At 55.8% G+C, this 58839-nt stretch overlaps 3 protein-coding genes across 9 annotated transcripts; 1 reads left to right on the forward strand and 2 right to left on the reverse strand.

Moving 5' to 3' along the window:
* Positions 1–544: 544 nt before the first annotated feature.
* Znf296 (zinc finger protein 296) lies at positions 545–4934 on the forward strand. Its single transcript, XM_076572994.1, has 3 exons — positions 545–1939; positions 2278–2421; positions 3906–4934. The coding sequence occupies exons 1-3, from the start codon at positions 1681–1683 to the stop codon at positions 4880–4882; spliced, it is 1380 nt and encodes a 459-aa protein (XP_076429109.1). The 5' UTR covers positions 545–1680; the 3' UTR covers positions 4883–4934.
* A 415-nt stretch (positions 4935–5349) lies between these two features.
* Clasrp (CLK4 associating serine/arginine rich protein) lies at positions 5350–29167 on the reverse strand. Of its 5 annotated transcripts, none has more exons than XM_006994865.4 (21): positions 29034–29167; positions 27783–27898; positions 20251–20348; positions 19680–19781; positions 19432–19511; positions 17065–17149; positions 15993–16141; positions 15268–15364; positions 12961–13039; positions 12801–12874; positions 11941–11982; positions 10422–10637; positions 10063–10332; positions 8837–9094; positions 8561–8600; positions 8247–8307; positions 8098–8156; positions 7707–7753; positions 6339–6421; positions 5681–5705; positions 5354–5464 (listed from the first exon to the last, which is right to left on the reverse strand). In XM_006994865.4, the coding sequence occupies exons 2-21, from the start codon at positions 27879–27881 to the stop codon at positions 5422–5424; spliced, it is 2007 nt and encodes a 668-aa protein (XP_006994927.1). In that variant the 5' UTR covers positions 27882–27898; positions 29034–29167; the 3' UTR covers positions 5354–5421. The 5 variants fall into 5 exon arrangements, 3 of the variants coding, with proteins under 3 accessions (XP_076429091.1, XP_006994927.1, XP_076429095.1); XM_076572980.1 differs by having other exon boundaries at positions 6339–6443; positions 7705–7753; XM_076572976.1 differs by lacking the exon at positions 5681–5705 and having other exon boundaries at positions 5350–5483; positions 6335–6421.
* A 1448-nt stretch (positions 29168–30615) lies between these two features.
* Positions 30616–55969, reverse strand: Relb (RELB proto-oncogene, NF-kB subunit). 3 transcript variants are annotated; one of them, XM_006994866.4, is made up of 12 exons: positions 55731–55969; positions 54685–54732; positions 50962–50970; positions 47489–47805; positions 45296–45453; positions 43906–43997; positions 43150–43281; positions 41081–41185; positions 38730–38945; positions 37424–37492; positions 37231–37308; positions 30616–31345 (listed from the first exon to the last, which is right to left on the reverse strand). In XM_006994866.4, exons 1-12 carry the CDS (start codon positions 55780–55782, stop codon positions 30957–30959), a joined length of 1665 nt encoding a protein of 554 aa, XP_006994928.1. In that variant the 5' UTR covers positions 55783–55969; the 3' UTR covers positions 30616–30956. The 3 variants fall into 3 exon arrangements, with proteins under 3 accessions (XP_006994928.1, XP_042127977.1, XP_042127981.1); XM_042272043.2 differs by lacking the exon at positions 55731–55969 and adding an exon at positions 54816–54836; XM_042272047.2 differs by lacking the exons at positions 50962–50970; positions 54685–54732; positions 55731–55969 and adding an exon at positions 50607–50945.
* Between the last annotated feature and the right edge of the window lie 2870 nt (positions 55970–58839).

Here is a 58839-nt window from a genome sequence, read left to right on the forward strand (position 1 = left end):
ATTTATTTGGTTTGAATGGGTAGCCTGGGACTTGGAAGAAAGCAGAGGTAGATGGTTTATCATTCTGTTTAGCCTCAAACCCTCCAGGCCCCTGGTACCAGGAGAAGTCACCAGAAGACCCTTCTGGGTGTGCCCCCCCCAGGTTCCTGCCCCACTCCCCTGAGTGCTCAGGGCTCTCCTCAGCCCCTCACAAACCTCAGATCTTCACATTTATTTACTGAGACAAGATCTCCCTAGGTGGTGGTATCCCAGTTGGCCTGGAACGCCTAGGCAATCCTCCTGCCTCTGATTCTGGAGTGGTGCATTGGGGTTACAGAGTGTGCCACCACCAAAAAGCAGCTTTATTTTATTTTATTTTTTTACCGGGGCAGTGGTGGTGCACAACTTTAATCCCAGCACTCAGGAAGCAGAGGCAGGTGGATCTCAGTGAGTTCGAGGCCAGTCTGGTCTACAAAGCAAGTTCCAGGACAGCCAGGGCTACACAGAGAAACCCTGTCTTGAAAAACCAAAGAAAAATAAATAGAAATTTAAATTATTTATTTATTTATTTTTTTGGCAGGGTCTCATGCAGCCCAAACTTGTCTCAAGCTCCCTATGTAGCTGACTGAAGCGGGCTTTGGACTGCTGCTCCTGCTTCCACATTTCATATGCTGAGATTGCCGATTTGCAGTGGCTACCACTGCGCGCCCAAGTCTCCATTCTGCCCTGCTTGCTCAGTCCTGGTACAGGGGAGAAAACTGAAGCCCTTTGGGGGGGGGGTTGGGTAACCCTGCCCTCTTTCCAGCTTGATTTCTGCCTCACTTATCAGCACATACGGCACTCCATATACTCTGGAACAGCCCCAGCTGGCCTTGAATGTGTGGTTCTCAGCCTCCTGGGTAGCTGGGCTTACCAGAAGGCACGGGGGTAGTGGTGGAGGTAGGCTCCATGTTACACAGTCATCTGTGGTGTCCTGCTCCCTCACGCTGCGCCCCCCCCCCATCTCCATGTTATAAGGATTATGAAATGGTTTCTTTCACTGCTGATACTGTAGGTGCTCAGGAAATGGGGTGGCCAAGTCTGGAGATGTAGCCCAGTGGCTAGGGTGCTTGCCTAGAAGGCAAGTTCTGGGTTCGATGCCCAGCACCACATAAAATGGGTGGTGTAGCGATGTACCCCTGTAAACCCAGCGCTGGAGAGGTGGAGGCCAGATCAAAAGGTCGAAGCTTACTTAGCCCATTCGGGGTCAGCTTGTCTTAGAGATCTGTCTTGAGACCTGTCTTAGAGAAAAATACAAAAAAATTAAAAAGAAAAAAGAAAAGAAAAAGATGAAGGTTTAAAGGGCGAAATTTTCTGAGGATACTTCCCGTCTCGTAAGAGATGCCCACCACTTCTCCCTTTGGGTAGGAGGCGCGACATCCCGAGCCTCAGGTATCACCAGCGCTATGGTGGGTTTGGGAACAATTCTTTCCACTTCCCCGGGTGAAATCGACTCCAGGGGCACAGTTTGCGCACTCATCCCGGGGCAGCGGGCCAGGAGGTCGGGTTTGGCCGCGGCGACTGGCCTCGCAAGACCCCGCCCCCAATGGGCGGAGCCACGGCAGGACCAGCACGTGTAAAAAGTTCGGCGCGGGTCTCCGCAGGCCACTCACCTGAGCGTCCGGCCGCCGAGCGGGTAGTCTGCTCCTGCGCCATCGCCCCATGTCCCGCCGCAAGGCCGGCTGCGTGCCGCGCCGTGTAGACCCGGAGCCCGACGGAGACGACATGGAGACGCCCGAGCTCGTCATTGATGTGAAGCCAGAGCACGACGCGGGGGCCTTGGCCCGGGGGCTCTGGTCCCCGAAGGACGTGTCCATGCCGAGGTTCCTCGGTACCGAGCGTCGCCTCGGCACCGACCCGCGTCCCCTCGGCGCACGCAGCCCGTGTGCCCCGTGGATACCGCTGAGCCCCGAACCTTCCGGTGAGTCCCCAGTCTTCGGCCCTGTGCGCATCGGGACCCTCGGGTGGATGCCTCTCTGCTCCGGGGCCCGCCTGGCGTCCCCAGCCCTCGCCCCTGCCTGTACCGGGAACCTCTGCTGGTGCCTCTCTGCCCCGGAACCGGTCTGGGGTCCCCAGCCCTCGCTCCTGCGTGCACCGGGACCCTCCGGTGGGTGCCTCTCCCCTGGGGATGGCCCCGGGACGGCCTGGCCTCCCCAGCCTTCGCCTCTGACCTCCGGGTTTCCCCTCTCCACCTTGGAACCCTTACTCACTCCTAGCCGGGCTCCACCCCACCGCTCACCACCCGCTTCCTCCCTGCAGACCGCCAGCCCTGGACCGACAAGCACCCAGATCTGTTGACCTGCGGCCGCTGCCTGCAGACTTTCCCATTGGAGGCCATCATCGCTTTCATGGACCACAAGAAACTGGGCTGTCAGCTCCTCCAAGGCGTCGGCCCCATTTCAGGTAAGTAATTCCGAGGGTAGTGACCACCTCTGATCCAGGGTTGGGCTTCCTGCCCTTCGGAGAGGGAGCTAAGGTGGACAGATGGGGCACCGAACATTACTTCCCCTTTTCCCCCTTAGGGTAGAACCTAGGCGTGGCCTTGGCTTGCCTGTCCTAGGGCAGGGACTAGAGGTAGGGCGGGGGCTGGGTAGCGGAGGAAGGCCACCCACAAGGTGTGGCCAAGCCCAGAAAACTGGCCCGGGGTTTTGCCATACACCCTCAATTTAGTTTCACTTCTTCTTCCCCACGGACAGAAATAACTGGCCAGGTGGCTGGACCAGGGTTGTTAGTACAGGGACATGGAGGAGGTGGGGACAGTGGCCTCAGGGAGAGTCGGAGGCCCGCAGGAACGGATTTTATCACCCCTGCTGTGTTTGGATCTTTCTAATCAGACAGTTCAGACAGGGACCGGGGCTTCTGGCGCGTTCCTTTGCTGGGATCTCCCGGCTGAGTGCTGGGAAGCCCCTGGTTGGGGTGCTGGACACTCGTATATGGAGGAATTAAAACTCCAACTGGTGCTTGGTCCATGGAGTGAACTCCTGTTGGCTACAGGATTTAGGGACTTGATCGGAACTTGAATTCCCAGCCCCCAGCTCGCGCGGTGCTCCGTTGGGACTTGGGAAATAGAATTATATTTAGGGCTGGGCCAGGGTGGTCTATAGTTCAATCAGCTTTAGTTGAGGGAGGGGCTGAGATGGATTTAACCTGAGTAACTGAGCACTCCAGGACTGACTCGTAGGCAGTGTCTGGAGAGTTACCGCTGGGTTTAACATTTTAGACAGGGGTTCATCCTTGCCTAGGCAGCTGGTATTACTGGTATTGCAGGCCTGGATAGTCAGTTGTGGGTACTTTTTTTTCGTTGTTTTGAGACAGGGTCTTTAAGTAGCCCTGGCTGTCCTGGAACTCTCTGTAGACCAGGCTGGCCTCCTGTTGCTGGGGGTTGAAGGTGTGGGACACTCCTGGCTCAGCTGTGGGTATTTTGGTATCTGATGTTTGAGGGCTTGTAGGGACCAAAACTCTCAGCTGTTCCCTATTTGAGGTCACAACCCTGGAAGGGGCCCCTCAGATTCCCATACTCTATCAGCTTAGGAAACTGAGGCATGGGAGGATGTCTTGTCCAGGATCACACAGCTGGAGGAAGGGTCTTGAGTTGGATGGGTTGGTTTCTGCTTGGCTTTGGCCTGGACTGACTGTCTGGGGTTTGGCGGCTCAGGGAAGTGTCCTGTAGTTGTGCCGTGGGTCTAGAGAAAATGCCAAACTTGGAATCCAGACACTAGCCGACCTGCCTGGCCTGTCTGTGCCAGGCCCCAGCCCTGAGGTTTCGTGGTAAAATCTGCCCCCCATCCGATTCTCCGGTGCCTTGCTGACCTCCCCTTTCTCTGGAACAGCAGGCCCTCTTCAGTTGAGGCCAGCACTGATTCTCTGCCCCTTCTTCCCCTTTCCAGAATCCAAGGAGCTGAAGACTCTGAGTTGCCTGCGATGTGGCAGGCAGTTCAGCGAAGCCTGGAAGCTGCTACGCCATGCTCAGTGGGATCATGGGCTATCCATCTACCAGACCGAATCAGAGACCCCGGAGTCCCCACTGCTGGGCCTGGCTGAGGTAGCCGCGGCCGTATCGGCAGTGGCGGTGGTAGCGCCAGTTGAGGACAAGCCCCCCCCAGTGAGCAGTGCCGCCCGGCGAAGCCCCACCTGCTTGGTGTGCAAGAAGACCCTCAGCTCCTTCAGCAACCTCAAGGTCCATATGCGTTCCCACACTGGTGAGCGGCCCTACGCCTGTGACCAGTGTCCCTACGCCTGTGCCCAGAGCAGCAAGCTCAACAGGCACAAGAAGACCCACAAGCAGCAGACGTCTGGGAGCCCCTGCACCCCTGCCGGTGGCAGGGGTGTCTCCCCAGCAGCCCCTCCAGAGCCAGCTGACCATGCAGCTGTTCCAGCCAGCACCCTCCCACTCCAGGAGGTAGAGAAGGCTGGAGCCGCAGCCACAGCAGGAGTCCAGGAACCCGGGGCCCCTGGCAGTGGCGCTCAAGCAGGCCCAGGTGTTGTTGACTGGGGACCAAAGTTGACTGTTAGCAAAGTACAAAGGACTGACCCTATAAAGAGTGAGAAGACAACCAGGAAGACCCCCAAGTCGACCGGCGGCAAGAGCCGCGGGCCTGGGAGCAGCTGTGAGTTCTGCGGGAAGTACTTTGCCAACAGCAGCAACCTGGTGGTCCACCGGCGTTCCCACACTGGTGAGCGGCCCTACGCCTGTGACCAGTGTCCCTACGCCTGTGCCCAGAGCAGCAAGCTCAACCGCCACCGCCGCATGCATGGTCTGGGGCCTGGCAAAACCCGCTATGAGTGCCCACACTGCTGTGTGCCATTTGGCCTACGGGCCACACTGGACAAGCACCTGTGGCAGAGCCACCCAGAGATGGCCTGAGAGCAGTTCTGTCACCTCCTTAGCCTTCCTTTTGTGTGAATAAACCATCTTCTATTTATTCGTGTGCCTGGACTCTCGCTTTCTTGGGGTGTCTGAGGTGGGAGGCTCCCCCTCCAGAGTGTGGCTGGCTGGACAGACCGGTTTGGAGTGGGGGTGAGTGCCCTGGGCACTGGAGGACTGGCACAGAAAGCCGTGCTCCCGGTTCTTGGTGTGGGTGAGGCCAGGGGCCGGGCAAGGGCAGGGAGAGGCCTGGACCTGTCACCAGAGGCCCCTGGGCTCAGTCCAGTCCTAGCCCGTCATCCCCTGGCCCTGTCCACACATGCCACAGTCTGGGCCCTTGACTGGATTGGCCCCTGCTCCTAGGCAGGCCCCACTCCCCACACCCTGCAGGCTATGCGGCGGCTGCAGTGGTCCTCAGCTGCACCTAGCCTGGAGTCCTACAGTGCTCAGGACAGCAGGCAGTGAAGGGCATTAAATAATGTTAGCTTTTATTTCACTACAGAAACCAGGATCATCACAGCGCCCACTCAGTCCTCCGCCTAATGCCTGTAATGGGGGCTCCGGGACCTGGACCTCGAGCGCCTGCGGAGAAAGGAGACGGCTGTGAGGGTGGGATGCTGGGAACCTCCCTCCCATGCACACAGGCTCCAACATGCCTGCAGAATGGGCCGCTGAGAGGAGTGTCTTCCCTAGGGAACAAGTCCAGCCCCACCAAATGAAGGGGTGTAGGGGAGGAGGGACGGGGGACTGCCGGGAGACTTGGAGGGTCACCTCTGGTAGCAGGGCCAGCAGCCTTACCTCCGAGAAGAACTGTACTCTCGACCTGAAAAGAGAAGGAGGTGATGCCAGCCGGCCTCGCTGGGCCACCTTGGGGCCTGTGCCTCACCCTCACAGGCCACCCCTGCCAGGATTAAGCCCCTCCCCACATTCTCAGCACTGAAGGGACCACTGCAGTCTGTGTGCCTCACTAGGCCTTGGCTAGCCTGAAACTGGCTATGGACACCAGACTAGCCTCAAACTCAGGGATCCTCCCGTCTCTCCCCAGGGCACACCCCACTAACTGGCTGGTTTTGTCATCTGTCCAGTACTTTTTTAGCTAATGAGATGGAGTCCCCCTGTGTAATCCAGGCAGCTCCCAAACACCAAAACAAGTGATCCTCCTGCCTGAGACTCCACAGTGCTGTTTTGTTTTGGTTTTTTGGTGGTGGTGGTGGTGGTGGTGTGTGCGTGCGTGTATGTGTGTGTGTGTCTCGATTTGTAGCCCAGGCTGATCTGAATTTGTCAGTGACTCTCCTGACTGCCAGGTCTCAACTGTTTGCTTCCTCTTTTATTTAGTGCATCATTTCTCCATGTAAGCCGGCCCCCTGCCCTCTGGCCCTGGAGTGCTGGATGGTCCGGGGAGCAGCAGCCCGGCTCTCGCCCCTGGGGACTGTAGGGCCAGTGTGGAAGCACTCACTGTAACGTGGGGAGGGCGAGCGGCTCTGGCGGCTATACTGGCGTTCCCACTCTTCTCTCTCCTTCTCCCGTCGCTCTCGCTCCCTGCAGGGGGAGAGGGGAGGCAACCAACAGGGAGGGGTGAGCACCTGCGGGGCTGGACTGACTGGAAGAGTGTCCTGCCCGCCAGTGACTAGCAGTGCACACTGAGGCGCAGACAGGGGTGAGGCAGCGAATGGCAGAGACGGCAGCAGAGCCAACGTAACCAGTCCCAAAACTCCTGGGTTTTGTCTGTGTAGCCCAGTCACCCCCACCCCCACCCCTGACAGCAGCCTCTGAAGCTGGAAGGAGAGTCCTGACGTCTGGAAGTTGTCCTCTGCTATCTATGCACACGCCATGGCATGTGCCCTGGCTGGCTCTCCCTCCGCCCTCCTTCCCTCTCCTCTCACAGCAAGCCAGGCATGGTGTTTCATGCCTGTAATCCTGGCACTGGGGAAGATGAAGCAGGAGGATTGCCATGAATTCAAAGGTAACCTGAGCTACAAAGTGAGTTCCAGGCCACCTAGAGCTATGGTGTTAAACCCTTTGTAGCCCTGGCCGTCCTGGATCTCGCTCTGTAGACCAGGCTGGCCTTGAACTCAGAGATCCGCCTGCCTCTGCCTCCCGAGTGCTGGGATTAAAGGCGTGCACCACCACGGCCAACATAACACATGTTTTTAAGAACTAATAAAGCAGGGCAGCAGCAGCCCTCCTGCAGCCCAGGTGGCCCACATGCCTAACTACAGAGCCAGGGGCCATTCCCACCATGGCCCACAGAGAAAGGAAGGCAACCCAGCTCAGAGAGCGAAATGTTAGCTCCCTCTCCCAGCACACCCCAGAAAGAACTGACAGGCTCAGGCCACCATCCCTGCCCGCCTGGCCCTCCTTTCCCTTACAGGCTTCCCCTAAAGGCCCTAGACAACCTGAGGACTCCAGGTACTGATCCTAGCTGCCTAGTGTGGTGGGCACTGAGGGGCTGACCCACTTCAGGCTCCAAGAGGATGCCACCTGATCAGAGAGACCTAAGACAGCTGGAACTAAACCCCACGCCTAGAATCCAGGCCCAGGACTCTGACCACAGCCCAACATATAATGCAGAAAAAGAAAGGAGAAAGGAAAAGCCGCCCCGCCTAAGAGACCCACCATGGGGTGGGCTTTACTCCACCACTGGATAAGCACCCAATACCAAGGACACAGTTGCCAGGCATGGGGATACTGTGCAGACCTGCGTCAGAAGGTGAGGGGCCTAGGGCATCTGGGGAAGGGGGCAGCAATGGCAATGGGCTGGGAACCAATGGGGGGGGGCGCTCCTGCAGCAGGAGGCTGGGTCTACCACAGGTCGGGGCCTTACTTCATTCGGATCTTTCGGGCCATGGCTCGCAATTCATCCTCCCGCTCCTGCAACAGAAACAGCTGTGAGGAGCGGCCCCGCCCCCCACTGCACCGGCGCCCCCCCACTGCACAGGCGACCCGCCACTGCACCGAGCGCCCCCCCACTGCACCGGCGACCCCCACTGCACCGGCGCCCCCCCACTGCACCGGCGCCCCCCCCACTGCACCAGCGCCCCCCACTGCACCGGCGCCCCCCCCCACTGCACCAGCGCCCCCCACTGCACCGGCGCCCCCCCACTGCACCGAGCGCCCCCCACTGCACGGGCGCCCCCCCACTGCACGGGCGCCCCCCACTGCACGGGCGCCCCCCACTGCACCAGCGCCCCGCCCCTCCGGCCGGCCGGCCTGACCTGGCGCTCATGCTCCTGCTGTATCATCTTCTCCTGAGCCGCCTTCTTATCCGCCTTGACTGTGGAGAAGGATGTGAGGCTGAGGGCTGTCCTCACCGTCCCCACAGCTCTGGCTGGACTGGGGTGGGGGTGGGGGTGGGGGGACTTACACTGGCGGTTCAGAGCCTTCTGCATCCGCAGCTTCAGCCTCTCCTGGGGGGTCAGCTTGGGCTGCGGGAGAAGGGGCGGGATAGGCGTGGGTGCCCAGAGCTCCCCCAGCCCACCTCAGCCAAGAGCCTGGGACTTGGGGGCCAGCTGGAGCCCCGTGGGAGGCGGGGATGGGACTTAGCTTGCCTGGGTGGCCCCTCCCCAGTCCCTGGGCTGGCTCTCCCCTCCCCCCGGGCCCCCTGCAGGCCGGCCGGGCCCAGCTCTGGACACTGCTGCTGACGGGAATTAGACGGGCGAGTTCCAAATTCTTACTGACTTTGGCAGCTCCTGTCTCTTTACCAGCGGCAGGTTCGGTCCTGGGTGGGAGGAAATGGCAGTGCTACTCTTACCATGGGCCTCAGGACTGCCATCGGCCATGGGCTCCGACCCTCAGGACGTGTCCCTGACCCCCAGAACCCAGGCAGGACCACACCCCTCTGACAACCTGCTAAGCCAAGGCCATGATGGCCCCGCACCAGAGTTCACACACCCGCCCCCTAACCTAACCGGACCCAGTGGGGCCTCCCTGGGCTCTGGCCCGGCCTCCACTCACTTTTTCAGCTTCTCGCCCACAGCAGGGGACGCTGCTGGCCTGGTCAGCTTCTCCCTTGGGGGCGATGGCGAGTGGCTCTGGCTGTGGCTCTGGCTGCGGCTGCGGCTTCTACTCCGGCTCTGGCTGCGGCTTCCACTACGGGTCAGACTGCGGCTTCGGGAAGGGCTGAGGGACCAGCTGCTGCGGCTGCGGCTGCTACTGTGGTGCCTGGGGCCTCGGGCACCCCGCTTATAGCGGTCACCTGAACGGGAGCGGCTCCTGGGTGCAGCAGAGGGGGAGGAGGGCTGTGAGGCTCCAGGGACCCACAGGAGTCATCCACAGCCTCCTAGAGGGCCGGGTATGCTCAGTCCCCTTCTCCCCCACACTTCCCTCAGGAAGCCCCTCACTTGGCCCCACACCTGTGGCGTCCACTGCGCATACTCGCCAGCACCAGCCTACAAGCTCTGGACCGGCTGCACAGTCCCAGCTTCCCTGCTGGCGGTACTAGTGGGATTCTCCAGAGTGGTCCCCCTCGGGCGGGCATTCAGTTTGTGACAGGCTCCATTTCCCTCCCCAGCCCTTCTCCTGGAGTCAGGCTCCAGGGAAGATTCAGAAGCCAACTTCCAAATATTAACCAATCCGCCCGGGCGGACTAGTGCTTGCCGTAGTCGGTACTGAGCGACCACAGGCACTCTCCGCCTCTCTATAATCAACAGCAAGAAGAGGGAGCCCCGAGCGTGGCGACCCCGGCAGCTCGCACGGGTGGCCGGCTGGCACCGTGACTGGTACACCCCAGGAGACCGACAGTGACACTAGCAGTGCACACGATACACAGGGCCAGGTCTACACTCAACACTTAGGCTGTGACTGTTGTACAGAGGAAGAAAGCCCAGCTGGGTCAGCCAGCCTGCTCCGCTCACACTCTCCACTCTGCTTCTGCGCTCTCCCACCAAACCTAAAAGCAGCCACAGCCCATACTCCACTGTCCCCTGGAAACCCGCCTCTTCCACAAACGCTGTTGCCCCGCCCACCAGATTCCCAGGTCCTGCAGAAGCCAAGGAGACACCTCCATGCCCCGAGTCCCAGAAGGGTGACAGGGCCCCGCCTCTTACTTGGGGCACCTACCCCGTCCTGCTTCCAACCAGGCAGCGCTTGCCGAAAGAAAAAGAGCCGCCTGTCCCCAGCCTGCCTGCCCCGTGCCTGCACCCGCCCAAACGCAAGGGCTCGCTCGCGCACCGAGCACCGACCTGCTTCTGCGGCGGGGCGCGTACCCGCCACGCCGGGCTGGCGAGCGCGAGTAGCGGTGTCCGTCTCGGGAACCGCCTTCCGAATGCCGCCGTCCGCGGCTGCGGGAGCGCGAATAGCGCCGGGAGCGGGAGCGGGAGCGGGACCAGGAGCGCGAGCGGGAGCGCGCATGGCGGACAGAGCGGTAGTAGCCACGGCGGGAGCGCGAGCTGGAGCGCGAACTGGAGCGGGAGCTGGAAGTCCTGGAGGCGGAGGACGAGGAGGAGCGGCGGCTGCGGGAGCACAGGGCCATCAGCACCGCGGCCCTCGAGGGCCGGGCCCTCCACTCGGCAGCCAGCTAGGGCGCCCACGCGTTACCGACCGGGTGCTGGCATTGCGGCCTGGAGCGGGGCCGCCGGGCTGCGAGGGCGCAGGGGGCTTCCCTGGGGCGGCCCCGGATGCAGCAGCCGCGGCGGCGGCGGCAGCTGCCTCCTCGTCGCTGCCCCCAAAACTGGTGATAAAAGTGATCTTTTCCTCGCGGCCTGGGCTCGGGGAGCGAGAGCGGGAGCGGGACTCAGAACTGGATTCCGAAGGTGACCTGCAGCCGAGGGCGGGCAAAAGAGAGGCAGCCCTCAGCGCCCCAGCTGCTGCAGGGCCCTAATGAGCTAGGTGAGTTCGAGGCCAGCCTGGTACACATCCATTGGGAGGTCAAGGCTAGTCAGAGAGACAATAAAGAGACCTTGTCTCAAAAATAAATTGGCCATGGCGCACGCCTTTGATCCCAGCACTTGGGAGGCAGAGGCAGGTGGATCTCTGTGGGTTCTAGGCCAGCCTGGTCTACAGAGAGAGTTCCAGGCCAGCCAGGACTGTTACACAGAGAAAACACAAATAAGTCAGTCTGCAGCTGGTGAAGTCAGCAGGTAAAGGCCCTTGCTCCCAAGCCTGACCACCTCAGGTCAACCCCAGAACCCACACAGTAACAGAAGAGAACTCACTCCTTTAGCTGCCGCTGGACCTCCAGTCCTGCAGCATGTGCACTACACTCACCCACACAAACGTAACTTCTCAGAACAGAAAATAGGCCTGGGTGTGTGTGCACACCTTTAATCCTAGCACTGGGAAGGCTGAGGCCAGCAGCTCTCAGAGCCCCAGCTGCTGCAGGGCCCTAATGGGCTATGTGAGTTCGAGGCCAGCCTTGTCTACATAGAGAGTTCCAGGACAGCCAGGGCTACACAGAGAAACCCTGTCTCAATCAATCAATCAATCAATCAATCAATTAATAAAAGAAAATGCCTGGCTTTATGTAGTCAGTAAAAATGAAGGGCTGGGTGTAGCTCACAGAAGGCTTTGCCTATGCAAGAGGCCCTGTTTCAGCAACAAACAATGAAACTATCGCAGCCTTCCTGTTTAACCAGAGAGTTTAAGTTCTCAGCTACTGCATGTAGTTTAATTTCATCCTAAGATACTGGGGCCTAGTGGAACACCCTTTCCAGCCGAGCAGTCAGCACAAAAGCCCATTGGCCCCGCCAGGCCCCACCCTTGGCCTTCAGAGAGCTGCAGGAGGAAGTTCAACTGGACTGCCCTCTATCACCCAACACCCTGGGATCTGCGCCGTGCTTGCTGGGCCTCTGTCAGTGCCTGGCACTTTTCACTATTTCTGGGAGTCTGTGTTAAAGACACCCCATCTCCACAGTCCTTTATGCCATATTTGATTGTATCACAAGCCTGTTATGTTAACATTAGAAGAAAAAAAGGAGATTCTGAATTAAAAGAAAAAAACCGGGAAAGCAAAACTGATGTAGATCCAACCTCCACCCACAGGCCACAGGATGCCATCTGTGACAGGGGTGACCCAAAAGGTAGGCCACAACGCTGGCTTCTTCCTGGGCACCGACACTTACCGTTTATAGGGGTCATAGGTGGGGCTGTCTCGGCGGGCGTAACTATGGAGACAACAGGAAGGACAATGGAGAGCTGAGACTGACCGGCGTGACCTTGGCCTATCCCACCCAGAACCCCCGTGCTGCGGACTATGCACCCTGCCCAACACAACACCGGAACAAACTTCCCCATGACAACCGGCCCCTGATGGCTGCCTCTTTTCACGACTTCTGATTCCTCTTCATAGGGGAGGAACAGGCCCGGGGAGGGCAGGTGACCTGCCTGGGGTCACACTGTGTATGAGTGAAGGGGCCAAGACCCCAGCTCGGGCCTGTGGCCTGCAGCTGGCATTCCGGGTCTGTTCACGGACAGGGCCACCGGACCGGAAGTGACAGTGAGAACCAGGTCTCATCCTTAGAGCCACTTCCAGCCGCCCCTTATCAGAGGTGCGCCTACGCCCCCAGGCCAGGACTCTCCTCAGCGGCAGCTGCTCACCCAACCCTGTCTGTCTCAAGACGTCAGGTGGGAAGCGGCCCAGGCCCCTCTCCTTGGAGCCAAGGTTCCCCACTTTCCAAAGGAAGAAACTGTAGCTAGAAGGAGTCATTATCTAGACCTTGGTGGCGACACCGGGCAGCACAGTGGACTGAGACTGGGGCCCTGAGTTCTGGCCACAGTGCCTCTAGCCATCTCCGGTAGCTTCCTGTCCCCCCCAAGTCCCCAGTCCCGGAGGTTAGTGTGGAGGTGGCAGAGATAGCACCGGCAGGCCTCCAGCGCTGCTGCTGCTCCTGCTCCTCACTAGAACTCTCACTCCGGGCGCTCCATTAGAACAGCCCCCCTGAAGCCCAGGCTGGGGAGGGAGTCGCCCAAGGGGAGATCCTACCTGGGAGGGCTGATCTTGCGGCCCCTCAGCCGCTTCTCCCGGAACTCTCTTCGCTGCCGCCGAGAACGCCGGCCCTGGACAGGGGGCACCAGGGTGGTGAGGGTGTGCCCGCCCGCAGGGAACACATGCCTTTGCCCTCTTCACCCTATCCAAACCTCACCGAGTACATGGCTTTCTCCTCCTCCAGGGCCTTGGCATGTTTGATGGCCTCTGCCTCTTCCTTGTCCTTCCGCAGCATCCTGCAGAGGGGTGAGAACCAGCATGAAGAGCCCAGGCCACAGGGTGAGCTGAGCCCAGGCCACAGGGGAAGGCAGCAGGGGTCTGATGTTACGCTGTGACTCTTGGCTACAACTCCTGGAGGATAGGCATTGTTGTTGTAGGCCAGGCTGGTCTTGAACTTACGAAGTAATCCTCTGAGCTAAGTGACATGCAGTCATGCATCCCCATGCACTTTCCTTTCCTGCCCTTCCCTTCGATGGGGTCTTATTCTGTAGCCCAGGCTGGCCTGGAACTTACTACCTAGGCTGGCTTTGACTTTCTTGCCTCAGGCTCTAGACTGCAGATCATAGGTGTGTGCCACCACACCAAATTTCTTTGATATATTTAATAGATTTTATTGAGTACTTAAAAAGAAAACGGGTATTTTGCCTGCCCGTGTGTCTGTTTATCATATGTGTGCCTGGTGCCCCTGAAGGAACCCACTGTGAGGCACCATATGGGTGCTGGGAGCCCAGCCACGACACAACCACAAGTGTTCTCCTTGAGGACCTTCTGAAAGACAGGTGCTGGTTTAGGGGTGAAGAGTTCAGTGTTTGGGGTAGAGAGGTGGCTCAGAGGTGAAGAGCATCCACTGCTCTTCCAGAGGGTCTGAGTTCAGTTCCCAGCACCCACATCTGATAGCTCAGAAGTGCCTGCAACTCCAGCTCCAGGGACCTAATACCTTTTCCTGGCCTCTGCAAATACCAGGCCTGCACATGATGCACAGAACTTACACGCAGGCAAAACACTCATACACATAAAATTCAAAACAAATTAAAAAACCAGAACCCACCAGGCAGTGGTGGCGCATGCCTTTAATCCCAGCACTCAGGAGGCAGAGCCAGGTGGATCTCTGAGTTCGAGGCCAGCCTGGGCTACAGAGTGAGTTCCAGGACAGGCACCAAAGCTATACTGAGAAACCCTATCTCAAAAAATAAAAAAAACGCCGGGCGTTGGTGGCGCACGCCTTTAATCCCAGCACTCGGGAGGCAGAGCCAGGCGGATCTCTGTGAGTTCGAGGCCAGCCTGGGCTACCGAGTGAGCTCCAGGAAAGGCGCAAAGCTACACAGAGAAACCCTGTCTTGAAAAGCCAAAAAAAATAAAAATAAAAATAAAAATAAAAAAATAAATAAATAAAATAAAAAAAATAAAAAAAAACAAAAAAAGTGAGGAGACTGAGTACAGGGTCCTTCAAAGAGAGTCAACTGGACAAGAAACCTCAGCAGAGATGGGAGTCTCACAGAAAGCCTGAGAGAGCAGGGAGCAGGGTGCCCAGGGTGAGGCAGAGTGACCAGTGACAGGGCCTAGAAGGCGACAGACCAGGCCTCGGCCATCTTCAGTAAGGACCATGTGGGGCCTGAGTCAGGAAAGGGCGAGGGGCCAGGCAGGCGGGACTAAGGCTGTGGTTAGGGTCTGTTTACTCCTGAGGGGTGAAAATGCTACAGCGTGGGTTTTCAACCTGTGGGTCACAACCCCTGTGACAAACCTCCACTGCCAAAAAGAATTCACACTATGATTCATTAACAGTGGCAAAACTGCAGTTATAAAGTTGCAATGAAATCGATTTTATGGCTGGCAGTCACCATAACAGGAGGAACTGTATTCAAAATCACTGCGCTAGAGGGTTCTGGGTTCAGACTTGGGCAGGGACCTGGGACTGATCCCTAGGTTCCAGACTAAAACAGTTTCTGGTCTGTTGGTGCCACTGATGTAAAGAAAGCACTTGGTACGGCAGGACCCGGTACAGGCAGGACCCGGTACCAGGCAGGACCCAGTACGGCAGGACCCGGTACAGGCAGGACCCGGTACAGGCAGGACCCGGTACAGGCAGGACCCGGTACAGGTAGGACCCGGTACAGGCAGGACCCGGTACGGCAGGACCCGGTACGGCAGGACCCGGTACAGGCAGGACCCGGTACAGGCAGGACCCGGTACGGCAGGACCCGGTACAGGCAGGACCCGGTACGGCAGGACCCGGTACAGGCAGGACCCGGTACAGGCAGAGGCTCTTGCAGCATCAAAAACTAATGCATAGAGCTGCACCACTAGAGGGCGCTGTCCCCAAGGAACCGAGGCTCCGTTTCTATCTACACGAAGTTCCGTTCCACAAGCTCCGAGTTCACAGGCTGAGGAGGATAGCTGTGGTACCAGGGGGTGCCTCAGAGGCCATGGCGGGGACAGAGTCCGGCATGTCAGTCAGCGGTCTCACCTGACGAAGTCTCCGTCAGCCATGCCGTAGGTGGTGGCCTGCTTATTGAGATCAGCCACCTGCTCCTGGTTTAGCTCGTCCACATCCACCTCCACATCTGCACCAAGAGAAAGGCTGTCAGGGACCCGAGCCCCGGAAGGCAGAAGGGGGTGCCCAGTGCCCCAGTGGGGACAGGTCCGCCAGCTGGAGCGCCTCAGGGAGGACGTAGCTGTGCTAGCTCAGGGAAGGATGGGTGAGTCTGAGGAGGGAGGGCGAGAGAGAAAGAGAGGGTGGGAGGTGGGAAAGGACAGAGGTGGGTGGGCGTCAGGTCAGCGCACGGGGGAGGACAGGAGACAGACATGAACATCGGCTCTGCCTGAGGCTGAGCCCGCACGTCCACCAGGAAGAGCGGGACGGAAAGGGGCAGCGCAGTCTTCTCACTGGGGACTTCTACGGGAGGAGGGTTGTGTACAGGGGCATGAGTGACAGACGCTGGAGGGTGAGGGGCAGCTCTGGGACGGGGACTCTTCCCAGAGCAAAGGTAGGCCGGCCCAGGTACAAGAGGAAGAGCCAGCTCCTGGGTGGGAAACTCTTGGTGGGAGAGGACAGGGACAGCGAGGGCTGGGAGCGGGACAGCGGAGCAGGGGGAGAGCTTGTAAGCACGGGTGCCCCACAGAGGGGGAGGGACGAGACACAAAACCGATGCCCAGGGGCTGCAGGTGGGGAGGGCAGAGAGGGGACCCCACCGATGTCGGGGATGACCTCATCTTCATCCGAATTGCTCTCGTCCTCTGCTGGTGACTCCTCCTCCTCTGGTTTCTCGGCCACCTTCTCTACCTCGGCCACAGTACTATCTTCATAGGTGTAGCCGATGGAAGCCTTCTTCTCGGCCAGCCTGGGAGAAGAGCCATGAGCCAGGGGCTACCCAGCAGGAACAGGGCCACAGGCAAACCCCACGATGGATCCCCAGTCCTTGGCAACAGGTGTCCACCTAAGCTGTTCCGCGCCAGCCCACATGCCTATGGCCTGGTCCTTCCCATTCCTGTCCTGGCCCAGGGAGTCACCCTCGTCCACCTCTCCTGCCTGGCTCAGGCACTGTCCTGGCTGCCCAGCCTTGCCCATGCTGGCTGCCCAGCCTTGCCCATGCTGGCTGCCCAGCCTTGCCCATGCTGGCTGCCCAGCCTTGCCCACGCTGGCTGCCCAGCCTTGCCCATGCTGGCTTACTCCTGCCCCACTGAGTGCAGAGCCCAGAGTCATCTTGTGCTTTCAGGGGCCACACTGAGAGGCCACTGCGCACTTCTGCTGTTGATGCCCCGCCACGTCCCAGCACCCTATCCTAAAGGCACAGTCTGAGTGTCTGGGAAGTGCCCAAGTGTGTCAGGAAGCAAACCTACAGTGGGTGGCCCCAGATCTGACCAGGGCTCTAACTAGAGAGCCTAGTCAGGCTGGCTTCTGAGACGGCTGACAACCCCGGGCGAAGGCCCCCAGCCCCCTGCAGCGTCTCGGGGTTGCAAGCTCACTGTACGCAGGTGCTGGGACAAGCGTAGGACACCCTCGTCACCCATGTACCTCACAGCTCCTGACTTGGGGCTGACTCCAGGGGCTGCCTTCCCTGGGCCTCCCCAGGACTCACTCTCGGGCAGCTTCCCCACAGGGCTCCTGTCTCCCACTCTGCAAGGTGGGACCAACAAGCTCGGGCAGAGCCTGTCCTCTGGTGCTGCCTTTCTCTCCACATATAGAAGAGTGTACCCAACTGAGTGCTCACTACGGTCCTGCTCCTGGAGACAGAGGTGAGGGGTGGGAGGGCCCTTGACTCACTTCTTCTTCTCGTCCTCGCTGGGTCTCTGCAGGCCTCCGTACAGTTCATCGATGTAGATCTGATACAAGCACTGCTCCTCCGAGACTGACAAGGAGAGGCCATAGGTCAGCACGGCCAGGCGCATGTGGGTAGGGTAGGGCACAAAGATGGGGGACGCAGGCAGGACAGGGTCACCTATTTCCAATCACTCTTCTGTCTAGAACCCAGGAGACCACAGTATACAACACCAGCTAGATGATCCACTTGCCCTGTGATCTTGCTCAAGTGATGGCAACCCCTGACTCCTTGTGCCTCAGCTCCTTGTTTATAAGATGGGATTCCGGGCAGAGTGAGTACCTGGGACTCAGGGCCCTACTGCTGTCATGGGGCCTCTCTGGCCTCCAGGACATATGCGTGCCCGTAGGGGTTGGATGTCATCTGGACCCCACTGGCCACCATGCCATGTGGTCCTGTGGCTTAGTGGCTTGGTTTGTATGATGGGGTGCCTGATGACCATCTCTTCTACACCCCAGCATGCACTTCAGGGGCTTCCCAGGATATTAAGCCAGCCCAGGTCTCCCTTCAGCTAGTTCTGACTTGCTCTGGGGCTCAGGCAGGTCCTTTTCCTTCCCTCTGCAGGCTTCAGCTTAGCCTTCCTTTCCTTTTTAAGGGGGGAGGGTGGGAGGATACTGAAGATTCAAATTAAGACTATGCAAGACAAGATAGAGCAAGTGCGCTGTCATGGAACCACATCCCCAGCGTCTTTTTGAGACAGGGTCTCATGAAGTTATTCAGGCTGGCCCAGGCAAGCCTTGAATTGGAGATCCCCCTGCCTCAGCCTCTGGAGTAGCTCTGGTGCTCTGCCACCGTAAGCCTGGGCACTTCAGCTTTTCTCTCTGTGACACCTGGTGTCTGGAGTAGGTAACCCAGCACGGCCCCTCGTTGGCTGTGAACTCTATCCGAGTGCACACCTCCCCCTGGCTCAGCAGAAAGCATGTATCTACCAGCTCTGCCTCACCTCCCTTCAGGAACGCGTAGCAAGCCGTCCCTTACACTACCTAGGCTTGTTCTTCAACTGTCCGTGTGCCTACGCAGTGTCCACCGCTGGGCCCCTGGCCCCAGACAGCACAGGACACACGCTTGTAGGCGTGAATGAAGGACTCGCTCCAGGGAACCACGGCCTGACTAACATCGGAAACGACAGCCCCACGGTGACAAACCACACACCTGACCCTACAGCTTCACTGGCTGCTGCTAGACTGTCTTAGAACATGGAAACCTGGGCCGCCTGTCTCAGCTCGGAGCACGGCTTGCATACGTAATCCCCGAACTCTCAAGCTGACCCCTGGAACAGCCACCCAACAGTTCACCTGGAGGAAAAGGAGACCTGCCAGGAAAGGGGTGGGGGTGACCCTGGCCAATGGTGCCCACAGGAAAGACCTCATTTGCACAGACACCTGAGTACTGTCTGTAAAATGGGACATCAAGCTGGACGGCGATCCTTGCCTATAGTCACAGCACTGGGGGAGTGGGGCAGGGGCATGACGGGTTTCAGGCCGGCTTGGGCTGTAGAGTAAGACCGCGTCTCACACAGGAAAACAGTAAGAAACATCACCTGAGGTCTAACGGTGCAGCTGGACGGGCGAGCATGTCCCTAGTGTGCGTGCATGGCCCCGATCATTCCCAGCACAAAGCACTGAAGGGGAAACCGAGGAGCCCTCGGCCCTGCTAGGCTGTTCGTGCTTGCACTGCCAGGGACAGACCCGGGGTCTCAGACTGGGCACGCGCGTCCATGCTGTCATGTGGACATGTGACAAGGCTTGTGTGGAGGTCAGGACAATCCAGGAGTGGGTCTCCTGATCAAACGAGCTGTCTGGCTTTCATGGGAGGTGTTCCCAACTGCTGAGCCAGTCCCTGGCCGGCACCCAGGGCCTTACACATGCCACATCCCCAGCACATGCAGGTGTACCCAGATGACCTAATGAAAAGCCTGCCCATGAGGACCTGCCCTCCCAGGGAAGCCCAGGGGGAAAGTCCTGGCCTTCTGGAGCCCCAGTGAAGGCCAGACGTGGCACGTCCAAGGAGCTCGACACTGGGTCAAAACTGTCAGAGGCTCCACTCACAACAAAGAAGAGTTTCTTCCTGCGACCCTCACCCAGCGCCCTTCCCCCTTCTTTAGAAAAAGGACTTCACACAGAATCATAGTGAAGGGCTGGGAGGTGGTCTAGGCAGAAACCACCCTGTGCCAGTTTCATGGACAAAGGCCCAGAAGGGGGAGATGGCACACAGACTGGGACGGAACCAAGGGCGACCAGCAGCAAGTACCTGGGTGAGCCTTGTCTAGGCCGTCCAGCCTCGGCCCCGCCCCACCCCGCCCCGCCACTCACTGCCAGCGAAGTCGTTCTGCACCAGGCCTCGGTACCGCTCGTAGTTACATTTCCGCTCGTCCGACTCCTGCTCCGGGGAGCTTTGGGGAGGGGGTGTAAAGGGAAGGTAAACCAAAGCCACAGCCACCAGGAAAAGTGGGGAGGCTTCTGGCTAGGGAGAGAATGGGCAAGGCTCCCAGGCAAGGCGACGGATGGGTACACTGGGGCACCAAGTGCTACGGGCCCTGGCAGCCCAGCCTCGGACTTACATGGTGGTGAGCAGTGGGGGGGTGTAGTCGGGGATGTGGTCTAGGTGTGCGCGCACGTCGAAGCGGTCAATCATGTTGTTGGTGTCCCCCTGCCAGGGCATCCTGAGGTGGAGGGATGAGCAGAGAGGCGGGATCAGGGGATCCAGTCCCTCCACCTCACGCCCCTCTGACACCCACTGTCAATCACTCCCCCTCAGCTCTCAGGTCTCTATGCTGCACCCCTAATCTACAACTGAGGTCTGCGTCCCCACAAGCCATCCATCTGCCAGCCCACAAACTAGGACCCTACTTCTCAGGGCCAGTCAACAGCAAGGAACTTAAGCCAGGTTGAGGAGGCCACTAAAAGACCCCCTGTCACCCTGAAACAGGCCCCTCTGCCACCTGAGAGCCTCACTCAGCCTAAGTCCTCCCCCACGGTGACTGTCTACAGAACCTCTCTGACAGTCAATTTCATATACACGGTCTTCCTGGCCTAATCACACAAGAAAACGGCCCTTACCGGAGCCTCTACTGCAGACTCCAGAGCACCCCAAAGTCCCTTCTGACACTACACCACCCCCAAGAGTCTTACATGTTCACAGGGCTCTCAGCAGCCAGGGCAACGGCAGAATCCAGGTGAACCTTGCAGGCTCGGCCATGCACCTGCAGAAACTGGGCGGGGTCTTTCTTCTGCAGGGAGGGACAGGTCAGAGGTCACCAAGGAGCCAAGGCCCACCACGCCCCCACAAGTAGGCCTAGTGGTCAACCGGGCTCTGGGTGAAGTCCCTGGGCCACGCCTCACAGGTGAGCCAACACGGACAGCACCAGCAGCTGAACCACCCTCCCAGGTGTGGCCAGCAGTGCTGAACTCTGCTCTAGCTGAGACATCCTGCCTGCCAGCCTATCTCTCCTAGCTATTTGGGAAACTGAGGCAGGAGAATTACAAATTAGAAGCCTACCCGGGCTACAGACATACTGTCTAAAGTATGAGCCCTAATTCTCTGGGCCTAGTTCAGGCCATCCATTTGGGGCACGGTGTGAGGGCTGGGCCTGCAGCCGCCTCTAGACAGCAGGATCACCCAAGCAGAGCAGTGGGACATCTGCAGGCTGCCGGACACCAGCAGAAGTCCCACTCCATATGCACTAGGGCGGTGGAGCCGACAACCGCCGCAGGCAAGGCACAAAGACACTCAGTCCCTCACAGTTAGCCTGGGCTCAGGCTGTGACCGTGGGACAGGGCCACCTGACATGCAGGAGGCCCTAGCTCTACCCTCAGCACTGAAAGGAAACTTCAGTGGATAAAAAGTTCGGCAAAGAGCTAGGCATGAAGGCATGATGGCACAGGCTTTTAATCCCAGCAGTCCAGAGGCAGAGGCAGGTGGATCCATGAGTTTGAGGCCAGCCTGATCTACAGAGCAAGTTCTAGGACAGCCAAGGCTACACAAAGAAACTCTGTCCCAAAAATCAATCAACCAACCAACCAATAAAACAAAGCCAGCCCCCCCAAAATGATACCTAAGTGGGAGACTCCCCAGTCCATCACCCTCAAGCCTGAGTCCTGGTACTGGAGGAGGGCTTACAAATCCCCATCATCACGAAAGCACCATGGAAAGCATAACCTGGTGACAGGGAAGGCAGAGTCCTGGCCTGACAGTTCCTGGGGTCACATCACACCAACCAGGGAGAGCCACAGGAGGGGGCTCAATGCTGCCCCACAAATCCTGAGCTGGCTCCCACAGTTCCTCCAGTCTCAGCTGGGTTGAGGCTCTGGCTGGGCCCTGCTGTCCATGGGTCACCTCTTCCCTGGGGTATGTGGTCACCCTGCTCTCTGCAATGTTTTCCTTGTCCCTCCACGCCATGACTCTCCTCCCCCAGCCTCTGCGTGCCCTGGGTGTCTTCCTGACTCTCCTCTGCCAGCCGGGCCCAGGCTGTGGCCTCTCTGCTGTTACTCCCGCACACTCCCCGGCTCTGTGCTGCTGTTCCCGCTCAGCAGGGCTGCTCTCTCGCTTACTCCCATCTCCTTCGGGAGCTTCCCCAGTCAGCTCCACACACATGCCCCACTTGGGCCCACTTGCTTTCTTCAGGGAGCCTACGAGCACCTGCTGCTGCAGCCCAGCTCGCTCCATCGCCTCCAGCCTCCCACAAGAACACGAAGCAGAATGTGCCTCCCAGGGGCAGGGATCTGTTGTGCTCACTGCTGGATCTGTCCCCAGGGCCCGATCTCCACACAGGCTCTCAGGTCAGTAAATCAGGCAAGAGAAGAGAATCCTCCCTACAGAAGTTCAGCCACACAGGCTCACCACCCCAGCAGGGAGTGGATGCTCACCACCCCAGCTCCATGTCACTGCCTGTCTCCATCACCCTAGCTCCATGTCACTGTCTGTCTCCATCACCCTAGCTCCATGTCACTGTCTGTCCCCATCACCCCAGCGGGGAGTGGATGCCAGCCACCCCAGCTCCATGTCACTGCCTGTCCCCATCCCCCCAGCGGGGAGTGGATGCTCGCCACCCCAGCTCCATGTCACTGCCTGTCCCCATCACCCCAGCAGGGAGTGGATGCCAGCCACCCCAGCTCCATGTCACTGCCTGTCCCCATCCCCCCAGCGGGGAGTGGATGCTCGCCACCCCAGCTCCATGTCACTGCCTGTCCCCATCACCCCAGGGGGGAGTGGATGCTCGCCACCCCAGCTCCATGTCACTGCCTGTCCCCAGCCACCCCAGCTCCATGTCACTGCCTGTCCCCATCACCCCAGGGGGGAGTGGATGCTCACCACCCCAGCTCCATGTCACTGCCTGTCCCCATCACCCCAGAAGGGAGTGGATGCCAGCCACCCCAGCTCCATGTCACAGCCACAGCTGGCACCCTGCTCATCTGACTGCCCGGCATGGGCTGTCAAGACCCTCAGTTGACAGTGAAGCTGACAGAGGTGCAGCTGGGTGGCTGAGGGATCAAGTCCTCTGGCTGCTCTGCCCTTGCCTGCCTCCTTTAATTCCTCAGGCCACACGGCCTCCAGCAAGCCTGAGGCCAAGACTCTAGGGACACCAGGTGCGGCATGAAGTCTGGCAAGCATGTGAGAGCCCCTGGAGGGATCCCCATCCAGAAAGGACAGGCACAGGGCCCAAGAAAGCAGCCCCAGGCCAGGGCACAGCTGGGGGGTAACCCTATGGAAAAGCCAGTGAGCCATGCTAACAGCAGGCTCTGAGCTAACCACTGTTGGCGAGAACACCCCCACTCCGCCTCTGCAATCCCAGAGACACCCGCTTCCCACACGAGGAGACTGAGGCAAAGCCACACTTGAGATCACACCAGCCAAGCAGAACTAGTCCAACCCTAGATGGGCCTAACTCCTTTCTAACCTGCTTATTTTTCCCAATTTTAGAGTAATGGCTGTTGTGGTAAAAAGTACCTAACAAAAACCCACGCTCGACCATTTTCATCCTAACTTTTTTGCTGTGCTGAGTGTTAAACTCAGGGCCCCGCCACACCAGACAAGGGTTCTCCCACTGACCAACACCCCAGCCCAGACTGTGCTAAGTGCACCGGGGAGCAGCATCAACCAACATGTGTGACCTGCTGCCCGCCCCTACCGCGGCCCCATCTTGCAGCATCAACCAACATGTGTGACCTGCTGCCCACCTCATCTTGCAGCGTGCAAACTCTATCCACTGAACAATGGCCCTCTTCCCTCACCCTCCCCTAACAACCGCCATTCTATGTAAGTATTCGACCACATCACCTAGCATGCAGGATCAAGCTGCGTCATACGATACGGTCTTTCTTGTTCTCGTGTTTGGTTGGAGACAGGGTCTCATCATGGAACGTAGAGTGACCGGGAACTCACAGAAATCCACCTGCCTCTGTCCCCAGAGGTGGTGCTGTCTCCTTGTCCCTGGCTTCATGTTTTACGTTGGGTGTGAGGATAAATAGCCTTCAGTGTGTGCATGTTTGCACAAGTGTGTGTGCACATGGGTGGGTACACACACACACACACACACACACACACACACACACACACACACACACACACACACACACGGAGACCTCAGGCTCACATCAGGAGTCACCCTCCATCACTCTTCCACCTCGATCCCTGAGGCAAGGCCTCTCAGTCAAACACAAAGCTGGCTGACAGGACTGGCCTGGCTAGCCAGCGTCTCTGCCATCCGGCCTCTGCCTTCCTGAGGCTGAACTACAAGGAGGCCACCACGACAACCCAGCATTTCATGGATTCTGGGGATCCGAACTCTGCTCCTCATGCTTGCAGAGCAAGTGTTTTAACCACTGAGACATCGCCCAGCCCACTGTTTCTTTATTCATTCATCCATAGACAGTGAGGTTCTTCTAACTGGGCTTTGTGAGCTAGTCTGCAAAGAGCTGGGCTGTGTAAGTATCTTCCTAAGCTGCAAATCCAGGCCGAGGGTAGAGCACAGACCTAGCATGTATACCTAGCACAAATGATCTCTAGGCTCCATCCCTGGCACCAGAGGTAAACAAACCAACGGAATCCACCCTTACCAACCAGGCTGCACGGCCTCTGAGCTGAGAGGGGTCAGGAGTCCATGCGGGCGTGCTCTGTCATTCACTGCCTCCTTGGACCCTTCAGCACATCCCAGGGCATGCCCGGGGCCAACAGCTCAAGCTGCTCCACTCTCTAAGGCTCGCAGTTCAGTGCATCCCTGCCTTCAACAGCGACTACATATATATATGCCACATTATATACAGGGCATGCCCGGGGCCAACAGCTCAAGCTGCTCCACTCTCTAAGGCTCGCAGTTCAGTGCATCCCTGCCTTCAACAGCGACTACATATATATATGCCACATTATATACAGGGCATGCCGCCGGCATGAAGAGGCAAGGGAATGCCGGGCCCAGACAGCCGTCCGGGCCTTCCACCTGAGACTTGTTCATATCTCACCTGTGTGTTAACAGGGAACTCTATCTCTTTCTTTTTTCCTTTGAGACAGTCTTATTATATAGCCCTGGCTGGCCTGAAGCTTGTTATAAAGATCAGGCTGGCCTCAAACTCAGAGATTCGCCTGCCTCTGCTTCCCGAATGCAAGGATTAAAAGCCCTGTAGACTGCATTTCTTTATCCAAATGACTGGACAGGAGGCTGAGGCAGGAGGAATGTGAGTTGGAGGGTTAGCCTGGGCTACACAGTGAATTCTAGGCCAGCGAGTGCAGTTTAGCAAGATCCAATCTCAAAAAAAAAAAAGAAGGGAAAAAAGAAGAAGAAAGTTCCAAGAGTAAGAACAATGACAGAAAAGCCATAAAACATGAAAAAAAGCAGTCACCAAGAATGATCAGCGATTGGGGATGCAAAACCAGCTGCTCACAGACAAACTCAAGCAGCCAAGCCTACCCTGGTTTCCTCACCAACCCCACACCCCACTTCCAGCAGCCACCAGCAGCGGCCTGGCCATCTCTCAAAGCTAGGCTCCACACATCTGAATGCAGATCACATTCCTGTCCAGGACACTGGCTGCTTGTGTGACCCACACCACAAAGAGCCCTACAGACACTTGTTGTCAAGCTCTTCCTGTCACCCAGTGAGGGGTTGTTCCTAGTCACTGTCAGGAGGCTCCCCGCCAACCCGGAGTGGAGCCTGGACATCCCTCTCCAGGCTCGTCTGTGGCATCCATCCACTGGTTGGAATCCAAACTCCACCGTACCCAGTACTAACGGTTGTTAGTATGTTATTTTCCCTTTTCCTTGTGTGTATGGGGGTGGTGCTGACTAGGTAAGCACTCACCACTGAGCCACATCCCAGCCCCGCCAAGTTAACCCTTCCTGAGCAACAGTTACCCAGGCCACACACACACCGCTCAGACATTCCTGCCTGGCCCAGGGAGCTAAGGCCACTTCAAAGGCTCGACTCTGACTGCTAATTTACAAGATTCTCAAAGCTGCTGCTGCCACAGCGGCACCAGTGCTGACTAAGGCCAAAGACAGGGAACGCTGGTAGAGAGAGCCAGCCACCTGTAGCCATGGCGCGGAGCTGTCACCCATGCTGGGGTGGGCCTCCTGCTGAGGTAGATGCCTGAGTCCTCCATGATCCGAACATGACTCCAAATATACTCAAGGGTCACCAGGCTGGACTGCCAAGAAATTCTCTTTGGTATGTTGCTGTGCCCCACCAACAGCGAGGAGCTGTCTGTTCACGTCGCCCCAGGAAAACGCACAAAACACCCAGCAGGCAAGGCACACTGGTCTACACAGCCAATCCCCCCTTCAGCCTGCGAGGGTGCCGCAGCCTGTTCTTCTCCACCGACAGGCCGCCCATCTGCTCCCCGGCTTCAGTGGTCACTTCCCACACCTGGCCAAGCCCACCCAGCACGGAACCCACACATGTCCGCTTCCGTGAGGATGAATGGGGCCGTGGGACTCTCAGGTCAACAGGACAGGAGCCAAGGGTCACGGAAACACCCAGAAACTCTCAACAGCAGGCACGAGAGCCCCTGCCCCCTTCTCTCGTCTCCTCCTGCGAGGTGGAAGGGACACACAAGAGCTGGAGCCTCCACAGCTCAGACCTCAAGACAAAACCTTCCAGAGATGAGAGACCAACTTCTGTCCTGTTAAAGGCACTCCTTCATTTCATTCCTCGGCTACAGCCAAACTACGTCCACACAGTGCAGCAACTGCAAGCCGAAGGAAACCTTAAGCAACAGAGGGATAGCCAGGAAGCCAGGATAACTTGAACAAGAGATCCAGGCAGACCACGAAATGACATGAATCTGGAGGAGAGGTAAAAATCAAACTAAGGGCCAAGTGGCTCAGTGGTAGAGGCCCTGTCTAGAATCCTCCAGAGAGGGGCTGGGGTGTGGCTCAGTGGTAGAGCCCCTGCCTAGAATCCCCCAGTGAGGGGCTTGGGTGAGCTCAGTGGTAGAGCCCCTGCCTAGAATCCCCCAGTGAGGGGCTGGGGTGTGGCTCAGTGGTAGAGCCCCTGCCTAGAATCCCCCAGTGAGGGGCTGACGGTGTGGCTCAGTGGTGGAGCTCCTGCCTAGAATCCCCCAGTGAGGGGCTGGGGTTTGGCTCAGTGGTGGAGCCCCTGCCTAGAATCCCCCCAATGAGGGGCTGGGGGTGTGGTTCAGTGGTAGAGCCCCTGCCTAGAATCCCCCAGTGAGGGGCTGGGGTGTGGCTCATGATTAGGGCATCTGTTTGGCATAAGCCCTGCCCTGGCTTCCGTTCTCAACACCTCCTAGGCTCCTAGGGGAAAACAAAACAAAAACAAACTACGCAGGGCATTGAAAGCTATGGTCAAGAGCCCAGCCTTCTCCCAAAGACACTCAGGAGCCACAGAATTCTGAGCAAGGGAGGAACAGGGCCAGTTTTGCACTTAAGAAAGGCCTTTCTAGTCTGCTGGATGGGTTGTAAGGGACAAGACTGAAGGCAAGGGGAATGGACAGACTGGACAGCGACACTGTAGCTAATACAACGTCTAGGGAAATGTAGTCTAAAGAACTGAGCCAAGTAAACAAGTGTCATTTCAACACTGGGGGTCCCCAAAGCAAGCAAGAGTCAGACAAAGTGAGGCATCATAACCCAATGCCCATCTGTGGTGGCAGATGTGGAAAAGGCCGGCGGTGGAAGCATTCAAGAATGCCACTGGGAGAGGGCAGCAGAGGCCACAAGGGCCTCTCCAGCCCAGGCATGGAGTGTGTTGGGGATTTCTGTTTTGTTTTTTTCCGAGGCAAGGTCTGAAGTCTGGGGCTGCACGCGTCCCCCACCTTTAACACAGGAGCTGCACCAGACACAACAGGCTGGCACCAAGTTCTCCCCAACAACTAAGAAGAAATGACCGTTCGCTGAGCGGGGCAACACACACCCGTAAACCAGGAGGCAGGGGCAGGAAGACTGAGTCTGGGCCAGCCTGAGTTACAGAACAAGCGTCTCAAAAAGAGAGGGGGAGAGGGTGACACTAGGATGGCAGGGGTCTAGCCTGCGCAAAGCCCAGAGTTCTACCTCCAACGCCCCCAGAAAGCGGTCGGGGTTGAGAAAAAGAGAAGGCCGCTGAGCAAACGGGGCTCTCGCCCCGACACGGGCTCTCGCCCTGACACACTCCCAAGCCCAGGGCCCTTCCCTCTGGAGCCCTCCCACCCCGCGCTCCAGGCTGGGCACTCACAATCTTCTCGTAGTACTCCCGACGTCTCTCGGCCCTCTTCTTGTAGTCCACCATCATGCCTCGAAGTTTCCGCTCATGCTTGCGAGCCTCGTGCCACATGGTGGTGAGGCCTCTACCTGAGGGATGAGGGCACCACACACACACACACACATGTCAGACGGACTGTAAAAACCACACGGGCAGAGTCACAGTCCTCTAACAAGCCGGTGTCGACCCTGACGGCTTCAGAGGAGAGGCGCTATGGTGCAGAGCTGGAGGCTGAGTACACAAAGGATCTGCACACAGTCTTGCCCGTCGTAGCTCAGCCACTATGAGAAAGTGCCTGAGTGACTTGGGTGGCCCAGGTGAGGCCCTCTCCTGGGAAAGGCATTATCCTAGATAATATGCTAAAGTCCAGATGAAAGATTACGGAATAGATAACCCCTGGAAGGTTGATGCCTCGAGTTTAAGGCCAGCCTGGGCTATACTGTACCGGTCCAGAGTACAATACAATACACGGGGGTAGGAGGTGGGGGATCTCGCTTTAATTAAAAATAAAGGGAGAAAGAGAGAAATTGGCCAGTATTGGGGGTGCATGCTTTTAATCTCAGCACTGGGAAGGCAGAGGCAGGCAGACGTTTGAGTCTGGGGCCGCCTGGTCTATGTGGTGAGTTCCAGACTAGCCAAGGCCCTGTCTGTAAATGTAATTTTGGGGGGTGGGGGATGAAAGGAGTGTCTGAAGCTGATCATGAGCTGCCAGGGCTGTGCTCACAGGAAGAACCCCCAAAGATCCTCTGCAGGAGCCATGCATGGGGGGGAAGGGCTGCAGCACAGTAGTGAGATGAAAGCTGGAGGGGAGGGAGGACGAGCTTCTCCGAAGCCCGGCCCTGGGGGGGGGGGGGGGTGAGGCCCGGTGAAGGGCGTGGGGTGGGATGGAGATGGTCAGGCGGCTGAGGTCTAAAGAGGGGATGTGAAGCTGGCCAGGCATGCAGGCGAACAGAGAAGAGCGCGGGCCCGGGTGGGCGCGCTGGGCGTGAGGCAGGGGCGGAGCTCCGTTTGCGAATAGGGGTCTCGGCCGAGCCCCACAGCGCGGACTCGGGCCCGAGGAGGGGCGAGGGGCGCAGCCAGAGGCCTGTCAGGACGGAAGTAGCTGGGGCCGCCCTCGGGGCCCTGCGGGCACCCACGGCCATCCCGGGGACGCCTCGGGCAAAGATGAAGCCCGCCTGCCACCGTTCGGAAGCCGGGAGGTCGGGGTCGGACGCCTGCACTCACCGGCTGGTCGCCGCCTCCCACTGCTGCGCTCGCGCGCTCACGACCCGCACCGGAAGCGGAAGCCAGGTTGAGCGAAGGAGAGAAGCGGTACTGCACAGAAGGCACTTCCGCAGTCGCGAGGGCGGGATCTGGGGGAAAACTGGGCGTGGTCTTGTGGTTGTGGGCGTGGCCCACTGTGATTGGTCCGGTTTGTGGGCGGGGCCTGTATGCTGGCACGATCTGGGGCGGGGCCTAGGGGTGCGGTGGCTGGAAGCGCAGGCAGAGGAACACACAGCGTTCCGGGCACGTTTTTGTTGTTGTTGTTACTTTTAAAGACTTATTTATCTTAGGGCTGGAGAGGTGGCCAAGCGGCTAAAACACTGGCTGCTCTTCCAGAGGTCCTGACCTTACTTTCCCGCACCCACATGGCGGCTCACAATAGGAGTCTGTAACTGTGGTGTCATGGGATCCAGTGCCATCTGCTGGTGTGCATGCATGCGGAGAAAACACCCATCCACATGAAACACATAAATTAAAAGTCTTTTAAAAAAGATTCATTAGCCGGGCACACACCTTTAATCCCAGCACTCGGGAGGCAGAGCCAGGTGGTTCTCTGTGAGTTTGCAGCCAGCCTGGTCTACAGAGCGAGTTCCAGGACAGCCAGGGTTGCTACACAGAGAAATCCTGTCTTGAAAAAAAAAAAAAAAAAAAACGAAAAAGATTGTATGGGTATGTGTGTATGTAAATGCACTTGGAAGCCAGAAGAGGGCGTCAAATGTGCTGTGTATTAGGGTTCTCTAGAGTAACAGAACTTAGAGAATGAATCTTTACATGTATAGAAAGGGATTTATTAGAATGACTTACAGACTATGGTCCAGCTAATCCAACAATGACTGGCTATGAGTAGAAACTCTAAACATCCAGTAGTTGCTCAGTCCACAACGCTGAATGTCTCAGCTGGTCTTCAGTATACACAGGAATCCCCAATTGCCTAATGCCTAATGCCTGTGAAAAATGGACTTGAGCTGGGCTGTGGTGGTGCACACCTTTAATCCCAGCACTCGGGAGGCAGAGCCAGGCGAATCTCTGTGAGTTTGAGGCCAGTCTGGGCTATAGAGTGAGTTCCAGGAAAGCGCAAAGCTACACAGAGAAACCCTGTCTCGAAAAACCAAAAAAAAAAAAAAAAAGAAAGAAAGAAAGAAAGAAAAGAAAGAGAAAGAAAAAAGAAAAGTGGACTTGCTAGCAAGGAGAGAGCAAGCAGGCAAAGAGCAAAAGCTTCCTTCTTCCATGATCTTATGTAGGCTTCTAGCAGAAAGCATGGCCCAGATTAGGTCTGAATTACTTCAAATTAAGCAAAAATCCCTCACATGTGTGTCCTCCATTTGGGGGTTTTAGTTCCAGATGTAGCCAAGCTGATAACTGAGAATAGCCAGCTCACACTCTGAGCTGCCATGTGGGTGGTGGGACTGATCCTAGTCCTCTGCAAGAGCAGCAACAGCTCTTAACCACTGAGCCACCTCACCTGCTCCTCAGCCACAATTGCTCCATTCCAGACTAACCTACTGTTCCCCAGGCAAAGAAGAGAGGCGACCCCCAAGGCTCAAAAAAAACTAATTTTTATTGGGAAAACTGCACAAACAACATACCCCCACCTTCAGGATCAGGGAAGAGGGTCGGGGATCTGCTCCCTCCTCCCCTATGTACAATCTCTCAGAATCTGTCCTGAGAAGGGGCCCACCTACAGGATCCCCTTTTCCTCTTCAGACTCAGCGTTCTCATCTGTAAAATGGGCTCAAGGAGAACTGGAGCTCACCCCAGCTTCTTGCCAGCACTGCAGATGTCCGATTCAGGATGAGGAAGCTGGAAGACTGATGAAGGTTGGCCTCAGGGAATGGGGTGCTGCACCACACTCCTCACCCAGTACCTCCTCTGGCACCTCAGAGGCTACGTGGCTTCAGGCCCTGGGGACAGGAGGCCACTCCCAAAAGCTGCCTCTCGGTATTGGTTGGGGAACATGTTGCTGCCCACAAGGCTGGCGGTGCCAACATCCCCGGGACCTGGGGCTGCATACGAGTCCAGAGTCAGGGGATCTGGGCCGGGAGACTCCACAACGCTGGCCCCTGCACCCCCACCACCCACCACAGCGCTGGCAAGAGGTGGTGCTGGGGGAAGCAGGTCCAACATGGTGAAGAGTGTAGGGGCGGAAGGGTCATAGGCAAAGCCATCGTCCAGGAGGTCAGGGCCGCCAGGAGGCTCCAAGCCGGGAAGGGATATGGTGCTAGGGAAGAAATCGGCGTCTGTCGGCTGCAGAGCTGACGGCGGGAGGAACAGGCCTAGTGAAGAGAGAAGGGTGGCTGGTTTAGGACCCACCTCTGGCCATGCAGTAACTAACCTGGACCCCATCGCACTAAATGTTTTGTTTTCTCTGGCTGTCCTGCAACTCGCACTGTAGACCAGGCCGCCTGCCTCTGCATCCTGAGTGCTGGGATTAAAGGGTGCATCACCACTGCCCAGCAAGTGTATTCTATCTTAGGCCCTTAACCTTAACCTAAGTAAGAAGGAAATACCACCACCCCGTTTCAGTGTGTGTGTGTGTGTGTGTGTGTGTGTGTGTGTGTGTGTGTGTACATGACGTATGTGAGTAGGCATACCCACTGCCATTGTGCATGGAAGGTCAGAGTTCACTTTTGTGGAGTCATTCATTCTGCTACCTCTATATGGAGACAGAACTCAGATCCGAGCTTGCATGGCAGCCTTTATTCTCTTTATCCACTGAGCCCTCTCTCTAGACCATGCTCTTTCAATGTGTGTGTGTGTTTGCCTTTGCTTATTATGTATACATGTGAGTTCCACAAGACCCTGCCTTTAAGGAGGCCGTGGTGGAGGGATGGCTCAGTGGTTAAGAACACCTGCTGCTCTTGCAAAGGAAGAGGGTCGGGTTCCAGTCTCCACTTTCAGCAGCTCAAATCCACCTGTAACTCCAGCTCCTGAGGATCTGACGCCCCCTCTTGGCCTCCGTGGGCAACTGCATGCCCGTGCCCACCCGCACACTGACCTGCATGCGTGTACATGTAAATAAGTAAAAGTAAAGGCAGGGTCTCAGGCCATCCAGACCCCTCACTGGTTAAAGGTGCTTACTGCCATCCCTGATGACTACTGCAAGTTCAGTCCCCGGAACCCACGTGGTGAGAGAAGAAAACTGACTCCTGTGAGTTGTGTTCTGATCTCCACATGCAACCTGTGCACAGCATGTGTGCACACACATACATGCAAAATAAATAAATAAATGTTTAAAAAAATCTTTTGCCGGGCGGTGGTGGCGCACGCCTTTAATCCCAGCACTCGGGAGGCAGAGGCAGGCGGATCTCTGTGAGTTCGAGGCCAGCCTGGGCTACCAAGTGAGTTCCAGGAAAGGCGCAAAGCTACACAGAGAAACCCTGTCTCGAAAAACCAAAAAAAAAAAATAAAAAAATAAAAAAATCTTTAAACATAGGACATGGTCTCTTGTAGCCCAGGCTAACCTTAGATGTGCTAAATAGCCAAAGATATCTCTGAACTCCAGATTCTCTTGCCTCCACCTCCCAAGTGCTACAACATCTGAGTTTTTACGTGGTGCTGGGGATCAAACCCAAGGCTTTGTACACTAAGTTCCCTCTCACAATGGAGCTATAACCCCAGTCCATCATTCTTCTTTAATAAGCAAATTATTATTTTTAATATACATATTTTTAAAGATTATTTATTATGTATACAACGTTCTGCCTGCATGTATCTCTGCAGGCCAGAAGAGGGCACCAGATCTCATTGCAGATGGTTGTGAGCCACCATGTGGTTGCTGGGAATTGAACTCAGGACCTCTGGAGGAGCAGCCAGTGCTCTTAACCTCTGAGCCTTGTCTCCAGCCCCCCAAAAGCAAATTATTAAAGGCAGTGAGTAAAATAACAGCCAGTCACAGGCTATCCACTCACAGAACCAGAGCTGGAGCCAGGCTCCCAAAACGAGCAGGGCTGAGAATATAGCTGTGGTGAAGTGGGTATGGAGAGAGACCGACAGTCAGACAGACAGAGACAGAGAGGGAGAGAGAGAGACAGAGACTCCCTTGCAGCCACAGTAGAACTCACCACACTGGAGTCCTCCCTCAGCCTCCCATGTGCTGGATTTACAGGTGTGAGCCACCATACCTGCCCTTCTTGCTGTCATATGTCCCTGTTAGCTTTAACTGTCAGTTTGACACAGCCTCGAGTCACCCGAGAAGGGCATTCTGACTGAAGGAATGCCCAGATCAGATTGGCCTAGGGGCATCACTATAGGGAATTGTCTTGGTTGTTAATTGGATAGAATGGCCCAGCCCACCATGAGCAGCAACATTCCCTGGGCAGGTCGTCTTGGGCTGAATTAAAACACTAGCCAAGCATGGGTCTGCCAGTGAGCAAGCCAGTCGGTGTTCCTCCATGGTTTCCACTTCAAGTTCATCCCTCAGTGATGAACAGTGACCTAAAGCTGAAGTTAAATGCTTGCCTCCTCCCCTCCTGAGCTGCTGCAATTTGGTCTTGGTGTTTCTCACAGCATCAGAAGGAAACAAGAACTCACTGATGTTCTGCTAACTGGAGTGTGGAGTCGCCGGCTAGAGCTGCGGCATCTACCTTTGGCCAGGAGATGGAAACGGTGCATTAAGAGGGGCAAGGGCTCTGCCGCTCAGGGAGCCAGCAGAGCGTTCCTGGAGCAGTTCCCGCCCCACTGTCCTTGGGAGAGAGAAACAAGGCTCCAGCCTGTCACTCCGAAGCTTGGTGATACATCTGAAAGTGAACTGCTTTAGCAAGGCCTGGACAGGTGGCCCATACCTCTAATCCCAGCAGGAGCCAATGGATCTCTGCGAGTTTAATATCAGCTAGGGCTGATGAGACTCTGCTTAAAAAAACAGAAAGTCCACATACTCAGAATTCCTAGGCCGTTTTTTTTGGAGGCGGGTTTCTAATCATCACACTGTATGCTTGGGCGGGGCCATGAGACTTGGGAAACCTGAGGGCAGCTGGTGGAGATGGCGAGGATCGGTGGTTGCTAGGGGCAGAGTCGCTGTGCAGCAGGGTACCAGCTGCATGAAAACCAGACAGGGCCATGCACAGCAAACCCCAGGGCCGGCTGGCTCCGGTGCCAGCCTTGAGTGACTAGCAACTGGCTGGGACTTGGGTGCCTTGAAGCAAGCTGAGGTCGTGGGGAGACATTCCTTTGTTTTTATCATTTTCTTTTTTGTTTTTGTTTGTTTGTTTGTTTGTTTGTTTTTTCAAGACAGGGTTTCTCTGTGTAGCCCTGGCTGCCCTGGAACTCATTCCATAGACCAGGCTGGCCTCGACCTCACAGAGATCCACCTGCCTCTGTCTCACGAGTGCTGGGATTAAAGGCATGCGCCACCACTACCCAGATCTCACTTTTTTCTATTTTGTGTGTATGTGCGTGCCCATGAGTGCACACGGATACATTTGTGTGGTCAGAACAGGCCAGGAGGTGCTGTGCTGGGAAAAGGCTCGGAACTGGAGAGGAGCTGGATGCCATCCTTGGGCCAGCTGCTGTCAGACTCACACTCACCACTGCCCTTCCAGACAGATGTCCTCAGTGTGCAGGTCTCTCCACACCGCCACCCCCGCCCCCAGCACCTCTCTGCGCCTCTGGTTCCTGTGACAAGCAGGGTACAGCAGTGGTGTGCAAACTGGGGAGTAGGCACAGACACAGCCTGGGGCCTGTCACCGACTGCTGGGCGGCGGGGGTGCATGCCTTTAAATCCAGAGCCAGGCGGATCTCTGTGAGTTCGAGGCCAGCCGGGGCTACATACAGAGTGAGATCCAGGACAGGCTCCAAAACTACACAGAGAAAGAATCCCTGTCTCAAAAAAAAAAAAAAAAAAAAAAAAAGGAACTGACTTAGGGGGCTGGAGAGACGGCTCAGTGGTTAAGAGCACTGGCTGCTTTTCCAGAGGACCCGGGTTCAATTCCCAGCACCCACGTGGCAGCTCACAACTGTCTGTAACTCCAGTTTCAGGAGACCTGGAACTCTCTCAAAAAATACATGCGGGCAAAACACCAATGCACACAAAATAAATAAATAAATAAATCATTAAACATTTAAAAGAAAGAAAGAAAGAAACTGATTTAGATCTGGGGAATGTAGCTCAGTTGCGAGAGTCCTTGCCTAGCATGCATGAAGCCCTGAGTTCAATCCCCAGGACCACATAAACCAAGAGTGATAGTACATGCCAATAACCTAAGCACTTGGGAGGTAGAGGGAGAAGGATGAGAAGTTCAAGGTCACTCCTCTACTATTAGCCTGGGTGACAGACCTTAAAAATAGATAAATAAAATGAAATAACTGAGTTGGCCCTGGTATCTCATACCTGCAATTCCAGCATTTGGGAGGCTGAGACAGGGTTCCATATGTTCCAGACTAGCCTGGGCTAGACAGATACACTGACTCAAAATAAGGACAAAATTAGGGCCAGATGTGGTGATAGCCACCTTTAACCTGAGCGTTCAAGAGGCAGAGGCAGGAGGATGCCTATGAGTTTAAAGCCAAGCTGATCTACATAGGGAGGTCCAGGCCAGCCAGGGCTGCAGAGTGAGACCCTGTCTCAGACAAACAAAACTGGGCTGGTGAGATCCCAAGCATGTGCCGCTGCATCTGAATTGTGTGGTGCTGGGGAGGAGAAATGCAGGGCTCTGGGCATGCCACGTGACCAGCTAGCTGCCTAGTCAGCCACAGCCCAGCCCAGAGTAAAAGGCAGTGCACAAGCCCAGATCCGTGAAGATCTTCCAGGTCTGGTGCAATCACTCAGCAGGTGAAAATACTTGCTACAGATCCCTGGTGACCTGAGTTCAATGCGTGGAACCCTCTGTAAAGATGGAAAGGACTGACTCTATCTACAGAGTTGGGGTTCTATGTTTTGTTTTTTGTTTTGGTTGGTTGGTTGGTTGGTTGGTTGGCTGGTTGGTTGGTTGGTTTTGAGACAGGGTCTCACTATGTAGTCCTGGCTAGCCTGGGACTTGCTGTTTAGACCAAGCCAGCCTTGAATTCACAAAGATGTACCTGCTTCTGCCTCCCAGGTGCTGGGACTAAAGGCATCCAATACCATATCTAGCCTGCCTCCATACATGTGCTGTGACACACATGCACCCATATTATACACACATCATCACAGAAATTAATAAAATAAATTTAAAAGGTAATATTTAAAAGATTTTTTCTAAGGATCCCTGAGGCTCAGAGAGGTGGAGCAACTTGGAAAAAGTCACACAGCAAATGTATTCCCTGCAGAGATCACAATGTTTGTTCTGTCTCCAAAGCCTTCTAATTACTCTTCCATGAGAAGTAATGTTTGGCACAGAGTCTCTCTGTCTTGGAACTTTATGTAGACTACGTTGGCCTTTGACTATTAGTAATTCCCCTAACTCAGTCTCCTGAGTGCTGGGATCATAGACGTGAGCCACTGCCTGGTTCCTAGACCCCTTCTTTTTTTTTTCCCCTTTGGTTTTTCGAGACAAGGTTTCTCTGTGTAGCTTTGCGCCTTTCCTGGAACTCACTTGATAGCCCAGGCTGGCCTCGAACTCACAGAGATCCGCCTGCCTCTGCCTCCCGAGGGCTGGGATAAAAGGTGTGCGCCACCACCGCCTGGCCCCTTATTCTTTTTTTTTTTTTTTTTTTTTTTTTTTTTTAAGACAGGGTTTCTCTGTGTAGCTTTGAAGCCTTTCCTGGATTTTGCTCTATAGACCAGGCTGGCCCCGAACTCACAGAGATCCGCCTGCCTCTGCCTCCCGAGTGCTGGGATTCCCTTATTCTTTTTACTCCGTGTTGCTAGATGTATGGTCAGCTGCTGACCTTGGAACAGCGCTCAGAGGAAGTGAAGAGATCAAAAAAAGGCTGGAGGGATGGCCCCGCGGTTAGGAGCACTGGCTACTCCTGCTGAGGACCCAGGTTCTGTTCCCAGCATCCACACGGCAGCTCACAACCATCAGTAACTACAGTTCCAGAGAATCCGATACCCTCTTCTGGCCTCTACAAGCCCCAGGCATGCACACGGTACACAGACACATGTACAAGCAAAATACCCGTGCATACACACACACAAGACAAAATACTCTTTTTAAATTGTGAGAAAAAAGAAAATCAGAAAAACAGGGCGGGGTTCCTGTTGGCCACACGGGGAGAAGAAGGCTGCAGATGCTGCACTCACCTGAGCTGTGGCCGGGCAGGAAGTGGTCCAAGAACACTGGCTTCTTTTTCCGTCGTTTGCTTTCAATTCCGTGTGGGTCTGAGGGAAGGTGAAGACAAGGGTTCCTTACCCTCCCAACCCACCCTCCCCAAGCAGGTCACCTGTCCCCTCCCAAGAGGCTGGGGGTGGGGGTGGGAGGGGTGGAGGGACACACCAGAGCTACTCAGCTCCCCAAGGACGTCAGGTAGTCCCCGCTTCCTCTTCTTATCCACACCATAGCTGTCTGTTCAGGAGACAGAAGCATCAAAACGTCACACAGCAGTTAACTGCAGGGGTCACTGTGACAGACACTGAGGTCATATGACAGCCACAGAGGTCACTGTGACAGACACAGAGGTCATATGATGACAGACACAGAGGTCACTGTGACAGACACTGAGGTCACCGTGACAGACACAGAGGTCATATGATGACAGCCACAGAGGTCACTGTGACAGACACAGAGGTCACCGTGACAGACACAGAGGTCATATGACAGCCACAGAGGTCACTGTGACAGACACAGAGGTCATATGACAGACACAGAGGTCACCGTGACAGACACAGAGGTCACTGTGACAGACACAGAGGTCATATTCATATGACAGACACAGAGGTCATATGACAGACACAGAGGTCACTGTGACAGCCACAGAGGTCACCGTGACAGACACAGAGGTCCTTTTTTTGTTTTGTTTTGTTTTTTGAGACAGGGTTTCTCTGTGTAGTTTTGGAGCCTGTCCTGGATCTTGCTCTGTAGACCAGGCTGGCCTCGAACTCACAGAGATCTGGGTGCTGGGATTAAAGGCATGCACCACCGCTGCCCTGGCTCCTCCCTCAGGGCCTCTGCAGTCCAGCTGCTCTCCCCTTCTCTGTGTGGACACTGTGCATGTGTGTGGAGACCAATGTCAACCTTGCTTGACATTCCTCATCTGTCATCTTTCTGTTTTATTTTGCTCTTCTGTTTTGAGATGCAGCTTCCTAGCGGCCTGCGGTTGCTGGCCAGCCTGGGTCTTGCTGGTTAGACATCTCAGGTTAGAATCCAGCTGACTCAACTCCATCTTTCCAGTGCTCGGAACCTGCCTGGCTCTCTACCAGGATGCTGGGAATTGAACTCAGGTCCTCATGCCTGCAGGGCAGGCACTTTACTAACTGAGCTATTGCCCCAGCCCTGCTTTCTGCCTCTTTTTCTTTTTTAACTATTTTTTAATATTTATTTATTATGTGTGCAGTGTTCTGCCTACAGGCATACATGCAGAGGGCACCAGATCTGCGCCAGCTCTCATTACAGATGGTTGTGAGCCACCATGTGGTTGCTGGGAATTGAACTCAGGACCTCTGGAAGAGCAGCCAATGCTCTTAACCTCTGAGCCATCTCTCCACTCCGCTTCCTGCTTCTAATTCTTCCCCAGCTACACTTCCTCAAGCAAGGCCGAAGACCTGGTCTCCAGAGGGAGGGTAGCTGTGGGTGGCGCGGTTACCGTGATCCCGAGGCAGGTACGTGAAAGGCAGAGGCTCACTGCACACCCCGTCCGTGAGCCTCTGTAGGTACACGTTGACAGTCACGGGCTCTGCGATCTCCAGGTCCTCGTAGGGTGGTGTCTTGAACACAATGGCAATCTGCCGGTGCACATCAGCTTGAGAGAAGTCAGCTCTGCCTTCCCAGGAAGCCGTGCTGAACACCACGGATATGTCCTCTGGTGGAGGGAGGTCAGGGTAAGGACGCAGCTAAGCCAGAGGATTGGAATGGGCCACTGAGCCCTACTCACTCAGTCTCCCCCCAGTCAAACCAGTATGTCAAACAATAAAATTACCCAGGGAGGCTGGGCACAGTGGTGCACCCTTTTAATGCCAGCACTCAGGAGGCAGAGGAGGAGAACCTCGGTAGTTTGAAGGCAGCCTGGTCTACACTGTGAGATTCTGGTCTGCCAGGGAAACACAGTGAACCCCTGCCCAAAACAAACAAACAAACAACAAACCCAACTACCCACAAAAAAACTAACATAGGTATGGTGACAAAGACCTGCAATCTCAGCACTTAGGAGACTGAGGCAGGAGGATTGTGAATTCAAGGTATGCCTAGATGACTGAAACTCTATCTCAAAAATTGGTGTAAAAGAACTAGGGATACAGTTCAGTGGTACAGAGCTTGTATAAAATCCCCCAGTGAGGGCCTGGGGTGTGGCTCAGTGGTAGAGCTCCTGCCTAGAATCCCCCAGTGAGGGGCTGGGGGCATGGCTCAGTGGTAGAGACCCTGCCTAGAATCCCCCAGTGAGGGGCTGGGGGCGTGGCTCAGTGGTAGAGCCTCAGCCTACAAGCATCACATCCTATGATTCCAAACATTCCTAATAAAAACAAACACAAGGGTCTTTAATCCCAGCACTTTGCTTGGGAAGCACACACGCTATTAATCCCAGCACTAGGAAAGTTGAGGCAGGAACTGATATGGCTGGGTAGAGAAAGGCATATAAGGTGTGAGGAGACAGGAACCCGAGCCCTTTCCATCTAAGGAATCGTGGAGACAGGATCGGCTGAGGAGTTGGCGAGGTGAGAAGTGGCTGTGGCTTGTTTCCTCTAATCTTTCAGCATTTACCCCAACATCAGGCTACAGGTTTTTGTTATAAAGACAATTATTCATGCGATAGTATCACTCACATTTTCCTTCTTTTGTTGTTGGTTTGTATGGTTTTTGAGACAGAGTCTCACTGTGTAGATCAGGCTGGCTTGGAACCCTCTTGCTTCACCCTTCCAGGGTGCTGGGATTACAGACATGTGCCATCAGACTGGTTTATTGTACATTACAGTCCTGGGGGTGAAAGTCAGGGCCTCGTCCATACTAGATAAGTACTTACCCTATGACTGAGCCGCTCACTGGGGGACTCTAGGCAGGGGTTCTACCACTGAGCCACAGCCCAGCCCCTCACTGAGGGATTCTAGGCAGGGCCTCTACCACTGAGCCATACCCCAGCCCCTCACTGGGGGATTCTAGGCAGGGGCTCTACCACTGAGCCACACCCCAGCCCCTCACTGGGGGAGTCTAGGCAGGGGCTCTACCACTGAGCCACACCCCAGCCCCTCACTGGGGGATTCTAGGCAGGGGCTCTACCACTGAACCACACCCCAGCCCCTCACTGGGGGATTCTAGGCAGGGGCTCTACCACTGCGTCATGCTCCAGCCCCTCACTGGGGATTCTAGGCAGGTACTCTCCTACTGGGCCACACTCCTAGCCCCCCGTCTGTTTTTTTTTTTTTTTTAAAGATTTACTTATTTATGTATATGGATGCTCTATCTGCATGCATGTCCACACTCCAGAAGAGGGCACCAGATCTCTTTATAGATGGTTGTGAGTCACCCTGTGGTTGGCTGGGAATTGAACTCAGGACCTCTGAAAGAGCAGCCTGTGCTCTTAACCACTGAGCCATCTCTCCAGCCCCTTTTTTTGGTTTTTCAAGACAGGGTTTCTCTGTGTAGCAGTGCTGGCTGTCCTGGAACTCACTCTGTAGACCAGGCTGGCCTCGAACTCACTGAGATGTGCCTGCCTCTGCCTCCCAAGTGCTGGGATCAAAGGTGTGTACGACCACACCCAGCCCCCTAGCCCCTCTTAAAGCATCTGTGCAATTGAATTTCTAGTGAGGCAGCGTCCCGTAGGTGCACTGCATGCCCCTGGTCAGCGCACAGGCTTCCATACCGGGCAGAGATGAGCTGGCAAACAAAGGCACTGCCTGCGTCTGCCTGGCTCTGTAGCAGGGCTGTGACTCCCCCGGGAGTGCTGCCCGGGTACACCAGCTCCCACCTCTGCCTCCGGACTGTACAAGGCCTGTGGACCCTCACCTTTCTGCACCTTGTCACACAGCAAGTACAGCTCCTCACCACCTGTGCACGGCCCGCTCTCCTTGTTGATGCGGCAAATCCGCAGCTCTGATGTGTTGGTGGACTCTGGGAAGGAAAAACGACAAGTCAGTCCCCACACCGCGGTGCTTGCTGACAGGTGAGAGACAGGAGAGGGAAGACACCATCCAGGTGGGACACAGGATGCTCAGGCGGGAAGGTACAACGTACACTGTACAATGGCCAGAACTCCACTCTGAAATCTGCTTAGTGTCCATCCAAAATGGAGACCCTCACACTCAGGAAGACTTGGCATGTCCAGGGTGACACAAGTCCCCAGATGAGGATTCACAACCTGAAATCCTGTTTTTGTTTTACTGTTTCCCCCCACAGAGTGGCAGGCGCTATACCACTGAGCCACACCCCAGCCCCTCACTGGGGGATTCCAGGCAGGGGCTCTACCACTGAGCCACACCCCAGCCCCTCACTGGGGATTCTAGGCAGGGGCTCTACCACTGAGCCACACCCCAGCCCCTCACTGGGGATTCTAGGCAGGGGCTCTACCACTGAGCCACACCCCCAGCCCCTCACTGGGGGATTCTAGGCAGGGGCTCTACTACTGAGCCACACCCCCAGCCCCTCACTGAGGGATTCTAGGCAGGGGCTCTACCACTGAGCCACACCCCAGCCCCTCACTGGGGGATTCTAGGCAGGGGCTCTACCACTGAGTCAGGCTCTCAGCTCTCATTTTTTAATCACCTTGATTAATCTTGTTCAGTTGCCCAAGCTAGCCTTGAACTTACTTACCATCCTCCTGCCTGAGCCTCCTGTGGCTGGGATTACAAGCACGTGTCACCAGGTCTACTTGCCACCTGACCTGATGTCTTGTAGTGCACCCTTGTTTAGCCTGACCAGTGGTCCTTGCTCTTCTTTTATTAACAGCTCTGAAAACTAGGAGCCGCTCCACCTCAGCCATGGGGAGTGAAGAGTGCTGAGCCATCCTTAGGTCAGCAATAATCCTATGGCCTAGACCTGGTCAATCAGAGCATCACCTACCTCCCTACGGCCACTGCTGAATGCTCAGAGGAGCAAATGGCCAAGCTCCCACCAAAGAGAGCATGTGCAGAGGCTTCGAGCAAAAGCTGTATAATGTCAGGCATGCAATTCCACCACTCAGGCGGGAAGGTACAACGTACACTGTACAATGGCCAGAACTCCACTCTGAAGGTGGAGGCAGGAGGATTGCTGATTTGCTCATTACATAGTGGGATCATGTCTTAAAATAATAAACACAGGGCTGGGGATGTGGCTCAAGTACTTCCCTAACATGCCCAAACCCCTGGGTCTGATCCCTAGTCCCACTAAATGGGTTACAGTAGTTCACGCTGGTCATCTCTGCACTCGGGAGGTGGAGGCAGGAGGTCAGGAGTCCAAGGTCATCTCCAGCTACACAGACAATCGAGGCCAGCTGCAGGCTGTCTCATAATGAAGTATTGGCTACTGATGGATTCTGGGGGAGACCGTCACCTTGCTGCTGTTTGTGAGCCCACCAGGCTGGAGTGGATAGTTCCCGGGCGGTGGTCATACAGGGACCCCAGAGAAAACCAGTGGGTTACGAAACAAAACACAGAGGTAAGAGTGTAGAAGGGGCCGTGGGAGGGATTTAAGATGAGGGTGAGGGGCAGTGAGGGAACATAGTGTACTGTAGACGTGTACAGAACTGTCAAGGAACAACTTAACACAAAGTACAAAAAGAAAGGAGAAATAACCACAGAAACAGACAAGGTACAAAGTGTACACGCACGCAGGGTGACACTGCCCACCCCAGGCTTTGGATGCAAATGTGATGTCTGGAGCTATGGCACTCACTGTGTGCCCAGGAGGGAAAAAGCGAGAGTGAATGGAAGAAGCACAGCCCCAGCTCCCTGAGACTGTGAACATCAAACCACTGTGTAAATGTAGCAAAAACAAATGGAAAACCTCAATGATGCCCTGCTCATCCATGCCACTGTTGGGGTGCTTTCTGAGCCCTGTGAGGCGTTAACCCAAGGGACATGGCGGCCTTGACTCACTCTTATCGTAGACAGGCTCAGAGAGAACGGGATCCAGGCGGCGCAACTGTCCCTGCTGGTCACGATAGGAGGCCTGGAAGCAGATCCTGACGACATTCATGTCTACCTCCTGATGGTTCTTCAGAGAGCCAGCTGGGAGAGGACACAGGGAAGCTGGAGTCAGCTGAGCGGCTGGAGGCAGGGTGGTGGAGGGGAAGGGGGCCAGGGATGCACACTTGTCATCCCAGCACTGGGGAGGTGGAGGCAAAAAGATCCAGTGTTCAAGGCCATCCTCAGCTATATGGTGAGTTCAAGGCCAGCCTAGTCTACACTGAGACCTTGTCTTGAAAACCAAAATGAAATCAAATAAAGGGGCCAGTGAGATGGCTCAGGAGGTAAACACACTTGCTGCAAAGCTGGAGAACCCACGTGGTGGAGGGAGGGAGCTGACTATGCTTCCACATCCACAGGCACATCCATACCACACAACCCCCCCCCCACACACACACAAAATAAATACATGTAATATTCTTTAATTTTTTTTTAAAGAAAGAATTGGGGTGGTGGTGGCACACACCTTTAATCCCGGCACTCGGGAGGCAGAGGCAGGTGGATCTATATGAGTTCGAGGCCAGCCTGGTCTACAGAGTGAGTTCCAGCACAGCCAGGGCTGCACAGAGAAACCCTGTCTCAAAAAACCAAATAAATAAATAAGGGAAGAAGAGAAAAGAAAAGCGACCAATGGGGGAGGGAGGGAGAGAGGCAGCAGGCACTGACCATTGTAGGGGTCAATCCCCAGCTGGATCTTCCGCTCGATGGCAGCCTCGATTTCCTTCTTCCGAACACACTGGATGCCCAGGTTGTTAAAGCTGAGCAGGAGACAGGAGAAGAGGCTGTGAGGGCAGCCTCCTCTGGATGCTGCAGGCACCGGGCTCGGAGAGCATCGGGAAAGACCTGGGATTTGAACCTCCCAGAGGCCACCAGGAGTCAGGGCGAGAACGAGAACCTGCCTTATTTACCATGTAAAAATGCCAGCCAGTCTCCTTCATACCCCAGAGAGCTCAACACAGACCTGGCTCTCCATACCTGAGAAGCTGGAGCAGGGGGAACCAGAATTTGAGGCTAGCCTGTGGTACACAGAAAGACAGGCCTCCAAAATAATGAAGTGAGAAACTCAATAAATGGCTAAGTGGTGCTCTTAGCTCTCAGGAGGTGGAGGCAGGAGGATCAAAAGTTCAAGGTAGCCGGGCAGTGGTGGCACATGGGTTTAATGTCAGCACTCTGAGTTCAAGACCAGCCTGATCTACAAAGCAAGTTTCAGGACATCCAGGACTACACAGAGAATCCCTGTCTTGAAAAACAAAAAAACAAAAAAACAAAAAAACAAAAAAAAAACAAAAAAAAAAAGATCAAGGTCAGCGGTGCGGTGGTACACTCTTAAATCCCAGCATTGGGGAGGCAAAGGCAGGAAGATCTCTTTCCCAGGTAACAAGTCTCAAGCCAGCCAGGGCTACATAGTAAGAATGTGGAAAAAAAAAAAAAAAAAGGTCATCCTCAGCTACAATAGTGAATTTAAGGATACCCTGGTTGATAGTGGCTCAGCAGGTAAAGGTCTTTGCCAGCCAGCCTAACTACCTTAGTTCAGTCCTCAGAACCCCACGGTGGAAGGAGAGAACTGATTCCCACAAGCCGTCCTCTGCTGTGGGCAACCCAGTTAAATCAGGCTGGAGTCCAGTGGCAGCTAGGATATTAACTGAGCATCTGTCTTCCGTTCCCTGTTTGACCCTGTCTCCTCCTCTCCAGAACGGCGATAAACAGACCGGGTATGAGCTGGGTCTGCTGGAACCTGCCTGTGGAGACTGAGACAAGAGGATCTCGAGTTCCAGGTTAGTTTTGACTACGCCGCAAGACCCTGTCTCAAAAGGCCAAACGAAAAGGAAAACTGGAACAGACATGAACGGGTGTGACACACCGCTGCCTCCACACCTCACCTGAGCTCTCAGGAGGTGGAGGCTGGAGGATCAAAATTCCCCATCCAGCCCAGATGAGCAATGAAAGTCCAGCCCAAACGCCTGCGCCCTAGACTTCGCCAGGTGGTGAGGTCCACCTTTGGAACGGAGCAGAGGGGAAAGAAGCTGGGGTCGAGGGTGGAGTGAGGGTCTGGTACCTGTGCCTGGAGCAGACCTGAGGCCGCAGGCGCACCCTGCAGACACCATCGGTGCAGTCTTTCCCCACGAGGCTGTGTGGGTGTACCCGGTGTGGCCAGTCCTTCCATACAAGGCACGCCGTCACCTCCACCTCCCGCAGCCCGCCACAGTCTCGAAGCTGTAGGAAGATACGGGCTTACAGGGCGTTCGCTGGACCGTCCCCACCCGAGCTCCCTGGGGCTCCCTTGTAGCTATGCTCAGCTCTTCTCCCTAGATAAACCAGGGGATGGCCCTGGTAGAGATCTCTCTCCTGCCCGGCGCTGCCGTTAATCCCAGCCTGGGTCCCACCGCCTACACCATTAATAAAACAGAGCGAACAGCCAGGCGGTGGTGGCGCATGCCTTTATTTCCAGCGCTCAGGAGGCAGAAGCAGGCAGATCTCTGTGAGTTCGAGGCCAGCCTGGTCTACAGAGCGGGTTCCAGGGTAGCCGGGGCTACACAGACAAACACTATCTAAAAGAAAAAAACACACCAAGAGGATGGCTCCCCTATGTAAAGCTTGAACACGTCAGCAGTGGCCAGGGAGCCTTGCAATGTGCCGTGCATCTCACCTCCCTCCTCCGACCGCTCCTCGCCTCCCCCTCGCTTTCTTTGTTGGGTTTTTTTTTTTTTAACATATAGTTTCTGAGACAGGGTCTCAAATGCTCAGGTAGCCCAGGCTTTTCTTTCATTTGCTATGTAGCCAGGCTGGCCTTGAACTCCTGATTCTTCTGGCTCAGCCTCCCAGGTGCTACATGACAGGTATGAGCCACCATGTTCCCGTTCTTCCTTGGATTTTTGAGACAAACCTCGTGTAGCCCAGGATAGCCTTGAGCTCACTTACATAGATGAAGAGTGAACTTGAACCCTTGATCCTCCTGCCTCTAATCCCCACAGTGCTAGGAGGCCTGCACCACGGCATCCAGCGCATAAAGATGCCTGAGTCTCACTGTAGACCAGGCTGGCCTCAAACTCATAGGGATACCCCTGCCTCTGCTTCCCGAGGGCTGGGGTGAAAGGCGTGGGCCACTATGCACAGCAGATGTACTCCTAAGAGCTGAACAAACATAGCTCATTTAGAGAGAGCCAGAGAGACAAGACACAGAGAAGGAAGTTAGCTGAACGGGATGGCGTCCACCTATAGCTCCACATATTTCCGGGGCTGAGGATCTCTTCTTGAGTCTCAGAGTTTGGGGTCAGCCTGGGAAACATTTTATAACTCTAATTCAAAACAACAAGTAACCATAATGAAAAACAGGCCTGGTAGTGTAGGCCTGTAATTCCAACCACTCAGGAGCTGAGGAAGGATAAAAAGGTGAGTGCCAACCTGGGCAACAAGTGAGGATGTGACTCAAAATAAAACGTAAAAAATGAAGGCTGGGACCATGGCTCAGTGGTAGAGCCCCTGCCTAGAATCCCCCAGTGAGGGGCTGGGGGTGTGGCTCAGTGGTGGAGCCCCTGCCTAGAATCCCCCAGTGAGGGGCTGGGGGTGTGGCTCAGTGGTAGAGCCCCTGCCTAGAATCCCCCAGTGAGGGGCTGGGGTGTGGCTCAGTGGTAGAGCCCCTGCCTAGAATCCCCAGTAAGGGGCTGGGGTGTGGCTCAGTGGTAGAGCCCCTGCCTAGAATCCCCCAGTGAGGGGCTGGGGGTGTGGCTCAGTGGTAGAGCCCCTGCCTAGAATCCCCAGTAAGGGGCTGGGGGTGTGGCTCAGTGGTACAGCCCCTGACTAGCAAGTACAAAACCTAGGTTCCATCTCCGTCACTGAAAAAAAATCCAACAGAAAAACTGATTTCTTACACAACCCTCCACTTTGCTCTGGATCAGTGTCTGGGCCCAGCTGGCGTCAGTCTCTGAAAGCAGTCCTGAACTGCAAAGGCCCAGTCTGTGACCTACACTTCACACAGGCGTTGGCCCGAGTGCTGCCCTCTACCGGCGGAGTGGGATGTTGACGGTAACTTGGGAAGGCATGTCTTGGGGACAGCCTCACACAACCACCCGCTACCATCTCACCCGTCGCTGCTCTTGTTGTTTTAAAAGGCCACACGCTATAATCCAGATTATCGTCCTGCCCCGATCTCCCGAAGCCACCCCCCAGGCTGCTGTGAGGTCTGAGAGTGGAAGCGCGGCCCTCCTATCCCCGCGCACACCAGCAAGGGCAGTAGCAGAACCGCACGCACCTCGATGGCGGGCAGAGTCTTGCTGGCCTCGGTGCTGCTCTCCCCGAGGATGCTGCCGGCAGAGCGGCCCTCGCATTCGTAGCGGAAGCGCATCCCGCGCTGCTTGGGCTGCTCCGTGATGACCAGGTGCGGCTGTGGCCCGGGGCCGGGTGACACCAGCCGGCCCAGGGTGCAGCTCCAGGAAGGTACCGGTGTAGCTGGGCCCAAGGTGACGCTGCTCAGTGGGGCCTGCCCGCGGGGCACCAGGCGAGGCATCTCGCCCAGCTGCACCCCGTCCAGGCCAAAGCCGTTCTCCTTAATGTATTCGTCGATGATTTCTGCAGGACAGACAGACAGACGTGTGAGGGTGGTGAAGGGCGGGGCTAGGCTCCCTCCCTTTCTTCACACAGAGATCCACCTTCCTCTGCTGGGATCTGAACACCACACCTACACTTCACCCTTTTTTTTTTTGTTGTTGTTGTTGTTTGTTTGTTTATTTGTTTTTCCAGACAGGGTTTCTCTGTGTAGTTTTGGTGCCTGTCCTAGATCTTGCTCTGTAGCCCAGCCGAGTGCTGGGATTAAAGGCGTTCCTCACCACCGCCCGGCAGCACCCTTATTTTTTGTGGTATTTTGGGACAGGGTCTCTCTACATAGCCCTGGCTGTCCTAGAACTATATAGACCAGGCTGGCCTTGAACTCACAGAGATCCGCCTGGCTCTACCTCCTGAGTCCTGGGATTAAAGGCATGCGCCACCACCGCCCGGCTCACCCTTGATTTCCTTAAAGGATTTCCTCCCTAATTTTAGCGTGCGTGCGTGTGTGTTGCCTGCATATGTCTGTGCACCACCAGGAAGGTCAAATGCCCTCAGAGGCCAGAAGAGGGCATCAGAGAGTCCTCAGAACTGGAGTTATAAATGATCGGGAGTTGCCATGTGGGTGCTGAGGATCGAACCAGGTACATCTGGAAGAGTAGCCAGTGTTCTTAACTGTTAAGCCAGCTCTCCAGCCCTCTAAAGATCTTTAAAATTGTGTGTGTGTGTGTGTGTGTATGTGTGTGTGTGTGTGTGTGTGTGTGTGTGTGTGTGTACAGGGGTGTGTGCCAATGAGTGTCCAGCCCGCAGAGGCTTCAGATGTCCTGGAGCTGCAGTTACAGGTGGTGGTGAGTCCTTCAGAGTGACTGCTGGAAACCCAACCTGGGTTCTCTATGAGAACAACAAGCACTCTTAACCACTGAGCAGGCTCCCCAACCCCTCCCCTTGGGTTTTTGAGACAGGGTCTCACTGTGTAGCCAAGGCTGCTCTCCAATCCATGATCCTCTTGCCTCCTCTGGATTACAGGTCAGTGCCGCCAGGAGGAACTCCACACAGCACTTCTGCCTCTGTGCCTCTATTCCAAAACCATACTTACGTTTCCTATAGTCTCCCTCTCCTGCTCTTGCCCCCTGCTCCATCCACCATCTCCCACGTGGACCAAGGCAGCTGCCAGCTCCCCTCCAGTCCTGCCTTTTGTCCCTTGTATTTATCTGTCTCACACAGTCAGAGGGATTTTGTTAGTACTAACCTGTTCCTCTTTTGCCTAGAGGCTTCTCACGGCTCCCAATTCCTTGGTAGTAAAAGCTAACAATGTCCCCCACATAAAATTTGCCTCAAATGTGGATATGCCTCATTAGTAGAGTCTGCCTTTCAATCCCCCAGTGAGGGGCTAGGGTGTGGCTCAGTGGTAGAGCCCCTGCCTAGAATCCCTCAGTGAGGGGCTGGGGTGTGGCTCAGTGGTGGAGGCCCTGCCTAGAATCTCCCAGTGAGGGGCTGGGGTGTGGCTCAGTGGTAGAACCCCTTTCTGGAATCTCCCAGTGAGGGGTTGGGGGTGTGGCTCAGTGGTAGAGCCCCTGCCTAGAATCCCCCAGTGAGGGGCTGGGGTGTGGCTCAGTGGTAGAGCCCCTGCCTAGAATCTCCCAGTGAGGGGCTGGGGTGTGGCTCAGTGGTGGAGGCCCTGCCTAGAATCCCCCAGTGAGGGGCTGGGGGTGTGGCTCAGTGGTAGAGCCCTTGCCTAGAATCCCCTAGTGAGGGGCTGGGGGTGTGTAGAGCACAGGCCTAGCATGGGGAGGCCCTAGGTTCAATGCCTAGTATTTAATGATGATAATCATATAATATAGGTGTGATGGTACACGTGTAAATCCATCACAGGAGGTTAAGACCACGGGATGGTGAATTTAAGCCTGGCCTACATGGCATGTTCCTGCCTCAAATAGGCAAATGGAAGGCTGCAGCTCAGTCGGCAGAATGCAGCATGCACAGCACGAAGCCCGGGGTTCTGCTCTCAGCACTCATCCATCCCAGCCCTGGCAGTGAGGCGGAGAAGGGTCAGAAGTTCACGGTCATTCTCAGCTCCTTAAGGCCAGCCTGGGCTACTTTTATTTTGTTTTGTTTTTCGAAGCAAGGTTTTCTCTGTGCAGTCATGGCTGTCCTCGAACTCACAGAGATCTACCTGCCTCTGCCTCCCAAGTACTGGGATTAAAGGCATGCGCCACCACTGCCCAGCTTTAGCCTGGGTTACTTATAAAACCCTCCTTAAAATTCACTCTCTTGGGGCTGCAGAGATGGCTCAGTGGTTAAGAGTACTGTCTGCTCTTCCAGAGGACCCGGGTTCAATTCCCAGCAACCACATGGCAGCTCATAACTGTCTGTAACTCCAGTTCCAGGGGACCTGACACCCTCACACCAATGCACATTAAATTAAATTATTAAAAAATTCACTCTCAGAAAAGGCAGCCACACCCCTTCTGTGTGTTGCACCCCCAGCTCAGCCACCTTCAGGGCCATGAATCTGTGCCTCCTCTTTCCTGGTTTCCAGGTCTCCCCCATTCAGCCTGTAAGAAAGTTCATGCTGCTCCCTTCTAGGAAAGCCACGCCTCTTTACCTTTCTCCTCTCTCTTCTCTGCCCCAGTCTCTCTCCCCCTTTTCTGAGACAGAATCTCACTTTGTAGCCCAGGCTAGCCTAAAACTCACTATGTAGCTCAGACTGGACTCAAACTCTCTTTGATCCTCCTGCCTCTGCCTTAAGGGTGCTGAGATTCCAGGCAGGATGCAGGCTGCCTGGCTGTACTGCCTCCCTCCCTTTGCAGACCTCATCCCAGCCTCACTCTCTCCTGCTCGTCCTCCGTCCTCTCGTCTTCTGACTCCCCAGTCCACACTGTCGGCTCCTGTGGGATAGCGACTTAGTTTTGTGCAAAGCTGGATTCCCAGTGCCTGGCACTGGGCCTGGTCTAAGAAGGGTCAATGACATCCACGAGTTACAGATAATCGAAACTGGTCAATGACATCCCCTGGTTACAGATAATAGAAACACAGGACACTTAGTGCTCTGGTTCCTGGGGGTGTGACCTTGCTCAAGTCCTCAATAGTCCTGGAATCACACCAGGACCTGCTCCCATCAAACAAGGCAGGCGTGTCCCCGCTCTCCCCGGCCCCTTGGCCTCCCACACGCCTGATACTCACCCAGTTCATCTGTGGAAGGAAGAGAAAAGAAAGGTGAAGTTCAGGTACTGTCAGGCTGGACATCTTCTAACACAGACTCTCCCACCTGTCCCGTCTCCATCACCCCTTCCGGGCTGTCCCTCCAGTTCTCAATACTGGGGGTCCAGCATCAGAGCATCCCCAAAGAAACTCCAAAGCCAGCCCCCCAAAGCACTCAGACCTGTTATCAGGACTTGTGGAAAAGCAGCGGGGGTCGGGGGAGCTGGGGGAGATGATGGGCATGAGCAGGTCTAGGCAAATTATGAAGATTCCACCCTGGAAGTCCACCCTGGGCCCCAGAGACCACTGCTATAGTCTGAACTCAAGCCGACCTAAGCCAGGGTGCTGCCTGCTCTGCACCGTAGCCCAGTTCCCAAATCTCAGGCTCACCTCTGCTTCTCAGAGGGGATGGGGAGGCGAGGGTAACAGCCATACTAGGACCCAGTGAAGAAGCCTCGTTGCTTCCCCAGTAAAACTTAGCAAGGAAGTAATCGAAACCAACTTCCCATCATTCCCCAGACCGGGGGGCGGCGGGGGGAGCGGGGGGGGGGGGGGGGAGGGCAGAGGAAGCACACGAGCCCAGAAGTCACAGGGCAGGGAGACAGGGCAGGGAGGGTCACCTAAGTGACTGTCCCACCTCGAGTTGTGAAGGCTGGGGACTGATCGCAGTAGTATCCCAGTATCAGCTGGGTCCCTCCCCCTCCTCTTCCCCCTCCTCCTCCCCCTCCCTTTCTCCACACTCAGGGAGCGGCTCCTCGCAGCCAGAACTTTGCCCCTTAGAAGGCAGTTTTCATGTACTCCTTATCTCATTTGATCTGTGAGATCAGCAGATGCCAAGGTCCCTCCCTTCCAGGGAGATGGGGTACACTGAGGCCTGGAGAGTAGAGGGGACCTGACAGTGCCAACCTCAGATCACTCTGTTTTGAAAAACCCTTCTTAGGTATCTCTGCTGGAGGAACCTAGAGATCCAAAGACGAACTGAACTGCCAGGCTTTATGGCATGCGACTCAGAGCCTGAGGCGGGAGGACTGACACTAGTTTGAGGCCAGCCTGGGCTACATAGTGAGTTCAGGCCAGCCTACACTATAGAGTGAGACCTTGTGTCAACCAAACTCAGGAAATTCTACCTGGTGGTCCTCAGCAGACCCCAGGGAGCTGGGCAGGGAGGCACACGGCTGTCATCCCAGCACTCGATGCTGAGGCAGGAGGATGGCAGCTCTTTCAGGCTAGCCTGGGTAACTTAGAAAGACACTTATCTCCAACCATCCAACAAACAAAGTCACTTCCAGGTTGGGCATGGGGACTGGGTTCAGAAGTTCAGAGCTTGCCTGTCATAGATGAGACTCTCTTAGTAAATGACACTGTCAACTGTGAACACTGGAGAGTGGGACCATGCCTGCCGCATCTTCACTGCCCATTAGAAGGAAGGGGTTTACCCTTCCACGGGCCCAGCTTCATCACCCTGTGCCCACCCCACTACTGACCCTCGGTCCTCTCACTGACCCTCGGTCCTCTCACTGACCCTCGGTCCTCTCACTGACTCTCACTGACCCTCGGTCCTCTCACTGACCCTCGGTCCTCTCACTGACTGTCGCTGACCCTCGGTCCTCTCACTGACTGTCGCTGACTCTCACTGACTCTCACTGACCCTCGGTCCTCTCACTGACTCTCACTGACCCTCGGTCCTCTCACTGACTCTCACTGACCCTCGGTCCTCTCACTGACCCTCGGTCCTCTCACTGACTGTCGCTGACCCTCGGTCCTCTCACTGACTGTCGCTGACCCTCGGTCCTCTCACTGACCCTCGGTCCTCTCACTGACTGTCGCTGACCCTCGGTCCTCTCACTGACTGTCGCTGACCCTCGGTCCTCTCACTGACTGTCGCTGACCCTCGGTCCTCTCACTGACTGTCGCTGACCCTCGGTCCTCTCACTGACTGTCGCTGACCCTCGGTCCTCTCACTGACTGTCACTGACCCTCGGTCCTCTCACTGACCCCACGGTCTCTTCACAGCCCTCACTGCTTTTCATAATACCACCGTTACTTGTTTACAGACCAGCCTCCTCATCTGGGTAGGGAGCCCTGAAGGGCAGGGCTGGGACTATGCCCAATAGTGGCTCTCATATAGAACTGGTAGGCTGGGCAGTGGCTGCGTACACCTTTGATCCCAGCACTCGGGAGGCAGAGGCAGAGGATCTCTGAGTTTGAGGCCAGCCTGGGCTACAGAGCGAGATCCAGAACAGGCACCAAAACTACACAGAGAAACCCTGTCTCGAGAAAACAAAAATGACCAGATGACACCAGGAACGACTCTCCTCGGAAGCCTCCCAGCTCTGTCTTGGCCCACACAGGTCTCCGCTGGTTCCCGTCCAGAACCAGCACTGGGGTCACTCCTGCCTTCAAGGCCACCCCTACCTTTCTACACCTCTGAAACTCTCAGCCTCTCCCATGCCCACTCCAGGACTTCCGGTGTCTGCCCTAAGAGAAGTCCAGGCCCGGCTAACTACAGAGGCTACTGAGTGTTCACACTCACGAGATCCAGCTCTGTTGTGCAAATCTCAGACAATAAATCCTGTCGCTGATTTTTTTGTTTGTTTGCTTGTTTGAGGTCCGGTCTCCTACGTGTACAGGAGGACTTCAAACTTGAAATCTTCCTGCCTCAGCCTCCCAAGCATCGGGACTCCAGGCTCGAGGGACCTATTAGAATAGCCATCTATGAGAAGAGCCTCTCCTAGGAAGTTCCTAAAACTGAAGCCCCTGGAACGTCTTCCAAACTCAGACTCAGAAATTCGAGTTGCACCTGACAATGTCTGTGCTTTCTATGTATTTATTTTGCCATATTCAGGGTGGGTGGTGGTCTGAATGAAAATGGTCCCCACAGGCTCATAGGGAGGGACACTTTTAGGAGGAATGGCCTTTTTGGAGTAGGCGTGGCCTTGGAGGAAGTGTGTCACTGGGGGTGGGCTTTGAGGTTTCAAATGCTCAAGCCAGGCCCAGCGTCACCCTCTCTTCCTGCTGCCTGCCAATCTGGATGTGGAACTCTCAGCCGGTTCTCCAGCACCATGTGATTCGAATGCACACAGTCTGAGAATTCATGACTAATAACAGTTGTTATTACGCTCTTTTTGTTTTTTTATTTTTCGAGACAGGGTTTCTCTGTGTAGCTTTGCGCCTTTCCTGGTACTCACTTGGTAGCCCAGGCTGGCCTCGAACTTACAGAGATCCGACTGGCTCTGTCTCCCGAGTGCTGGGATTAAAGGCGTGAGCCACCACCGCTCGGCCTGTTATTACGCTCTTACTGTCATGACTACTACGCCGCGGAACAGTTACTACTAACTGGAATGCTCCCTGTGGGTTTGTAAGCATCAACTCATCCAACTTTCTCCATGCCCACAAAAGAACGAATGGGTATATGACATCCATCATACAGATGAGGAAAACTGAGGTGGCTTTGGGGAAGTGTGCATTCACCCAGTAAGAGGGCGGAAACATCGTATGTGGACTTCAGTTTCAAGGCCCAAGATTCTGGATGGTGGGCAACCTCTACCAGGGCCTCCGCTTAGGGGACCGGCAGCAGATGGAAGTACGGACACGTACGGCGTCCTTTAAACCAGCGCGGAGGGCCACGGCTTACAAAGTGGGCGCACTCGATCCTCTCCCGGGGGCTCCTCCATATACAAGCAGGGACTGTGGAAGGTAGCTCACCTGTGGACCTGGAGCCCGTCAGTGACAGCGGAGAAAGGTCACTGGAACCTGTGAGAGGGAGACCTGGGTCAACGGACGATGCAGGGCCAAGCCCGGTCCTCAGCTCGCCTCGGCCTGCGCCTCCTGCTTACCGAGCTCCGGGGGAGGCCGGGCTGCCCTCTCTAACTCTTGACAAAGTTCTGGCTTTCCGTTCGTCACTGGCCATGCCCATCACCGCCCAGCACCTGCTACTTTCCCGGTTAAGGTCGGACTGGGAGGAATACCTCCGGAAACCCCCTCTCCGTTCTTCCCCGGGCTCGATCCCAGCCCCGACACTTTGTCATTGGAGAACGCTTCCCTCCCGTCTCACTGCAGGCCCCGCCCCCTTTCCAGCCCCGCGTCAGGCCCCGCCCTTCATCTGCAGAACCGGCCCTTTCTCGTCCCCAGGCCTGTCAGGCCACGCCCCTTCTGCTCAGGGTAGGTCCCGCCCACTCATGGATCCACACGCCTCTTCTTCGCGCTCTCAGAGCCCGGACCCCACCTTTATTTCCTGTCAAGCTTTATTTCCGCCCACTCGAAGTCAGGCCCCGCCCCCAGCTTGCCGCTAAGCCCCGCCTCCTCTTTGCCTGGTCCCCTTAACTGGAGACTGGAGAGCCACTTCCTTAAATTAGGCTCCGCCCATCACTGCTCAGGCAGGCCGCACCCACTTGGTAAGCCGGGAGCCTCCGCTCGGACCTCTCGGAGTTTGCCCCGCCCCCAGGCCTACCCGGCCCCGCCCCCTCACAGCCGGGCTCCGCCCCTCTTCGCGCTGGCGGCCGGGTCCCGCCCCTTTCTTTGCCTCAGGCTCAGGCCCCGCCCCCTTCTCACTCCTTAGCGGGACGCCAAGGCTGTACCTCGGGCTGGACCCTTCACCATCCTCTGCCTCCTGCCCGGCTCCTCGCGCAGCGTCCCCGCCACCCTCGTACTCTCCGCACCGAAGCGCGAGTCCTGCGGGAGCCCGCAGATGACTCCGAGTGCCCCGAGCACCCCCAGTCCGAGCCCCGCCCCAGACGTTCCACTCGGCTTACCCAGGGCCCCCAGCTCGGGCGCGGACGCTCTAGGAGTGCGGCGACTCGGCATGGCCCGGCCCGTGGGGACCGACAGCCCTAAGGCCCGCTCAGGGCGAAGCGCGCACGAGGGCCAGCCGGGCAGCCGGACGGCCCGGTCTGCTGGGGCGATCACGGACCGGCGAGCGGCGCAAGGCTGGGGCCGAAGGCCGGGCTGGACGCACGGCGCCCGGGGCTGCGGGGGGCGCCGGGCCGGGCAGGCGGCGGGCGGGGGCGGGGCGGCGGAATTCCCCGGCGCCGCCGGCCTGCACACCCATTGGCTTGCACCCCTCCGTGACGTCACGCCAAAAGGAATGGGAAAACCCCCGCTGGTCACGTGATGGCGGGGGCGGGGCCGGCCGGGAAGAGCAGGCTTGGCACTGCGCAGGGTCTGGTGCGTGTCGCTGCCCATTGCGCTGGCCTAGACCACTGAGGCCTGCTGGAGTCCACTCGCCCCCTACCCGCAGAACAAGCTAAGAAACGGCCACCCCTTGCTCCCTCACCAGGACTTGAACCTGCTGTGTCTCGGGCTGAAGGGACCTCAGGAGCGGGAAGTTAGTAGCCATTGATGATCATTTGTTTTTACTTAAAAAATTTGAGATAGGGTCTCATCTAGCCCAGACTGGCTCCCAGTTCTCCGTATAGCTAAGGATGACCTTGGACTTCAAGTCCTTCTGCCTTCACCTCCCAAGTGCTGGGGCGATAGGCATGCACCACCACCTAGTTTATGCAATACTGACGATTGTACCCAGGGCTTCATGCATGTTAGAAGAGCACTCTACCAACTGAGCTACGGTCTCAGCCCCTTGGTGATCTCTTTATGACAGCTGAAACCAGGCCCCGTTCCTGCTCCCAGGAGACAGAACACTGCAGCAGTGAATGGGGTGACGCCGGTAACCACTGCTACAGAGCAAAGCAAAGAGCGATGTTTTGATTTTGCTATGTAGCTCAGGCTGGCATTTGAACCCATGACAATCCTCCTGCCTCAGTCTTCTGAGTGCTGGGATCACAGGCACCTACTATCATGCCCAGCTAAGAGCAAACTTTTTCTTGTTATGAAAGAGATTAGACCCAGACTTTAAGGAGGGCCAAATGGTCTTAATTCTCAAATATGCCATTGCACATAAACAGTCAAGGACCATAAATAATCAGGAGTGTGGCTGCTTTCTAATAGAGCTTAATTTGATGACTATGAAAATGGGAATATCATGTAACTTTCATAGGAAATTGTATTATTTTTCTTTTTGCACCAGATGGATAATGTACCAGTGTAGTAGGTAAGTTCAAGGTGGACATTTCCCATAGTATAAGCTTCATCCTCAGGCTTACCAGCCACATCAGTGTTTTCCTTTAGGCTTTCCAACTGTAGGGCTGAGGATATGGCTTGTGATAGACTGCTTGCCTAACATGTATGAGGCCCTAGGTTGTATCCTCAGCAGCACACAAAAATATTGTAGCCAGGTATATGTCCTGGAGAGGAGGAGATTCACTGACTACTTGTCAGTGAATTCCAGGACAATGGCTACATAGCAGGGCCTTGTCTCAACACAAACAAAACGAAGAGGGGGAAAGGAGAAATACAAGGGGTTCAGGGTGTGTCTCAGTGGTAGAGCCCCTGCCTAGAATCCCCCAGTGAGGGGTTGGGGTGTGGCTCAGTGGTAGAGCCCCTGCCTAGAATCCCCCAGTGAGGGGCTGGGGGTGTGGCTCAGTGGTAGAGCCCCTGCCTAGAATCCCCCAGTGAGGGGCTGGGGTGTGGCTCAGTGGTAGAGCCCCTGCCTAGAATCCCCCAGTGGAGGGTTGGGGGTGTGTCTCAGTGGTAGAGCCCCTGCCTAGAATCCCCCAGTGAGGGTCTGGGGTGTGGCTCATTGGTAGAGCCCCTGCCTAGAATCCCCCAGTGAGGGGCTGGGGGTGTGGCTCAGTGGTGGAGCCCCTGCCTAGAATCCCCCAGTGAGGGTCTGGGGTGTGGCTCAGTGGTAGAGCCCCTGCCTAGAATCCCTTAGTGAGGGTCTGGGGTGTGGCTCAGTGGTAGAGCCCCTGCCTAGATCCCCCAGTGAGGGGCTGGGGGTGTGGCTCAGTGGTAGAGCCCCTGCCTAGCATGCAAGAGCACCTAGTTTGGTTGTCCAGCATCGAGAAAGCAAGTGCCAAGCTGGCACGGTGGTTCACACCAGTCTTGGGTCTGAGATAGTAGGACTGTGAATTCAAGAGCAAATCTGAGCACCAGGCAAGATGGCTCACACTAGTAATTTCAACACTTGGAAGGTAGGGGATTGCAATGAGTTCTAGGCTAGTCTGGACTACCTATAGCAAGACCCTGCCTCAAAAAATAAGCAGTCTCCCAAAAGAAGTTCTAATTTCAGGGTTCTGAATCAAATATTTTGTGCTCAAATCCTAGGTTTTCTGGACGGTGATATGACTCCAGGCAATTGATTTCCCACTCTGGACTTGAGTTTTCCCCAACAGGATGTTGTTGTGAGGGTTCAATAAGGACATGGTACAGTTGACCCTTGTCATAGCTCTTCCATGAGCCTGCACCATTCAAACCTCTAACTCCTTGTCAGGCTACATAGACCAGGCTAGCCTCTGCCTCCTGAGTGCTGAGATTAAAGGTGTATACCCCTGTGCCCAGCTGTAAAAACAACAAATTTCTCATCTGGAGGTACAGATAAACAACAGCACAAACTTCAAAGGGATGTTGTGAATGTGAAAATATGGTTACATAATGTAACAGTGCTGGGTGCTGTTCTGGAAGCTTAAGACAGCACAAGGCACATGAGCGGGGTTTCCTTTTTTCATTGTTTCAGTGTCACGTAGCCCAGGCTGGTCTGTCTCCATTCACAGTCAGTGAGGATGACCTTGAACTCCCGATCCTCCTGCCTCCACCTCCCAAGTGCTGGGATGACAGGTGTGTGCCACCATGCTAACTCCCGTTTTGTAGCCCAGGCTGGCCAAGAACTTCAAATCTTCCTTCCTTGGCCTCTCAAAATCAAGGATGAAGTAAGGCCATTGTGCACAAGTTTCTAGGGTTCCGGACAGGTTGTGAGCTTCACAAGGCTGCTCTGGAATGATGTTGGGCCCCACTGTGTACACCAGA

This window comes from Peromyscus maniculatus, chromosome 1, assembly GCF_049852395.1.
Source record: "Peromyscus maniculatus bairdii isolate BWxNUB_F1_BW_parent chromosome 1, HU_Pman_BW_mat_3.1, whole genome shotgun sequence".
Classification (NCBI taxonomy): Eukaryota; Metazoa; Chordata; class Mammalia; order Rodentia; family Cricetidae; genus Peromyscus; species Peromyscus maniculatus.

Bases quoted from the DNA above. Each gene is read 5' to 3' on its own strand.
- Znf296 (XM_076572994.1), top strand. From the start codon at position 1,681: ATGTCCCGCCGCAAGGCCGGCTGCGTGCCGCGCCGTGTAGACCCGGAG. The intron at 1,940-2,277 runs GTGAGTCCCCAG...TCCTCCCTGCAG, and splicing joins GCTGAGCCCCGAACCTTCCG to ACCGCCAGCCCTGGACCGAC. The intron at 2,422-3,905 runs GTAAGTAATTCC...TCCCCTTTCCAG, and splicing joins AGGCGTCGGCCCCATTTCAG to AATCCAAGGAGCTGAAGACT.
- Clasrp (XM_076572976.1), bottom strand. From the start codon at position 27,881: ATGTGGCACGAGGCTCGCAAGCATGAGCGGAAACTTCGAGGCATGATG. The intron at 11,983-12,800 runs GTAGGATCTCCC...TTGTCTCCATAG, and splicing joins CGCAAGATCAGCCCTCCCAG to TTACGCCCGCCGAGACAGCC. The intron at 7,754-8,097 runs GTCAGGCCGGCC...TTTCTGTTGCAG, and splicing joins AGCAGGAGCATGAGCGCCAG to GAGCGGGAGGATGAATTGCG.
- Relb (XM_006994866.4), bottom strand. From the start codon at position 55,782: ATGCCGAGTCGCCGCACTCCTAGAGCGTCCGCGCCCGAGCTGGGGGCC. The intron at 45,454-47,488 runs GTGCGTGCGGTT...ATCTTCCTACAG, and splicing joins AGACTCTGCCCGCCATCGAG to CTTCGAGACTGTGGCGGGCT. The intron at 38,946-41,080 runs GTGAGGGTCCAC...TCCCTCCACCAG, and splicing joins GTGTGACAAGGTGCAGAAAG to AGGACATATCCGTGGTGTTC.